This window comes from Tubulanus polymorphus, chromosome 8 (genome assembly GCF_964204645.1).
Source record: "Tubulanus polymorphus chromosome 8, tnTubPoly1.2, whole genome shotgun sequence".
NCBI classification, from domain to species: domain Eukaryota; kingdom Metazoa; phylum Nemertea; class Palaeonemertea; order Tubulaniformes; family Tubulanidae; genus Tubulanus; species Tubulanus polymorphus.
Window position 1 is genome coordinate 4,090,594 of NC_134032.1, and position 72,089 is coordinate 4,162,682.

Consider the following 72,089-nt stretch of genomic DNA (forward strand, 5'->3'; position numbering starts at 1 on the left):
CTAACAGATGTGACGGAGTAATGAATTGTCAAGACGGCTCCGATGAAATTGACTGCACCACTCAACTATGTGGGGGGTTCATGTGTAACAGTGGAGAATGTATCAGTTCCCAGTTGTATCAGGATGGAGTCGTGGATTGCAGTGGGAGTCTCGAAGAAGATGAATTAATATCAACTAATAATGTAACAGTAAATCCCACGATTCATTGCAATATTGAGAATCACTGTGTGACCAACTTCACAAATCTTTGCGAGGAATCTGATGAACAAAGATGTTCTTTCGATTCTCCGCATTGCTATTCTAGACGTCACAGATGTGTTCTAGAAAGGATGTCATCTGGTTACCCGGTTTGTAGAAATCTCGAGCACGTATTGAGATGTGAAGAATTTGAATGCCCAGCTAGTACTGTAAAATGTCCAACATCGTATTGTATACCGATCAGACAGGTCTGTGATGGTCAATCAGATTGTCCCAATTCAGAAGATGAACACAATTGCGAGACATTTTCATGTCCAGGAATGTTTAAATGTGGCCACGAAAATCGATGCATTTCGCAATCGGAAGTTTGTGATGGTGTTATGAATTGTAAATATACGACCGATGACGAGGCTTTCTGCAACGTCACGTGCCCTAACCGTTGTCAATGTCAAGGTCATTCTGTTCACTGTAGAAATGTCGGCCTCACCGATATCACTGACCTCCTAGCGATTACAACTCGAATTCTAATGCTGTCAAATAACAGAGTAATTTTCAATGTGTCGACATTTTTTTCATTCGTTTATCTTCGTACGCTCAATATCTCCTTCAATGGTTTATCGCACGTTTTGCCAAACTCGTTCTCAAACCTGCGTAATCTAAACTCCTTAGACCTTACTCACAATAACATAACATCCTTATACGCGAAATCATTTTTAGGCTTGGGTAGTCTGAAGGAACTGTTTATAACAGAAAATCCAATTCGATATTTAGAAGAAGGAAGCTTCAGCGGTTTAAGATCGCTTCCAATGTTTGATCTGCACGGACTGCACATTTCGGTACTTGGTGCAAATGTATTCTCAGGTCTGTCCTCAATGACTTCATTAAATATCAGCAGCAATAAAATCAACTTAATATCTAAACATGCTTTCTCTGGTTTAAACGAACTTTTGCATCTTGATTTAGCAAACAATTCAAATTACATTTCTACAGACAATGATACTTTCGGTAACCTGACATCACTAGTCTCCCTAAAATCTGATGCGTACAAATTTTGCTGCATGGCTCCGAATGTCGACCAGTGCCTTCCCGAAGCTGATCAATTTTCCTCCTGTTCCGACCTGATGGGTAATTCAGTTCTCCGAGCGATCATCTGGGTCATCGCTGCATTCAGCTTTTTCGCCAACAGCGTTGTCATTTTACTTCGCATTCGACTATCATCATCCAAAACAAACAACAGTTCCTCTGATATCCTCATCATGAATCTCGCAGCTTGCGATTTCCTGATGTCGATTTATTTATTCTTGATCGCGGGTGCCGATTACGTCTACAAAGGCGTTTATTTCTTAAATTCTGAAATGTGGACAGGCAGTTCGTTGTGTCGTGTTGCCGGGATTCTAGTAACCGTTTCGTGTGAAGGCTCTTTGACTTTCCTGCTCGTATTAACACGTCATCGATACTCGAATATCACAGATCTATTTTCCGACAGTTTTTTCGTAACCCCAAAACACGTCACCGGTATTTGTTGTATATGCTGGCTTATACTTGTTTTAATCTCTTTGTCACCGCTTTCACAATTGCCGTACTTCGGTCATAATTTCTATGGCACAACCGGAGTTTGTTTACCTATGAATTTGCTCACCATTGACGTACACGCCTGGCAATATTCTCTGGCGATTTTTGCCGTGTCTAACTCGGCAATACTCGCTACGATAATGACGACTTATGCGCAGATGTACAGACTCGTATCTGGAAGCAGGTTCGGCTCCGGTAGAATCGACCCTACCGAGCTGGTTTTAGCGCGTAGGAGTTTGGTGATAAATCTTTCCAATTTATTTTGCTGGCTGCCGATAATAACCGTTCAGTTTTGCGCGGTGTTCCGGGTGGACATACCGAATCAGGTGGCGGCTTGGCTGGCGGTTCTTTTCTTGCCGATCAACTCGTCCCTGAATCCCCTTCTTTACACGATACTGACTATCGATTTGAAATCAATACAGGCAAAATATAAACGTCGTCGACAATGAAATACTAAAATGAAAGCTCCTTGTACAAAGTTCACATGTAACCGATTCAAATTGTGGATTCAAAAAGCCCCTTTTGAAATACGAATTTCTCTGCGTTCGTTAGAAAGAAGATAGCTCATTTTCCTTAGGCCAAATTTTTTCCAATGCTGCTCCTAGATGCAAAGATTGTTCTTAAATCTTAACTGTCTTACGGATGTCAATGTGACTAGAACAAATATGGTTTTATGCAGCTGTCAATCTGCTCTCTCTGTAGCGACACAACCCTCAGACCATCATCTTTCGAATGGCAAAAACTAGACGAGCACATTTTTCACAAAATGGCAAATGTCTGTCTAAAACTGATTGTTCAGACATGGCGCCCTAATTTATTTACAAAGAATGATATCTGGAGCACTGCCACAGGAGGTGGCGACACCTGGACGAATGCGTTTTGAGAAAATTATGAATGTTTGTCGAACCGTCTGGGTGGATTTGTACGGACAACAGGTTGATAGCTGGATGAGACTGGCATTAGATATAAGCCATGCCTAAGCTAAATCTAAATCGAATAGGACTGATGAAGTCCGGGGAATCTAATTTTTGCTGCATTGGATGACGAATAAATTATCTCTTTCCATTGGGGTAAAAAAAGAGTAATCTTTGATTCCGACAACCTTCGATGAAGTCTTTTGACATTCAGTCATTCTGTCCGTAGTCTGAATTGGGAACAACATATACTAAAAGTGGATTAATTTGTGTGCATACATGGAAATTCAAGCCAAGCTGCTACGGTCTATATTATCCGGATTGTCGTTGTTTACTTGTCGTTTCAAAAGCCTTTTTCCTGAATAAAGATCTACAGTAGAATAATGAAGTGGAGGACTGCTGTTATAGTTTTTGGCCAACATATTTTAGAACCATCGCAATTATAATATAATATCGATTAGATTAGACGTACTCACGTGAACTCAAACACAAATCAGCGTTCACAAATCAATCATGTTAAGAGCAGCGTTAGGAATCAAACTTTGCTGTAACGATGTTCCAGTCGCCAAAGCCCGCCCTTATTATCCTAAACAACAATCCGTTCGAACATCTACCCAAACGATTCTTGACAGAAGTTTCATTGATAAGTTATAATCAGTTATTTTCCCTGTGATATGTGACATTTTAAACTATCCTGGTCAGGTTAGTTCAGTCAACAGCAATCATTAGCACTGATCAGTTACCGAGAGGAAGCTCCGGAGTCCATTTTATATTTACTGGTATAGTCAGTCCGGTTGATTAAAAGCTCCAAACGACTCGAATTTAGTACCAGGGAGTATTCTACTTGCGATTTTGTTCAGAAGAAGTGTATGGTATTGATTTCACTAAAAATTGATTTACGTATCGGAAAAGTTTGCTCGAATTGAATTATGGAAGGAAATTGCAAAGCGAAAACCCAGTACCACTAACGCCGGTATCACATTCGTCGAAACTTGCGGGCCGCGTCGCGCGGGTAGTTTAAATACGTGAATGAAGGATTACAAAATGATTTTGTATAATTTTCAGAATGGATTCGAATCCCACAAACAGCACAGTCCCTTAGCAACGAGCCGAATTTTTGGTTGAACTTTGTTATGGCTGTTGGTTGGCAGTGTGCCAAGAGTATGTTAAATCGCGGCACAAAATTTAGTGGTTATACTAGCAAGTAGAATTGATGCGCGGAGGTCAGGCCAGTAAGTGAATCTAATATTTTTCGAGAAAAATGCGAAAATCAACAAAAATTCTTCGCTTTCTACAAGTTACTTGTCTGTAATCTGTAAATACAGTTCAACGTTAATTAAATATTATATTATGTTATTATTGTTTGTATTGTGGCTGAAAAATGGGTATCTACACTTCTCGAAGATAAACCTTTTTCCCTTTTTAAAAAAATCCAAGCCCAAATCCAAATCCAAGCCCATCGCCAAACCACAGGGGTTTGGCGATGGGCTTGGATTTTATTCCGGGAGGTTGATAATCTCGCGAGAATGGCGCTAAATATGAACTGCGAATAAATTCAAAATATCACGGAAATACCTTGTGTTTATATTGTTTATTTATCCGCTATAAAGTTTCGATAAACAATTGGTTGTTAAGAATCATTATCAGACGGTCGTCACGCTTTACTATATAAAATCACAAGGGATGAAACGCCAGGCCTCCGCTGTACTTAAATTTTCAGCCAGAAAGTTGGGACAGTCACGTGACATTCTGATGACGTCATCGCATTTAAAACTTCAACATGAAAAGTTAACATATTCACAGACCGATATCAATTGTCAGATTATGATTCATATGAAATAAATAACTTATAAAGAATAAATTATGATGAAATATATAATTCATAGTCAAAAAATGCATTTGAATGTAAGTTATTCTCAAACATTTTTCGTATCATAGTTTCCGTCTTATATGCTTCAGGTTCGCGTTCAGTCAAATGAGAAGCGTTAAGTTACGTGACTGTCCCAACTTTCTGGCTGGCACGACTTGAACTGCGTTTCATCCCTTGTGATTTTATATAGTAAAGCGTGACGACCGTCTGATAATGATTCTTAACAACCAATTGTTTATCGAAACTTTATAGCGGATAAATAAACAATATAAACACAAGGTATTTCCGTGATATTTTGAATTTATTCGCAGTTCATATTTAGCGCCATTCTCGCGAGATTATCAACAACCCGGAATAAAATCCAAGCCCATTGCCAAACCCCTGTGCGCCAAACCCCTGTGTGTGTAACCAAAGACAGTAGAAACGAAAATGGAACAGGCGGGGCTCCACGCACTCCGACGTGAACTATGTAGCGTTGCGTACATAGTTCACTTAGGGATTTAGGTCAATTTCTTGGATGTTACTATGAATTAGGCGTTATGCGTTTTCCGATTCGGTGTTTTTCATTAGGCGTTTTTCGAATACCGGTTTATACCCGAAGATATGCAGTTGGATAGATCTTTTTGTTTCGAAAAGTTGTCCGATTCGTGTGAAATATGGGGCTCGCATGCGACAGTAAAAACGGTACTTGTGTAAGTAAGTGAACTTCATGATTGATATTTTCACTAATCTACTTGAATTCCAAAAAAGAACTGACAATGAAAAAGGGTTACAGCTGTGACTGATATCACTCCAAATTTCAATTCCTATGAACACTTTTCATATAAAGAAAACTATCAACGACGGTCATCCTTATTACCGAGATGATGTATTTTACCGAGATGACAGTTTTTAGAAGCCGACTAATGATGAATCCGCGGTCCAACAGATTTTCATTTCGCGACCCGGTGTATCGGTACAGTATGGTCAAATACACACCAGCAATTGTTTTTGACATATTGAAGTCGCCCATTAAAGCAATAGTCAATGTAGGAATTTTCAATGGCGAATCCTTTCTAGTTTCACACCAAACACCATCTTCACCCTCGGCAGGCGGCGTTCAGACCCTGGCAGGTGAGGATGCCGTGGAGCGGATTCGGTCAATTTCAAATTGCCGGAGCAAACCTTATTTCGTCATGGCGGCTGAAATGAATCATGCTAGAAAACTGAGAAACATTTCCTAATAACTCTGGCTCTAATAAGGTAAATAGAAAGCGGAGGAGACCAGCTGTAAGCTGAACAGATTAAGATATAAGTTTCTCGTTTGGGAAGATGTGCTTTTTGTTGTAGGCCTATAATGGTGTATTAATTCACGAATTCCTGGTTGAATGGGACAGTCAGGAACACTTTCCAAAAACGGCTTAATTCTGCCAATTTCGGCGTTTTCCGCCAATTACGGCAGAATCAGCCGTTTATGGATCACTCAGTTTTGAAACTTTCACAGTCGTTTATGGCTTAATCAGCCAGTTTCAGCTCACTAAGTTTCGAGTTTTGCTCACAGGGGCTTGTAAACTGGCTTGGATTTTACTTCCAGGTTGTTGATAATCTCGCGAGAATGGCGCTAAATTTAAACTGCAAATAAATTCAAAATATCACAGAAATACCTCTTGTTGATGTTGTTTATTTATCCACTATAGAGTTTCGATAAACAATTGGCTGTTAAGGATCAGTATCAGCGGGTGCGACGCCTTACTATATTAAAATAACAAGGGATGAAATGGCTTCGCTTTTGCCTGTGACCGTATTGATGCGGCGGAAACCACTGCGCATGCGCGGCAACTTCCGAGCGCTAGTGAGCTGTCAATCAAACTACACATTATAGTTTTTCTACATCAATTCAAAAATTGATAATTTCCTTAGAAGTGCGATTGCCTTGGCTTGACATAGGTTTTTGAGAAGAATCAATTGAACTTGAACTGATCTTAACCTTTCGGAAAGTTGCCGCGCATGCGCAGTGGTTTCCGCCGCATCAATACGGTCACAGGCTAAAGCGAAGCCGTTTCATCCCTTGTTATTTTAATATAGTAAGGCGTCGCACCCGCTGATACTGATCCTTAACAGCTAATTGTTTATCGAAACTCTATAAATAAACAACATCAACAAGAGGTTATTCTGTGATATTTTGAATTTATTTGCAGTTTGAATTTAGCGCCATTCTCGCGAGATTATCAACAACCTGGAAGTAGCCTAAAATCCAAGCCAGTTAACAAGCCCCTGTGGTTTTGCTTTAGTCTTTTGCGCACTTCCGGTTCATTTAGCGCATGTTGCCGATGACGTCATAATCTCGAGCAGACGATAAGCTTTCATATGACGCTAGGATGGAAATTTTTGAGCTAGGTAAAGTGGTAAAATTTACGTTTTTCTAAATGATTACGTCATATGAAGCCAAAAAACTCCTGGAAAACTCTCAAAACTACTACAGCATGAAACAAGTTTATTAATCATGATTTTTGGTAAAAATAAATTTGGGAACTAGTTTTAAAAACTATTATAAAGTTTTCAAGTAAACGTTGCCATGGGTACACATAAAAACATTCGCCATTTCTGGCGTATTCCGCCGTTTTTGGCGTAGTTAGTTTTATAATCATAAACTATTAAGCCATTATTGGCAGTCCACTTGTTATATATGAGGATTCCCCCACCCACTTAGACGTTTTCCCTAGTGTCTACACGGTACCTTTGTTCGGAATAAAATAATTAATTTGCTGAGGTGAACGGATGTGTAAATATTATATGTTAAAAATAGAAAAAAAAATTATTATTATAATTATCATTCTCATAAGACAAATCAATCATGGATGTATAAACTAGTGTATCAAAAATCTAGTTTTAAGTTTTGCCCATGGTCTTATCTTGCCTAATAAAGCATAGAATGGTTGAGGGATATATTGGACTGCATATGATGTTGGTTAATTGAAGGTAATTAACATCTTCGATGCCTCCAAGCTAATTGGACTTGTGATGGATAGTGATTGAATGAATTGGTGGCCGATGACGTTACAACTCAAAATCAATACAGCTGTATCTAGACTCATTTCAAAATACAACAAACATTTTCGAAACAATTTGGGATACATGTATGTATATATTTATTACATAGAATACAGGTATACAGAAGAACAGAATTCAAATACATTTGCCATCGGAAACCCGTACATTTATATTTAAATCTTTCTTGAAGCCTGGAATGGATCAATGAGATTAATTTTTCGGCGCAAATATACAAATGTATGCCAGCAGAAAAGCGATGATGTCATAATAGGGACTCCCATCGAACTAAGCACTATAAATAGCACCTGTAAAACTATCTAAGCTAAAAACGCCGTTTCTGACGATGTAGTTTAAAAAACTGTAACAGCTGAAAATGGCGGAAATGGCGTTTTTTAAGAACAAGCCAAAAATGGCAGAAAACGCCGATTTCGGTTAAATTGGCAGAAGCAGTTTAAAACTGAGTAATCCATAAATGTCTGATTCTGCTGTTATTGGCGGAAAACGCCGAAATTGGCAGAATAAGCCGTTTTTGGAAAGTGTTCCTGACTGTGGGATGTGGATGAAAACCTATTCAATTCAACAATAGCCATAATAGGCCTATTGTCAGGATATCATATTTAAACGATCGCAGTGGATATTTTACCATATACGGCAGAGTATTTATTTCTGCTATTTACTGTACATCGTTGCTGATTGGCTGATTTACGCCGCGCATGCGCACAGAGGTGCGTGTCTTCAAGGAAAGTGTCGAGAACAGAGTTAGAGAAAATCGGATGGAGCGGACTCGATCCCGGGCCAGTAAATAACTAGCGCAGCGTCATACCACTAGACCGCTTAGTCAGTATCCTGACTGTGGTTTAGTTTCACGATCGGATATTTTCACAAACCACAGTCAGGAATGGGAAGGTCATTTTTGTATGCAATCTTCCTCAGCCAATTTGACTGACGAGTAATTTGGCTGGCATTTCATTGTCTCTTAAGATATCCGTCAAATTTTTGTTGTAATCAACGCACAACAGATTCGTAGTTTGTCTGATACCTATAACACCTCACCTGACGATCTTAATCCATGTGCAAATCGGCCATAAAGTGAGAGTAAATTCAACGGTGGCCATTTTGAAAACGTGTGCATGGTAGGCCTACTGGCACCTGTGGACTGAGGCCAGGTCCACAACACAACTAATGAAACAAAACGACGAAATTGAAAACATAAAGAAATCAACTCTTTTCACATTTTTCTTTAACCAGAATTTATTTTTACATTTTTTATCGGCCTAATGGAAAACACGAAGATTTGAAATATAAGTTGGAAAACCATCAAAAATAGAAATTGTCGTTTCGTCCTGGAAGTTTTATATAAATCCTTGTAGGTCACCTAGTCTATCATGCCACATGTATGCAATACACAGAAATGGCGGCTAATGGCGAAATTTGTGAAGAAATTTATTAATTTCTCAAAATAATGATGATTAATCGCTCGAAACATACATAAAAATTGGATTAGGCCTATTTCAAAAGGTACCTGTGTTAGTTTGTGAATTAAGCCATCAATTGTGGACTGAAGTGAATGGAAAGTATGTTTTTGAAGTGTTACTTTTTTCAACCGTGTTTTGGCCCTTGTCATCCCTAACGTTGGTATAAGCTCATCCGATTATTAAAAGCTTACCACCAATGATTAGGTAGGCCTAACTAACTATAGACCACTAAGCTCGCTGAAAAACATAGAATGTTTTAACTATCTATATATAGTACCTCACCTTACCCTAATCCTACCTATCCCTAGGGTTAAAACGGAACCCTCTGGACCCTCTTCTCACCTTCTCGTCTCGACACTTATCCTATCGAAACCCTAACCCTAAAACCAATATAATGATTTTATTGTTACTTTTTATTAGTTGATACTATAAATATATATGTTTTGTACGGTAAAATAGCGGAAATAAATACTTTGCCGTATACGGTTAAATATCCACTTCGTTAAAGGATTGCGCATGACGATGTATAGTGAGTAAAATATCGCTCATTGAAAACTTGAAGCGAGAGATTTCATTGCAAATGAACTAGAACATAGCAGATATAGGTTCCAATTTCCGGTTCTGACAAAGGCCATCAAACGAGTAATTCAAGAACTTGAATTTGTCGACATCCCGTATTGGGCAGGTGATATTTTGCCAATGGCGCGTTCTGATTGGCTAATTGATGCCGACTTCAGGGCTTCTAGTGGTCCTATTTTCCAATTTTTTACTGCTTGTCCTATTTTTATATGAAAAAGTCCTATTTGTCCAATTTTCTCTCATTTTCCAGCTCGTCGATCACTTTTTATTGACAAAAATGTTCTTTATATCTTTTCATATGATGTGCAACACCATTTTGAGTGTTTGGTAGAACCTGCAGCATTCATGTTCGGTAAGTCCTGGCTATATAACTTCTTTTCTAATCTTTATATCCTAACATGCCCAATCATTTTGTTCCAAATGTCACATGTTGCAGTGCAACTGGGCTTTGGCTATAGGCCTATGGGGGTTACAATCATGTATAACCAGAGGTAGTCGAGAAGTCAATCTCTTTTCATCCAAACATTTCGTTATATCAGGGTTCTTTATAACGAGGCTCCACTGTAGATAAGATTTTGAATAGTAATACCGTGATACCTGTATTTACCGGGTACCTCACTGCAATGTATTATGAGTTGCTGCTGTCAATCAGTTAATTGTGAAATGTTTCTTTCGAAAAAAAAGAAATGAAAAAATGTAATGAATTAATTTTGTTTTCTAGTTTCAGATTACTGAAGTTCATTCAAGACATCTATGAATATGATGCTGCAGGTTGTATCCTCTCTTGATATATTAAAGTCCTATTTTCTGATGGATATCCTATTTATTCTGTGAAATTTTCCTATTTCTGGACACTCTTCCTATTTATGTTTATGGACCAGATCACTGGAACCCCTGCGACTTAGAAAATTCAAGGAAAGTTTGGTGGAAAATAGCAGCATAGAGTGGGATTCCAACCCGGACCAGCAGAAAGCTAGCCTAACGTCTTTCCACTAGACCACCGATCTCACTCAAAACCACCCGTAAGTTTTTCACTGTCAAGTTCTCACCTTACCCTAACCCTATCCCTAGGGGTAAAAACGGACCCTTAACCTCACCCTTACGCTAACCCTATGGAAAACCCTAGTGAGTGAAGTGCATCTGTTTTCCTGAATAGGCCTATGATAGAATTAGGCCTATCTAACGTATTGTAGGAACCCTGTTAAGTAGACCTATGGCCATACTGGGTCCAATGTTGTTGGAATTCTGACTCACAATTGTGGAACTGGACCAAGGCCTACTGATTATCAAGTTTAAATTTCAACTTAGGCCTAATTTTTTTCGCCTTGGACTTGGAGACAATCTGCTCTTGGCAATGTAGTCAATGTTTGGTGGTATTTAATGCATCAATTCTGGTTTTTGTTGGCTTGATTCATTTTTGATTATCAATTACACATGTATCTACCCTAGACACATCTTCAGCCCAAAAACTGGCCCTGTCAGAATCAAGATGGCCGACTGGCAACCATTGTTGTTCGCCAAAATCAGCACTTTTTACACATTTTTGAACTTTTTGAGGGAAATTTTGAAGACGCTTCGATCAATTACCTTGATCTTTCGATTATATTTGAATCTACCAAGGGCCCATCAGCATAAGAAAAATTGGGTTGATCGGATTCAAGATGGTCGTCCTATGACCTTTTTAGTGCCCAAAAATGTCAATTTTGGCCGGAATTCTGGGTCCTGTAGCTTCCTACTGGTTTGCCATTTCTCATTGCAATTTGTGATGGGTATTCTTTAGAAAGGGATGTTTTATACCTGAGACAGGTATTTTTGATCAGCCAATTATGACGCAATTGGAAAGTTGTAGCCCAAAACGTGTTCTATAGCCTAGCGCACATCGAAACTGCGATTGGAGACAACTAGTTGCAAGGCAGTTTTCGGCGCATGAGAGGAACTGGCTGGATACGATCAGTTGCTTGAATGTGTCGATGTGAGCGAGCTTACGATTGGTAAGCGTCGATCTATCTCCAGTTCCAGCCAGTTGCCCATGTTCTACTTTTGAGCAACTGGTTGTACTCAATCGCAGTCATATCCGTCGATGTGCGCGCTCTGGATCTCGACGATCGACACACGCCATGCAGTTGCTGCAACTGACCGGTTGTAACTAGATTTCGATGTGCGCGGGGTAATCGTTCGGTAGCAACTAGTTGTCTCCAATCGCAGTGTCGATGTGCGCTAGGCTCATGATTTCAAAGAATTTCAAGGTCATTGGTTTTTTGTATATGGCCACCGGGGGGTGTTGAATAATACAATATCTTAGCATTTCTTTATTAAGTAGCCTAACTAGTGTTTCTATATTATATTCGTACCTATGCATATTTTGTAACCACAATCAATTGGAAAGTTGTAGCTCATGACATCATCTATGATTGTTGTGAGTTTTAAGGACATTAGTTATTCTATATGGTCACCAGGGGGCGTTGAATAGTAGAATAACTTAGTATTTCCTTATTATATTGGTACCTAGGCATATTTTGTTACCATGATCAATTGCAAGGATGTAGTTCGACATGTTCGATGATTGTTGTGAGTCCAGGTCGTTGGGTTTTTATTATGGTCACCAGGGCGCTTGAATAGTAGGATAACTTACTATTTCCATATTATATTGGTGACGAGGCATATTTTGTTACCACAATGAATTACAAAATTGTAGCTGCTGACATGTTCTATGATTTTGGTGAGTTTCAAAGTCATGGGTTTTTGTATATGGTCACCAGGGGGCCTTGAAATTGAAATTGTTAGATTGTTGAGCATTTCGAACCTCTTCCCAAGTGGGCATGGTGTCCCTGGACCCCTAGTTTTTCTGCTGTTATTTTGAGGCATTCTATTTTTAAATCCCTTAATATTCATTTACTTTCATAGGATTTTATATTTCTACAGATTCCGTTGTTGTTTTCAGGATGTACTTGTTTTTCTATTTTCGTAGTAATTTAGTAAGTAGCCTAACTTAGTGTTTCTATATTATATTCGTACCTATGCATATTTTGTTACCACAATCAATTGCAAAGTTGTAGCTCATGACATCGTCTATGATTGTGGTGAGTTTAGAGGACATTAGTTATTCTATATGGTCACCAGAGGGTGTTAAATATTAAATTTTTTAGATTGTTGAGCATTTGACCACTTCCCAAGTGGGCATGCTGTCCCTGGACCCCTAGTTGTTTGAGTCATCATCTGATTCACACGGATTTTCTGGTTGTGTTGATATTGACCTTTTCGTTTTGATTCCCGCCGGTATCACATCAGAACATACAGTAGGAAGAGAATAAGTTTCTATCAACCCAACATCAATCAGATTTACCTGAGGATAATATTTAGAATTTATCATTTTTGATGGACATTTCCGTTTGACATACTTTTTAGCTCTGCTGTGACCAAATGAGCTTCCGTCTTTGTCCTCATGAACTAAAATTCTGTCAGGGTTGTTGGAGCATTTGAAACCACCTTCCGAGTAGGCATGGTGTCCCTGGACCCCTAGTTAAGAGTACCTGCTTGTTGCAGTCCCTCAGAAATGCTGCCTTTTTCAACCTGAATAGACATGATGTTAACTGTGCAGTTGGATCTGTCACACCCTTGGCATGTTGCAGGAAGTTTGAGTCCTATCCCCTATCTAGATACATTCGATCTCCACATGACCTTGAAGGTCAGGTATGTTGATGTCACCAGAACTTTGGGCCAAAGGGCTTTCTCACTGTCAGGTTCACTTGCGGTCGTGTCCGGGCTGGAAACTCACGTTACCATATCCAATCTCGACCTGGTGACCTTTTACGCGGTGCTTGTCTCGGATATGACCCCTACTCCTGAAAAACACATTCAATCAAAATAAATTCCCATCCCACATGGGTCCATCAAACGTATTAGTACATACCATTTGTATACTCAACACTTTCCTTTGAAGGACATCTGTCAGCCAATGCACAGGTCGCTCGGCATTCATTGATCGTTGAAATCTGGCATAATTGTCAACCATAATCCTTGTATTGCCGATATTAACCGGCATGTGTTTTAATGTTCACAATTCCCTGCAGTTGTTGCAGGTTGATGTCTGTTTTCAGACAATTATAGTGATACCAGTTGCCACAATAATCGCACTCCACCATACGATCCCCATCGTTTAGTTCCTGACAGTAGCAATATTTGATATTTTTTTATTCTGTATAAATATTTTATTACTGAATATTTACTGAATTTATATTTTATATTCTGTTGCGAAACTCCAATGCACAATAACTGCGGGCGACCAATATCACCTGATGCATCAGCACCCATAAATGATGTTACAATGAGCAGTTTGGGCAGATGAAATATTTTTCCTACATATCCGACTAATCCTGTTTCACGCCGACTCTTGTGTTGCACACTAGGGACATGGCGTTAGCAGCGCCTGCGTTTTTTTTCGCAGTTACCATAGCTGTCATCATGTCATCAACATCATAAAGTTCGTGATGAAGCAACGTTTTTCCTGGCAATCATACGTGATAAGAAGTTTTGTCAATATTTGGCGCAAAAACATCACAGTCAAACATGATACCCCAGGAAAGAGTTCATTAACAATTTAAATCAAAATGTCCATAAATTCCCATCCCACATGAAAAGTATCGGTACATACTATTTGTATACTCAACAATTGATCTTTAATCGAGAGGGTTTTCCTTTGAACGACATCTGTCACCCAATGCACAGGTCGCTCGGCATCCATGGATTGTTGAAATCTGGCATAACTTGTTGACAAAAATCCTTATATTGTCGATATTAACCGGCATGTGTTTTTTATGTCCACAATTCCCTGTTTTTTGCTGGTTGATGTCTGTTTTCAGACATCTATAGTGATACCAGTTGCTACAATAATCGCACTCCACCATACGATCCCCATCAGTAAGTTCCTGACAGTAGCAATATTCAATATTTCCACTGTGTTAAGTGATGAAAGACCATTGGACGATTAAAGCTGCTATAATTATCTCAGTCTTGTTATGGATCCAAAAATCAAATCTTTGCTTACAAATGAGGTTGTAACTTTGACACAACGTCATGCAATGCTATGTTTATGTGCAAAATGTAACTCGTGCGGCAAATATCTGTTGGAAATGAAATTTTGAATGTCGCATTCATTTAAAAGAAATTAACGAATTTGTGGCTATCTTTTGAAAAATACCATGGAGCATTTTGTTTCATAAAATGTCTAGAAGGCTGTTATACATGGTTATTTGATGTAAAATGAATGCTCCCTGCAGTTGGCTGATCTCCCGCAGCCAATCAATCTGCCGCAGCCAATCAATGTAAGGGCATATTCGATTATATGAAACGGGCAAACCGGTCTATTAATCTGCTCAAATATTCGTGTGCCATTTTGTAGGATTTACTTTCTCATTTCCCAGTCATTGGAGAGTCTTACTGTATATTTATTTAAATTTGATAGTTGTCCAAAACTATTGTATTATGCCAAAACCAGAGATTCAATCGATACGCTGCATCGTCAAACGCACGCACAATCGAATGGACGGCTGATGCCATCTACTTTAGACGCAGGAACTTCCTGTATACATGATAACTCGAAAACTGTTTGAGATATACAGTCATACCTCGATTTTACGCCACATTTGGGTATTACTGATTTTTTGAGGCAAACGGAGTGGCAGCAAATCGGGGTTGATGTCAAGTAGCTCAAATCCCTGCTAAATACCTACTATCTGCTCAGAACGATGTATTTTGAAAGAATCTAAAACATCCTTTCAAAATTAAAAACCTTTTTACATAACAAACGTCGGGGTGCATCAGAACATCGTAGGCTACAAGTAGGAATCCTATCACATTTAACATTTACGGTACGTACGATATTAATCGGGATCGATTCAAACATAGACATAGACGCTACTGTACGCTGCCTTAAATCATGGTCTTATTCCATTGTACGGAAAAAAATGGTCAGCTATTTTCTGTTGCGATGGATCTTGGTTCCTACAGTTTTTTGTTTTACACTTGGCGCTGGTGGTGCCATCTAATGAAATAGTTTTCATTATCGTACTCGACATGCAACACAGTGAGGTCATCGGATCGATGAACGAGGTCATCGGTATCGTATAATATAATCGAGGGCACGTTACTCGACTTTTATGATGGCGGTAAATCAGGAAATATTGTAATGCATTTGCATATGATTGTAGTAGGAGATTACGTTGGCGGTGGTGGTACGCGAGGGGCAATTAATCGGGGTTTTCCTGTACATTTTAGATGTTCAGTTTCCCATTGAATTTAGGCGGTAGGCGAGGTTGTCGGTGAATCGGGGGGGGGGGGGGGCGTTAAATCGAGGTATGACTGTAATCATGTAATTTTTATGCTACGTTTGTGTATGATAATATGAAAAGGAAGTGTATTGTAGTGGGAACTTCTCCGATTCAAGATGGATTAATTATGGCCTACTTTCTGGTCACAATAGCATGTTTTGAACTTTTTATTTTTACGCTGTCTTCTGTACTTATTGCAGGTGTGCTTCCTCCGTTTCTTCACTCACCTGGGATTTATTAATGCTGTATGAGCATGCATTTTGACATAACTATGTTTGTTTTCTACAAATTATATTTTTTAAACTCTGCTGGTCACATGCTTATATTTGATTCAACAATTGCACTTTTATAACTCTTCAACACGGTTTCAGTCTCTGAAAGAAAGGTGAATTGAATCTAAGAACCATATAAATGGGTCTCTAAACAGATTTCTAAACCTAAGACCCCAGAATATCTCAGGGTTCTGATTAATGAAGCAATGATGGATCATTTTAACTGATACCTGTATAGTATAACCATTTTAAATCGTCCGAACTACACAAATCACGATTGAGACAGAGGTCAGTCAATCATCTTACCTTCATTTTCCAGAACTCAGTTCAGCGCCGCCAAAGTGTGGTTTCCGCCAATTATCTCAAATTATCTTGCTCCATTTTCCTGTAGAAACATAATTGTGTAGAATGCGCGATTCTCCAGAAACTGTTTTTCTAGATAAAAAAACATGCTCGCCGTTCAATTCCCTCACCCAACGGCACCACTGCTAATTAACCCTTTAGCACTTTTCTATTTTCATATTTTTTACTTTTGGGTACTTTACTTATTTCTAACGGAGTTATTTTTGCCAACAGTGTCCCATATAGTAAATGCAACATGTGCATTCAGGTCCACAAAGGTTATTTTTTTCTGTTAGAGAACATAAATGTCTACCGTAAGGAATGAGATTTCAAAGTTCATGACAAATATTCCCATCATGTGGTTACCATGGAAACCAACAAGTTTTGGGAAGAAATTGACTTATGAAATGTGTCTTTGTAAATTTATTATTTTTTCACCAAATAACATACATAATTCACCACATTTGGAGAACCATAATATATCAACAAACATACAAATATAGTAATGACTTAGTGATTATTTGCTTTTACACACAATTGTTTCTCATTTCAGTGAAATATTACCCGAAATAAACTAATGAGAAAAAACAATACATTTTCTTTTTCATGTAAAGACACTGTTTTTGTTCAACGTGTCATGTTGATAACTATATGACAATAATAATGAGTTTATAAACTAATAAAGCCAAATTATCAAACCAAAAGCAATTTTTTATTTTCTTTATAGCACACTTGGGACTTTAGTCCCAGCGGGCTATTGTGTTCACTTTTCGTCCGTCGTTCATCCGTCCGTCCGTAGACAGAATCCAGTTATTTTGGGAAGTTTTTTAGACACTTCAAGGTAATGTCTTGATATTTGGGTTACACATGTATCTACCCTAGACCCATCTTCAGCCCAAAAACTGGCCCTGTCAGAATCAAGATGGCCGACTGGCAGCCATTGTTGTTTGCCAAAATCAGCATTTTTATAACGTTTTGAACTTATTGAGGGAAATTTTGAAGACGCTTTGATCAATAACCTTGATCTTTGGTATATATTTGAATCCCCCCAGGACCCATACACGTAACAAAAATTGGGTTGATCGGACATAAGATGGTCGTCCTATGACCTTTTTAGTGCCCAAAAATGTCAATTTTGGCCCGAATTCTGAGTCCTGTAGCTTCCTACAGGTTTGCCATTTCTCATTGCAATTGCTGATGGCTATTCTTTGGAAAGGGATGTTTTATACGTGAGATCAGCCAATTATGACGCGATTGACATCTTGGTGTTATCGGTACTCATTCGAAGGTGGGAAAAGTTTTTCGACATTATATTAGCTAAGCATATTTTGTTACCGCAATGAATTAGAAAGTTGTAGCTTATAAGGTGTTCTATGATTGTGGTGAGTTTCAAGGTCATTAGTTTTTGTATATGGCCACCAGGGGGCGTTGAATAATATAAAATCTTAGTATTTCTATATTATATTTGTACCAATGCATATTTTGTTACCACGATCAATTGCAAAGTTGTAGCTCATGACATAATCTATGATTGTGGCAAGTTTTAAGGCCATTAGTAATTCTATATGGTCACCAGGGGGCATTGAATAGTTGAATAATTTAGTATTTCCTTATTAAATTGGCATATTTTGTTAACATGATCAATTGCAAAGTTGTAGTTCATGACATTTTCTATGATTGTGGCGAGTTTCAAGGTCATTGGGTTTTGAACATGGTCACCAGGGGGCGTTGAATTGTAGAATGACATAGGGTTTCCATATTATATTGGTAACAACGCATATTTTGTTATCACAATCAATTACAAAATCGTAGCAAATGACATGTTCTATGATTGTGGTGAGTTTCAAGGTCATTGGTTTTTGTATATGGTCAGCAGGGGGCGTTGAATATTGAAATTGTTAGATTGTCGAGCATTTGAAACCACTTCCCAAGTGGGCATGGTGTCCCTGGACCCCTAGTTTATACATAAAAGGTCAAATATACAAATTTATAATCAACATCTACATATACTTGTGAGAAGAAATATTCCAAATACCTCTAAGTTAATGTCACAAAATCTTTGAAATATATGTGTGTTATCAGGCAAAAACCTCTTATGCAAAACTACTGTCAAGTGACAACTTCTGTTTTGATATAATCAGCTGTTTCATGCAAATCGATTGGATGGTTCCCAAAAACGAAGAAATATTACAATACCTGTTTTTCAGTGGCATCCAGCAGCATATGCAGTTACAGTTAGCATGTCCAATATTAAAACTTCAATATGAAAAGTGAACACATGTAAGTCCATTGAAAGTCAAAGTCTTCCGATTCTCCCCCATTACACTCCGGATGAATAGTGGTGTCACATTAGAAGAGAAAGTCCAAGAAAATAAGTTAATGAGCTTACTTTTTAATGCAGACTCAAACAATGTATCCAAATTGACTAACTTTTTATCTTTGCAAAAACAGAAAACCTTCTTATGAGGAATTAAAAAAATTAAATTAATACTCACTCATGTATCACCCCCTTAAACACAAATTCATTCTAATTCACAAATGTAAAGATTTATATCCTATCAGATATTCATGCTGTTTTGACTTACTCTGGCTTCTGTTCGTGTGCTTAAGTATGCAGACAAATTACGAGTTGTTTTTGCCTTTTAATTTTGAATAAAGAATAAAAAATGAATGAAATATCATTTAATGCAATTCTCCAGAGGACAAAATGTCTCATGTCCCTTAGATAGATATGACCTTAGAGAAGTCAAAGATCGACTTCTTCATATCAATATGGCAAACCAATAGAATTTAGTAATTGCCAAACATTCTATTGAATAAATGAATATACCTTTCTCTGGCTTAGTTGAGTCTCAACTATATCATCAGGATCTGAAGAGTTCTACAAAACATGATTTATTTTCAACTGATTTCACATAACTCCATATATACGTTCGGAATTATTCATCATATTAAATTCATCAAACTGTAAAAATCTAATCTTGCCTCACTTCAGTATGACTTAAATCCCCATTATCCACACGTTCCTGTTTCTTTGAATTACGACTGCCTTCATTTCCTGATCCTCAAACATCAGATGTGGTTATGCCCTACAAAATGTTAGCATAAATAAGCATAATTAACAATAATCTAAAACTGAAGAAACACAAGTGAGTACAAAATCCAGAGAGTAATCGAAATTCATGAATATTGATACTTACTCGTACATGTTCGTCATTCTTATGTACGTGTACATGTGGCCTAAATACTGCATAGATCGCCCCATTTAAACTGTGATCCTTCAGAAAATTATGAGCTGTCATTTTGACCAGAATTTTTTAAATCCGAGAACTCGAATCAAGTAAACAAAACAATTTGTTTTTGAGTTTCAGGACAAGCCAATGGTCGCTATTACCAGTCTTTATCAAATTTTGATCCTGAGAATCTATGAAGGCCGCAGATAGTATGCCTTCTAATTCTAGCAAACTTGCACACCTTCTTATGGCTAAAAACTGTATTACAATAGCTGTAACCAAATGTTTGAAGACATTCTATCAATACATCTATGTTATAAAATCCTTCACGATCTTGTAAAGCTGATATATTAATTAACGGTCCAACTATAGAATTTTCAAACTGACGTATCCACATTGTGTCAGCAATTTTGTCTAGCATATCAACTGAAGCTTGAAATGTACCATCTGAGGAGCCAAGGATGTTGTTATTCACAGCACACAGCCCACAATAATTAGTGGTACCTTGGTATTGAAAATAGTTTGAAGAAGTAATTTGAATTCAGATTTTCATCACTCAATTCGGCAACTACGATGTCTGACACAAGATAGCCCTATGGATGTCGCTTTGCATTTCCCGTAATTGCTGCAATATGAGTTCTGCTCGATTGATGATTTGCTGCCTTCTGTGATCAGGATTTAATGTACTGGTACTTATCTGAGGTTTATCTTGAGAAGATATGTGTTGATCATCAGTCCTTGTGAGGAGATATGATCCATCAGATAGATAGATAGAATAACTACATGAATAATGATAATCATAGTACAAATTATAGTAACAGTATTCATGACAATAATAACAGTAATAATGAATTATAATACAAGAGAAAATTAATTCAATAAATTCATGGTTAGAGGCAACGGTTAATGATAAATTCTTTACAATGATTTTATAAACGAACTTAATTTCAATAACTATGAGCAGATAATTTATTAAACCTTGAGACAAGAGAACAGATACTAGGCACTTTACGAAGATGATCAGGAGTATTTTGCCATATAATAGGTACTTGAGCCAAGAAAGAATTATGAAAAGTTTAGTGGTATGCTGTTTAACCCTCGCATAATTTCTACTTCTAGTATTGTATTTATGAAAGTCTGAGTTTATATGGAATAGATCAAAAATTGGGGTTGGTAATTTCCTATAAAAATGGTTGTATCCCAATTTGAGGACTTCAAACTTAATCAGGTCATCAAATTTTATGATTTTATATTTCTTGCAGATAGGTCCAGTTGCCGCATTAAAAGCTGTATTGTCAATATGTCGGATAGCTTTTTTTGGATTTTGTAGACAGCATTTGATTATTTTGCAGATAGAAGTAGTCCCCAGACACTGAGGAAATAATTGATATGGTTTTGAATATAAGTAGTACATAATTAATTTGCTAGAGACTGGAAGTTTTTTGGTTTCCCTTTGTCAGCGATATGAAGTTGGCATTGAGCCAATTCATGTAAAATCGTGGTACGTTTTTTTATGTGAGCATTTGTCTATTTGGTTCTCGGCTTAAACGACGTATAATCGATGCGATTAAAGATATGGCGAACCTCCGTCGATGACATGGTCAACATTGTTTAAATTCTACAAAAAACTGTTTTTGGCGGGAAAATTCTTAGCTCTCGCGTATATAATTGCAATGACCTCGTTTGAGGGGCGTTGTCTCTACGAGCGAATGTGATTGGCTGTTTTTGGGATATACGGGGAATTCCGGCGCTACTAAAATAATCATGGGAAAGCCATAGAATGGCGAACGTTTCATTGGACTAGGTGCCGTACGTGCAAATTTCAAATGCTCATTGCTGATGAGAATGTAATTATTGTCCGCCATAGGTATTGTTTCATTTTAATACTCGGGGATTAATTTGATCCACACTGAAGTGCAAGCAAACATTCACTTACACAAGGCCTCCACACGTGCGCGCGGAGTGCTATAGACTGTTGCATACACAAACACACGCTCTTGTCAATTTTTAACATTTTTTTGGTCGTTTTCCACGTGTAAATAGTCCGAATGTTTATTGTAGCCTTTCCTCGGGTAGATGTTTGTGTAAAAATCCTCTAAGTTGATTGTCCCGCGTGCTGACTAGATAAAACGGAAGCACATTTTGAAAAGCAAATTATCCAGATGAGAGTTTGGTCCTGGTATCCGAAGTGTAGTTGTATGACATCGACGGTGCACGCTCCGATGAGGATAGGTTTCTCCGTCAAGGGGTGCAGTTGGTACTTCACATCTGGTGCTGAGTTTGCCTAAAAGTAAAAGTTGTACACGGGGAGCAGTTTTGTGTTTCTAATATACAGTGCATAGTTAGGTCCGTGGATGCGTCGCGATCTAACAGACAGTGCTATGCGCATTGATAGACCGTCAGTAAGAAAGCGACACAGGCACGCGAGTTTGATTAATACAATGATACATATGTACAGTCTTGATCGGGTTTTATTTACAGGCATGATCAAAAAATTGCATGCCACTCTGGCGGCTATCTGACAGTGCTAGCGTAATGGAAGACCGTCAGTGATCACCAAGGCGGCACGCCCAGTTAATCATTTGTCACAATTAGGTTTTTTTTTGGTAGGTCTTAATGAGACCGGTGTCAGGAGGCAACCTTCCAATCACCACTGCACAAAAATAGACTGAGCTTGCTATCCTGAAGCCAAAACGGAGGCAGCTTTCCAGTTATCGCGGCAGTGAGACTGAGTTTACAGTCCAAAACCAGAAACAATAAGGTATCTATGCGTATGTGATGATATAGGACAAAAGTGGTCAGACAGTTCTATGCGCATTGATAGACCGTCATCCCTGTTCATTCTAAATCAGAACATACCTCAAGTGTCAAAGTCAGGATATGTAGGTGTACTAAACTAATAAAAGGCGTTAGGTTAAGTAATTAATAGACTACATCGATAGTGTCAATTGTGATTCTGTTTACTGTATTTAGTCCGTTTACGTCTAGGTTTATAAATATATTGTTAAGACTCCAAATATGAAGATTTCGTTGCAGTATTATTTCTTGGTTTATGCGATCTATAAGTGCGTTTTTGAAATAAATTATAGTGTTGATGCGACCAGAGCCCTGTTCTAGATTGTAATGATTCTTGTACAAAATGAATTGTGCGAGAAATAAAAGATAGTTCGCAAGTGTGCGTTTGAAAAAGTCTCTTTCTATTGTTTTGGTAATTCCTGTGTAGACGATGTCTCGAGTGATTCGTATAGGTGTGCCTATTATGCGTTCAAAGATTGGTTGTATGCGTGAATATAATTGTTGTGCTTCTGTGCATGAGTATACTACATGGTCATTTGTTGCCGCGCGTCCGTAAATTTTACAATTTGGATCAGTTTTTATTTTCCAAAGTACTAATTTTGAAGCAGTCGCAAGATTATTATGTAGTAATTTCCAATGAATATCACTAAACCGTTTATCAATATGTTTATTTTAAACTTCATTCCAAATTTCCGGCCAATTCAGATCCATATTTAGCATTTCAGTAATTTTTGTTTGTCCAATTGGCATGATTTGATGGAGATTTTTTAATAATAAAATTCTATAAATTTGAGATGATGAAATTTTTCCTACAGCACAACTTATGTTATCAAACTGGACGTAGATTTTCGGTAACTCGCCAGGATCTAAATTTTGGTCAGATATAATTAGTTTCCAATGTTGCGGTATCGCATTGTGTATACGTGTGTGTTTTAATCTATTTGTTAACGGAGTTTCATTAAGTGGTTTATAATTGCCACGATTATCAAATTAATGTTGCAAATTGGTTATACCGTGTTGTATGTACTGTGTGAAATCAGTTTTCCTGTTGAGCTTAATTTTTGGATTGCCAAAAATAGGTTTCTGCAAAATTTCAGTAATGGTTTCAGTCGAAGTCAGATGTTGTTGAAAAACTGTCCATGCTTTTAATAAATGTCTGTAGTAGTCGTTTGAAATTGTTTTTTTAGGTAGCTCATTGTGAATGATGTTTGACATATTCCAGCCAGGGCCAATGTATTTTTGCAGATTGTAGTTAATTAGTGGTTTCCAGTGTGTAGGTTTTAGAGCGTGGTTAATGATCGTTGTAATTGCCTGTGTTTGTTGTCTGTATTTTATGTTGTGTATGTCGAGGCCTCCGTGTTCGATTTTTTTGTGTAGTATGTTTTTGCCGACAAGTCGTTTTCCATTGTCCCATAGGAAATTGACGATTTTTGGTTCAAAGATTTTGATATACTTGTCCGGGACTGGAAATATTTCGGAAGTGTACCATAAAAGCGGTAATATAAATGAGTTTATGACGACATTTTTGCCGTGTAAAGATAGTTTAGTTTGGCGCCAGAGGTTTATTATATTTTGAATTTTATTAACTTTTGGATTCCAGTTTAAATCATCAGTATTTTCATTGCCAAAATGAATACCATAAATTTTCATTGATTTCTTCCAATTTAAGTCTAAAGGTTTATCGTTTCTATTTTTCCAGGATCCAATCCACATACATTCAGTTTTATCTTTATTAACTTTTGCACCTGACGCTCGTTCGAAAAGGGTTAACGTTGTAAAAACTTGGTCTAAAGACTCTAAGTCAGTGAGACATAATGTAGTGTCATCTGCGTATTGCTTGATTTTAATTTATGTGTCGTCCGGTAGTTTTACTCCTTTAATGTTGTTGTTTTCACGTATTTTAATTGCTAGTGGTTCTGCTGCTATTATGTAGAGTATTGCGCTCATGGGACATCCCTGTCTTACGCCTCTTTCTAAAGTGAACGGTTTAGTTAAGAAGCCATTACTTTTAATTCTGGATTTTGGATTTGAATAACAAGTTTTGATATATTTAATTAGATTTTCTCCAAAACCGAAAGATTCTAAAGTTTTAAACATATACTGCCAGTCGACGCGGTCGAAAGCTTTCATTTGATCAATGGTTACTAAAAATGCTTCTAAATTATCATTATTAACGTAATCAATTAAGTCTCTAATTATATGACCGTTGTCTTGGATTCGACGTCCCTTCACGCTACATGTCTGGTCAGGGTGAATTATGTCTGTTAGACAGTTGATTAGTCTGTTAGCGAGAACTTTTGTGAATATTTTGTAATCTGTACATAGTAATGAGATTGGTCTCCAATTTTTTAAGTCTGTTTTGTCATTTTTCTTATGAATTAATGATATAATGCCGGTTTGCATTGATTTAGAAAGTCTATTTTCTTGTATACACGCGTGTACTAACTGCAGAAAGTCACCTCGGAGAGTATACCAAAATGTTCTATAAAATTCAATAGGTAGACCGTCTATACCGGGAGATTTATTATTTTGAAAAGATTTGACCGAATTTGTTAATTCGTTGATATCTATTTCGGAGTCATGCTGAAGTTTCTTTTGATTAGAGATTTGAGGTAGATTAGCCAGGAATATATTTTGGGTTTCCAAATCGATTTCTTCTTTTCTATATAGGTGTTTATAGAAATTAAGTTGAACTTTTTCAATGTCTTTTTGACCAGTTTTAATTTCACCTAAATTGTTTTTGAGAGTTCTGATGTGATTCGCTTTAGCGCGTTGCTTTTCATAATTTGCAAAGAAAGTACTTGTCTTCTCTCCGAATTCTCTCCACTCGATCTTTGATCTAATCATTGCACTTTTTGCTTTTTCAATTTCGAAGTCGCGAATACGTTTGGTAAGGTATTCAATTTGATTTTGGTTAGTGTTTACCCCTAAATCAGAGAGTTTTTCGAGAATGAATAATTCAGGTTCTAAAGATTTCTTAAGATTGTTTTTGATTTTTCTGAGTTCTGAAGCAAATTTTATTGATCTGGTTTTTATTTGAATTTTGCCCTCTTCCCACCATTCAATAATTGAGTCGTAGAATAGTTTGTGATTTTGCCATTGTGTCCAAAAGTCTGTTATCATAGTGATGTAATTAGGGTTCTGCAGTAGTTCTTTGTTGAGATGCCAGTATCCCTTGCCACGTTTACCTTGAGAGGAGTTAATTACTAATTCGACGATCTTGTGATCGGAATGAATAGAGTTGACATGTTTCACATGCTCTATGTCTGGCTGTAGAGTGTCTGATACATAAAATCGATCTATTCTTGTTTTAATTACATTGTTATTTCGTTTTGCTACTCTAGAGAATGCTGGTGTGTCTGGATTTTTAAGTCTGTAGGCGTCTGCTAATCTGTATTGTTGACATAAGTTTGCTAATTGTTCTGAACCACTTCTTATACTCGACGAATTGGCAGATGTTGATTCTCGATCTAAAGGACTCTCTATACAATTAAAATCTCCAGCTATTATTGTATGTTCATTTTGATTGAGGTTGAGATAATTACTGATATTGTTTATAAAATTTTTCCTATAGCGCTCTTTATTCGGGGCGTAAATATTGACAATGTTATAAATTTGACCAGATATAGAGATTTTCAAAGCCATTAACCTGCCTTGTGTGTCCGTTGAGTTACTTAAAATTGAATAGTTTAAAGATCTCCTAATGCCAATAGTTACTCCACATTTTCTCTCATTCGTAAAGTTAGATAATATCTCAAAATTCCTCGATAAGGGTTTAAATTTCTTTGAATTTCGTAGTCACTAGATAAATGGGTTTCTTGTAGTAAGAAGATATCGTGCAGCTTAAGTTTTTCAAAAATGCTTATAGTTCGAGAGTTAGAGTAGGCTAAGCCATTGCAATTGAGTGATAATAATCTTATACGTCCTAATGTATTCGCCATGTTTTCAGTACCTACATAATAAGTGGAAAATATACATCACCTTAGGTCGTTCTCTTGTTTTTTGGCTTTGCTGTCCCGGTTTTGGGTTGAGTTTTCTTCTGTGTCCGATTCACTTGTGGTGGACTCGTTTTCGCGGGTTCGGTCGTAGCCACGCTTCCATCATCCATCGCGGGTTCATCGTCTTTGTTTGGCGTCTGTGTTTTTTTTGTCGTGGCTACCGGAGCCTCATTGTCAGTGGTAGATGTAGGGATCCTCTGAGACTTCTTCGGTGTCTGTGGCAGCTCAGTAGGAGAGGACGGTCTCTTCCTGGTTTCCTCGGGTTTCGAGTTGGTCTTGGCCGCGACAGTTTCCACAACCCTGGTATCTGGAACTTTACTGGTAGTGCTTGCTGCTTCTGCTGGTGTTGGATTGGTCTTCCTTATACTTTGCGAAGCCATATTCTGTCGATGATGAATTTGTCTGCAGCGATCCGGGGTGTGTGTCGGATGCGAACACGTAACCTGGCATTCAACCCACGTGTGGTTGAATTCTCCGCAAATCGCGCAGTGATCTGGCTGACCGTTGTAGTATACTCGGATGAGTAAAAGTCCATAAAGTTTTGATTCTAAAGCAATGTTCCTCGGGATCGGCTAGGAAATAACTACTTCCAGGACTCGCTTCTCACCGTTACGGAAGTTTGTTTTGCCAAGTGTTGGGTGATAAGACCCTGTCAGAATGTTTCCATATCGTTTTATGATGCTGTCAACTACATCATGTGGGCAGTCGGTCGGGACACCTTCTATTCTTAAAATTGTTGGAGTTTCAAGCGCTGATCTAAATCTTACTGTTGCTCCTCTGTGACTGATTGTATGTTTCTTCAAAATATCGTATTTGTCGGATGAACCACAGAATACACCGACATTGTACGGGTTAAAATCAATAACTTTTTCGATGCATTCACTCGATGTTCGGTTGTTGTGTAGAATTTCACAAATCTGGTTTATGTCCAATTTGCTGTATTGTACTCGAATCTTTGGTACGAGCAAGAAGTTTTTAAAGTCTTTTGCCATCATGTTGTTGTATCGGAAGGTTCTAGCTTGTTGAAGATCCATTGTTTACTGTGCTGACCAGTCTAAGACCAACTTAGTTCTATAGCTAATCTAACAACTTAAGACCAATCTAAGCTCATTTTGGTTCTATAACCAATCTAACTACATAAAACCAGTCTAAGACCAACTTACTTCTATAGCCAATCTAACAACTTAAGACCAGTCTTAAGATTTAAGACCACTTTTGGACTCAAATAATGACTATGCAACTGGCCGGGGGGGGGGGGGGCGGAGGCTGTAGCAGCTTGTTAAGATGGATAAAGATAACCGGTGGATAAATAGCATACATAGTAACAATAAACTTTTAATTGTCACTATCAATAGTCAACTATCCACTGGTTAACTATAACAACCAACTTAGAGGCAACTGACTCCTGCACAGTCATAAAGAAACATTAGAAACATATTACAAACATACCAATATTAGACAGGTAAATACTTATTTACAATTCATTATTATCTAAAGAATATGATGTCTTGATTTTTATGAAATTCTACTTGGATTATTATTATTAGGCCTATTATCATCATTATTTTTTGTCATTATTATTATCACTTTATTTCCTGCAAAAATTATGACATAGTATAATCCTATACATCAGTTTTCTAAGACAGAATATGATTATATGATCATCATAAAAATCTTACAATATATCAGTGGGACAACATACAGGGGGACAGCTGACCGAAAAATAAAAAATAGTTACAGATAATAGATAGAAAAAACAAATAACACAAAAAGAAATGAGAAAAGAAAATTAAAAATAATAGGAATTGATTGTCGCGATTGGCAGATTATAATTCACTGGTTTCAGTGTTTGTTTAGTTCTGTTAAAGGTTTCGCAGGTCGACTGAAGTCTAACTCACCGTACAATCCGACATCTTCCTCGGCGCCTAGGACCATTCGTGGAGCAGTACGCCCCCTAGAGGTGCTCGGTTGAAGCCTCGCGGGTTCCGGTCGGGACACGTTGTCTAGTCGTGCATAGATCGTCCCATCTTCACCAATATCCTGAAGAAGAAAAGATGTTTAATTATCTCGCAATTTATGCGGGTATCAACAACCTAATAGTCGGGACCCCCTACCGCCCTCAGTGTGGACCCCTCACCCTTCAGTCTAAAACCTGCACCCCTCAGCCAGAAACTTGCATTACCTTCAGCCTTGACCCTGCATTCCCTTCAGATTGTTGAAGGGTTGGTTCCATGCTATAGATTGAGGGGTAGTGGGTGGTTCCACGCTATAGATTGAGGGAGTGTGGGTGGCTCCAAGCTATAGATTGAGGGGGTGTGGGTGGTTCCACGCTATACATTGAGGGGATGTGGGTGGCTCTAAGCTATAGATTGAGGGGGTGTGGGTGGTTTCACGCTAAATATTGAGGGGGTGTGGGTGGTCCTATGCTATAGATTGAGGGGTGTGTGGGTGGTTCCATGCTATAGATTGAGGGGGTGTGGGTGGTTCCATGCTATAGATTGAGGGGTGTGGGTGGTTCCATGCTATAGATTGAGGGGGTGTGGGTGGTTCTAGATCGGGATGGTTCGATACAAACCTCAATATAAACACTTCCAGCCGTGAAATCATCGTCTTCAACATTCTCAACTAGAAATAAAAAACACATTTCAGAAATAGAATCAGTTTAAGAAATTCGAAACGGATTCCGGCTGGACGCGTGGACATGCGTGCGCACCTTCTTCAATGAACCCGACACCAGCAGCAGGTGGAGCAGCTGGAGTAGATGGAGCGGGTGGAGCAACAGTTCGTCTGCCGATCCGAGCTACAAAACACAGAGAAATATCGCGTTATCACGGACAATTCCGACAGAGTCAGTTACGTCATTTCAAACATGTTAAAACACGAGTTACCACTAGCGCCAACAGAACATTCATTCTAAGAGTTTCACCGTATTTCTCATCAACAGTAAACTCTTTTAGGTCAAGGACTCGATGAGTTTTAGGAATAGTTTGTTTCGGAATAAAGGAAGGACTAGTACCGGTACTAGTACTGAACTGTTCACTGCACTAGCCAAATCTACGGATTAGAACCTACAGTTTATAGTTAATTTACGGTTCATATGGTTGCCAGTTATTAAGAGTAAGACAAGACAATAAGATAAAAACCCACTATTTACAGATTAAAAGAATTTTAGAACAAAAATTTATTTATTCAATCTAAAATATATAGAATACACGACGTTTCAATCTCACCCTAGATATCATCGTCGGGTGTCTGAGATCGAAACGTCGTGTATTCTATATATTTTAGATTGAATAAATAAATTCTTGTTCTAAAATTCTTTTAATCTGTAAATAGTGGGATTTTATCATATTATCCGTTCACCACGTTTGAGTGTGGTTATCGTTCTATTACAAGAAGTTTTGAGGACCAAATGATAGAATGATATCGGGTATTGTAATCAGGTCATCAGACCTGACTGGTCACCACTCGACTGTGATGATTGCTTAGGGCTAATTCCACACGTCTATGTTTTGCCTAGAACATAAATATTTGGTAATAGTCTTCGAGTCTGACAAATTCATATTTCCAATTCAATATACTAAGTATAAGTCATCATTTGTATGAATCATCAGCATCATTATCGGGTTCCTGACTAGTATAGAAAATCTCTAGATATAAGAATAATCTATGCATGGAATATTCAATTGGTTCTGATGCTGCTAAAACTGGATTTACAGCAATATTACGACATTGAGTGACGAGTTCTCAAACCCCCTGTAAAATATAAACAACGAACCAGTAGTATTTCTGTTATACATGTTTCTGCGGTGTACATACAACACGACCGTTACTACGATAACGATTGCAATCACAATTGAGAAACCGATTGCACTGCCAACTGTTGCCCAGAAACCAGCCACCGTGTACGCAGGACCAGCATTTTTAGAATCTGCAATTATATAAAACTCAACTGTATGTCAACAGTTTCAAATTCATTATTTTCGTGGCATTTTTGTTTCAAAAAAGTTTAAAGAGTAAAATGCTTTAATCAGGGTATTTATTTCGCATGAAATGAATGTACACTTTCTAAAACTTTGGTGATCAATAGAAATAACTCACTTGACGTTGAGGTGGTTTCTGTGACTTGTGTCACTGTTGATGGTCCTACAAATATAAATATATATGTTTGTTCAATTTTCAAATGGTACCTAACCCAACCTGCAAGGGGCTCGTGTAACCAATTGATTGTACACTTTTTAAACCTTCTGTAAAAATAACTCACTTGACGTTGAGGTGGTTTCTGTAACTTGTGTCACTGCTGATGGTCCTACAAATATATATTATCGATTTTGAATATGGTTCGACTCGCGGTGCCGCCGTGTTTTAACTGAAGTTCAAGCTACAGGACTTAGATTCAACTCCACACAATCAAACAAACTAACAACTTACGCAACCATTTTCGGGCTTAAGAAGTCACAACTGTGCAGGTTTACAGGTTGTGCTACTCACCAAAATCTACAGTGTTTAACTTGAGGTACTCATTGTGGTACTCACCAAATTCTACAGTTTTTAACTCAATAACAGCCACTTGATTCGATCCAATGTATGTGCTGGTGGTTGAGTCTGACATCGTTTTTGTTGTGTTAGCGACAAATTGTTGATTCGGGAAAATCTTACTGGAGAACATTGTGAACTACAACGAGAAAATCAGAGATAGATTGTAAAAACCTGAGAGAGGTGTGAGGGGTGAGGAGGTGAGAGAGTTAGTGAGGAGGTGAGGGAGTGAGAAATGAGAGGGTGTGAGGAGGGTAGAGTAGAAGGGGAGATTGTGAGGGGTGAGGCGGACAATGAGAGGGAGAGGGGGAAGGAGGGCAAGGGGAACCTGTATTGATTATTTCAATCAATTCACCTGTAAAATGTAAATCACTGATGATCCTCGATTCCAGATAGCGACGCGAGTAGGATGACCTACATCATGAGTAGGATGACCTACATAATGAGCAGGTTGACCTACATTACGAGCAGTTTAGGACTTATTGACAACTTACTTGTTTTAGCAACCACCATTTTTCTCTATTTCCGGATTCGCGTTTTATTTTTACAGTTTTAGGTTTTCCAATATTTCTCGTGAAGATGATCACATCTTTTCGTTCTCTGTGTTCCCCGAATTGTGAACCTAGATATGTAAACTGTGATTCATTTCGGTCACCGATAATCTGAATATCAACTCTTCCACTGGTATAGTATAACCTGGAACTATTCCACTTGATTCCACTAAAAACAGTGATCTGCCATTTAACTAGAAATAACAAGAAAAAATATGACTTTTCACACTTGACCGCAATCTGTGAGGAGGGACCCTTTTACGACCTTTGAGGATAATTCAAACACGGATTGGAGCGGATAATCATCATTATCATCAGCTTTCAGCGTGGAGCCTTAGTAGACTTTACACCTAGCCCGCTTGAGGCGTTAAGTTGCTCATAACTCAGGTTTTAAAAGAAAAGGTTTGTTAGCCTAGGCTTACCGCCACAGTCTAATTATAAGTTCAGTTCATAAGGTATTCTGAGTTCAATAATACGTTTTAACGAACCTGGTTTATGAATTTCTGAATGATAATTACAAGTCTGTGTGTTTGTGTGGCTCTTACTGCAGTTATACATGTACACAACATTGTCACCATCTATCACACCTACTAGCGCCACCTATTGAATTTAAATATATGAATATATGAGTTAATATCAAATTCACACCGGCCTCTCTCTCCACTCCCTCTCCATATTTCTATAACCTGGATGACGCGCCAGTTTGTATTCCGTGCAGATTTCAACATGAGTTTTCTCGGTGGATGTGGATTTGTGATGTTCACTGGTAACAACAGTTCGTGAGTCTTGTTTGATCCGGCCTCGAACTCGATTCCCAGGTGGAAGTACGTGATGTCACTACCTGTCTCACCGAAACCTATCCTGACTGTTTGTATTATAATACCTGTACGCCCTGTAAACACTATCACCTGCCAAACTGAACCTGAAAGAAATAACAACTGATTTATGTGGTATCCATGGATCTCATCAATTTCAGAATTTCGTTCAAATATTTCATTTTTCTACCATTTTTATTGATAAACTATCTTAACCTTTACCTCGTACAAACCGCCAGTACAGTTTGAACCCGACATAGTTTCTATTACTGTCTGATGTAAACTGTATTGTTATATTTCCAGTGTATAATCGTTTACCAGGAGCTGTCCAGCCACAATATTGATTACTCCCTGATGAAGAAATAAATCTGATAAAACTTTATGAATCATAAAAAATCATTCACGGTGTGAAGTGTGTTTAGATCTTTACCGATTTCACTTCCTATCGTCAACTTGTCCCAGCAAACACCTTTATAATTGACATCTGTACTTTCCTTTATATGAAAATTCTTGTCAAATGATATTTCAACCAGCTGCAAAAATATATATATACAAACTTAGAATTGAATTATCATTCATTATCTATTTCAGGAACCGTTTATTTTGATCAGTTTTAACTTAAACCCGGAATTATCGGTTAAACTAAATCCAGGGATAAAGTTAGACCTAATCTTAGCCCCATTGAGTTTCTACTAGTGCAAATATTACTCACTCCTGAGACCTGCTCGTGCAGAAATTGCGACAATATCATTTTTTTTCTCTAGGATCAACATTTCACAAATACACAATGTAGATATTTACCATGTTTTCAGGGGTTTTAATCACAATGTATATATTTACCTTGTTTTTTGGAGTCTCAATCCTCCATTTACAATCAAGGTGTTCACTATATTTGTCCGGATATTTAGGACTGGTGATGTAACCTGATGTATCATCCTGTACTCTAGGTTTCTTACTACAAGTCGAATCAACTACAAATAAATATTGAATTGAATTGTTTTATATGTGATCTACTGATTCCATGATAAACTTCTCATTATGAGCTACCTTTTAATATCCTCCAAATCAGTTTAAACCCTTTATACGTGTAGTTTACACTGTTGTCTGATATAAACACATCACCGGTATAGTATTGTGTAGAGGGCGCTGTACTGCCACAATATCCAATTCCACCTACTGTAATATAACAATCATAATGATTCTAATATATCTTTATTCATCTCCACTTTTACTAAATAATTATTATATAAATACTGATAAAAGATGAAAGTTAAAAGTACACAAATATAATTCAGAGTTCAGTTTCACTGATAAGATTTAAAACCATTCTAATGAGTGAAGACTATTTTTGGACTCATGCGAAATTAAATCATGTTTTGTTTCGTTAAAAGAAAATAATGAAGAACGTGATTCGATTCTTACTCGCTATATAGTCAACGCAATTCCCTCCGATATTTGGGGGCTGCAGGCTGAATGTTTCAAACAATATTTCAACTTTCTGAAATAGAAATAATTTAGATGTATCGTTATTGAAATGTGTTCACATCATTCTAACTGGTTGTAATCATTAAGGGTTATTGATAATGAGTGATGTAATGTAATAGTTAAACAGTTCAGCACCCGATTGTCGGGTTCAAAGAGAAATAAAAGTTCTGTTCGACACTCGTACAAAATGTGCTGACAAAAATATTCTTCCTAAAGCCCGGCGCCCGATCGATCGTATGATCGCTTCATCGCATGGTTTTATCGCGTCGTCGTAAAGGTATGCCGTGGCATCCGGAGCCGATTACATCGCATCATCGCAACAAATCAAACATGTTCGATATTTTCGCATGCCATTTTTCCGTGCGATAAAAATCGTAAAGGTCTGCGGGCTACGCTGCCGATTTTCCGAACGAAAATGTTTAGTAGCCAATCAGAATTAAGGATGAAGCAGTCACGTGATGCTCAAAATGGCGGCTCAGTCACGTATTTGAGGCCTTCATAAAAATCGCTAAGGTATGCGGGGATGATGCGATTTTCATTGTGTCATCGCATACGATGATATGATGATCGTAAAGGTGTGCGCACCCGGTTTAACAGTGAATATTTCTCACTCCTGAGATTCACAATTTCCTGTGTTTTATATTTACCGTGTTTACAGGTGGAACAATCTTCCATCTACACCACAGGTACGCACTATAATTGTCCGGATAACTAGGAGTCGTTATGGTACCTGATCTACCGGTCTGTAATCTGTATGACCGACTGCAAGTTGAATCTGTGTTCTTGTCTGCTAATATAGAAAACATATCAATGAATGTACAGAAACCGGTCTGTAATCTATATGACCGCCCGTTACTACAAATTGAGTCAGTTTTAACATCTGCCAATATAGAAAAAATGTCAATGAACTTATACAGAAACTGCTGCCGCCTGATATCATGGCGCGGAGTAAAAGATTCCAACTTTATTTGACTGCCACGGTCGTCTAGTAGTAAGTAACTGTGCCAATGCTCGCAGGCCTTAGTTTCAATACTGTTCTCTTTTCTCTCCGCTGTATTTTCTCTACACATTTTTAAAGTCGCGCACATCAGTACGCATGCGCGGTGTAAATTAGCCAATCAGAGCGAGTTATCGGCAAAATAGTGTTTACAGGAATAATTATGCTACGTCGGTGAATTATCGCTCGCCCCCAAAAACTGACGCGTTCTGAATAAAGATGGCCGACTAGTGGCCACTTTTCTTCGCCGAAATCAGCACTTTTTATACATTCTAAAAATGTTCAAGGGAAATTTTAAAGTTGCTTTGATCAATTCATCTTTCTTACATGTGTATCTCCCAAGGGCTGATCAGCTCAGAAATGGGTTGGTCGGCTGTGTGTGATTGTTTTGTTCCCAAAAAGGTCGACTGATTTTGGTTTCACCTTTTGCTCTACGATCCTTTATCGGACACTAGGTTCGCGGTGTAATTTATGCCTGAATTCAGAGACCTTCATCTATTCCTCGCTTGCAAGGGTTTGATTCCCTACCGCTAACACAAACTCTTCAATGAACTACTATATTGCCTATGCTTTATTGAAATAAAAGAACTGCCCATGAAAACTGCTGGCTACAGGTCCGGAACAACGCGTCATATTGGCCATTTACTGAAGTAAAAAGTCATAGTTTTAACTGATGTCAATGTGTAATGTATAAATGCTTCACGTCAAAATCTAATCTATTAATAGATTTACAATCAACTTCCTATTTGATGTGATATATACGAATATGTGCTTGAAATCATAGACAAAAATCACTTCAAACTGTTTGGAATCTTGTGTTAAAATTAGCAGGACTGCAACCTCTAAAAACTGTTATCAGTAACAAGTTGAATTTTCTATTGAAATATGAAAGAAAATTAATCAGTAATCGACAGTAAGACCCTCAGTAACACCTTTCATATCTCTGTTCAAATTAATCAGTAATCAACAGTAAGACCCTCAGTAACATCTTTTATATTTCTGTTCAAATTAATCAGTTATCAACAGTAAGACCCTCAGTAACATCTTTCATATGTCTGCACAAATTAATCAATAATCAACAGTAAGACCCTCAGTAACATCTTTCACATTTTTGTAAGCATCAAACAAATCAAATCAGTATTTCTCTGGATAAAGAAGTAACAAATACTGAAAATGTAGAACAGTTCACAGTTCTGTATTAGTTCATCATCAATGATTTAACCCTAGAATCATAAACTCAAGTGGAACTATGGAACTGGATCCTGATAATTATTAATCTAAATCTTTGAATAGAAGCCTGCACCAGTGGGGGGAGGGTTTATGAAGAGAGGATGCTACAGTATCCTATCACAACCATGGAGGAGGGCGTGTTACAGGGGATCCACACATCAGATATACTTGCAGTCTTCTATATCGTCTTAGGGGACTCTGGCAATTTGAAAATTGATCATCAAACCCGACCCCAAATTTAATCATTAAGTGTATAAAATAAATCCTGGACCTTCATAATCTGAATTGAAATACTCTATGACAAAGGAAAGATGACTGGATATCTACCAGAATCTATTTATCATCTTGCCTTCCTCGTAAATGGTCACTATTTTCGAAATAACTTAAAGCCCGGCGCACGCAAGTATTGGAGTAAACGAATCAACCTTTTTTGATCTCGTGACAAGTCGGGCAGCAGAGTTTTGGATAAGCTGCAACTTTTTTTATATTGTACTGACTTGTACCAAGGAAGAGACTATTGCAGTAATCAAGTCTAGAAGTTATAAAACAATGAACTAATCTTTCCGTGATTGGATTATTTAAAAAATGTCTGGTGGTCATATTGATGTCAAAATAATCACCCAGATTCCGTACCACTTTGCTAGGATGTATTGCACAATCTCCGATTTGTATAAACTCTAAAAACTCTGATCTACTTTTACTTTGAAATATTGAGGTAAAAACCATTAATCATTAGATCATTAGACAGTAGATCATTAGACAGTAGATCATTCGAACATTGAAAAGTTCATCATTAGATTATTAGACAGTTGATCATGAGTGGAAAAGGATAAAAAAAGGATATTATTAGGATAAAAAAATAAATAAAAAAATTAAATAAAATAAATAAAATAATAAATAAAAATAATAAATAAAATAATAGAACAAGAAAATTAACTTTAATGAATCATTTGACGCCTGCGAAAAAATGTAGATTTTCTGGGAGAAGCCAATGTGGAATTGCAAATTTGAAATCGAAGTTCTAAGAAATTTGGGGAATTATGAGATTTGGCGATTGGGTAGATGATACAGTCTTCAATTGGTCTAATTTAAAAAAAATTGTCAACTTGTGACCGACTTCGATTCACTTTTGCCTCTAAGCTGGTCTGCAACTTCATTGCCTCCATGGTTGAAGAAAGAGTTCTTTGGATGTTTGATTCATCATGACGTTGAGCATATCGTGTAGCCAGCCGGCCCGGTCCTGGGGCCCGGTTTGGCTGTCACTCGATATCCTAGACTTGAGTCTGGGTTGAAGTAGACATTGTCATTTAAAGAACTTATTCATGTTATTCTGTATGAATTAACCGTGTGTCTTGTATTTTGTATTTCATTATTTTAAGATTTGTAAGTTTTTTAAATTTTATCCCGGAATTTCAATGTAATAAGGATCAATAAAGTATTGAATTGAATTGTCACCTTATACACATGCCATCAATGGACGCGGAGCCGTATATGACAGCTATGCTATTATAAATTGCTAATCTCATGAAACTTGCATACCCCTTATATCGAACATATTTTCTAAAACATTTGAATATTGAAATTATATGTTTACACGTTTTTATATAGACCGCTTGTAGCCACCGATGAAATTCACGCCGGCCCTACTCAGATCGTAGATAGCTTCGTCATTCCACTAGCATCCCCATGTCAGGGTCTGACTTTTATATCAGACTTCCAAATCGTGTATACATCCGCCATTTAACCGAATAGTCCGATTTACTTATCATTTCTATTTATGCCTGCCGCTTTTGATATAATCATACATCCTTTACTATTACAATACGTCTTCTCATGATATTCAATGCAATATAACATTTCGACGTTCAAATAGACGTCATTATATAATCACAGGGAGCCATTCTACATCTTTATCAATAATATTTTGCCAAATAGCTTGTATGTGTACACATAAACCTGTGACGTTTTGCACATCGATTTACGGTTGTCGTTTGTAAAATGACGCTGAATGGTTAACATTGTTTAGGTTTCATAATGGTAACGTTTTATAAGGCGTCAAAAAAAAGATCATTAGACAGTAAATCATTAGACAGTTCGTCATTGAGACCATTGGGCAGTTCATCATTAGATTATTAGATTATTAGTTGATCATGAGATCTTGGACAGTAGTTGGAAGCTAGAACTTTACTTCGGGTTTGAAAAACAGTATCGTTACTATCATAAGATTATTAGACATTTAAATAGCTGGAACAGGAAACAACAAACAACAGATTATTAGAACATTAGACATCAGATTAGACAGTTGATAATTGCATTTTTAAAATATGGATCAAAAATTATGAATCTCTTCTAGAGTAACAGATTATTAGAACATTAGACATCAGATTAGACAGTTGATAATTGCATTTTTAAAATATGGATCAAAAATTATGAATCTCTTCTAGAGTAACAGATTATTAGAACATTAGACATCAGATTAGACAGTTGATAATTGCATTTTTAAAATATGGATCAAAAATTATGAATCTCTTCTAGAGTAACAGATTATTAGAACATTAGACATCAGATTAGACAGTTGATAATTGCATTTTTAAAATATGGATCAAAAATTATGAATCTCTTCTAGAGTAACAGATTATTAGATCATTAGACATCAGATAAGACAGTTGATAATTGCATTTTTAAAATATGGATCAAAACCTCTCCTTATCGTCTATAGTTCTAAAGTATATGTGACTTGCATTTGAATACATCAATTAATTACTCTCAGAAAAATGATGTAGATAATAAGGAAAGTGCCTCCTAGGTCGTCGGAGCGTTGAATCCAACGTGAGAATGAATCCATTGACATCGATCGCCCAGAGATATTGATATAAATATGCGCTTACCTAGAGAATTCCCGATGTATAAAAATACAGCGACTACAAACAAACTCTTCATCGACGCCATATTGAGACTTATCGATACTAAACAACTAACTGTGAACCACTAACAAAAACTGTGTTTATATAATATTCACACGGACACCGATATCATCAACTTTATAAATCAGAAAACTGCGCCGCACTGTGCGTTAACTATTAGGAAACCAACGTTTTTATATGAAAATTTCACTTCCATCTACAAAAAACATGTCCATATAAGGAAGAATCATCGTTTTACAACTATCAGGGCGGATATTAATAAATTAGACGAGAAGATTCACAATATCCGTGTATGATGATGAGAGAAATCCCACAAGGGATCATTCATTTATAACGTACGCATAAAATTTGAAATGTTCAACCCCCCTCCCCCCAGTACGCAAAATCAGCAATTGTTCATATACATTAAGCATTACAGTACGCAATTGCACTGACCCCCTCCCCCTCCCCTAATGCGTACTTAATAAATGAATGACCCCCAATAATGAAGCTAAGATTGAAAAATTGGTTAAACTTCACATTTGAATTGGAAGTTGATGGAAAAATCCCATTTTAAGATGTGTGCATTCATAATTATTTGTCGTGTTTCTCAGTTTATAGGAAACCCACTCATTCTGGATCCTACTTGCATTATTTTCCCATTACCACTTATAGCATAAAACTCGGTGTTGCTCAGGGATTATTTCTTCGTGCTTTTAGGATTTGCGACCCCCTTTTTCTCGATGATGAACTCATGGAACGAATAGACGTTAATTGTATTTTCGTCCGATTCCATGATCAGCAGAAAGGTTGTCATTTCGTGCCGGTCGACCAGTTGATACCGTGCGTATATTGTAGAGAGACTATTAGAGAGTTGTGCTCTACTATCGGAAGCGATCATTTGTCGAACGTCTCTTAAAATCCGAACCCAGACGAGGAGAATACTAACTAGTATATTTTCGATGATCTGACGAGAATATTATATATCTGATGTATGTCAAAGCTCGCGACTCGCAGGTCGGCCCTGTTCTGATCTGATCTATCCTGAACTCAACTGAACCGAACTGGGCTTTCTGAACTATCTCAAAAATGTTAATTAGGTATTTTTAAGTGATGACTAGAGTTGACACTAAGCGTAAAACTGACATGTGAGAGAGTGCCAAACTTACAATAATATACTATTCAGAACTATGATGATATTAATTATCTTTCTCCAAAGTTGGTAATTACTAAATCAATAGAGTATCTACTACAATTGTTATTTTACTGATGATCATAAGATATACATCTGACATTGAAACTATAGTGTAAAATCCTCAATTCATAACACTCACTCAGATCAGGAATTCCCCTTAATAAGTAAGCTAATCCTAACGACTTTTTGAATAAAGCTCTTTTTCGAGCCCGTCGCACTCATTTTTGTAATTCTCGAGTTTCGCGCCCTCAGAAACAGCCAATCGTCGTACCTTTTGTTCCTTTTTTGGAAAAATCAAAAACTCATTAACAAACAGCTCATTTACACTTACAATAATAAACTTAGTCATAACTTAACTCACAATTCCTGCAAAACGGAACCTTTAAACATTGGTGTATACAAGATACCTTGTAAAGTATGTAATCAAATATATATTGGTGAAACTGGGCGTGATTTGAATAAGCGCCTCAGAGAACATAAAAATGACGTCAAAAATTTCAAACCCGAAAGTGGACTAGCTAATCACGTTTATGAACGTCTAGTCACAATTTTGATTTTGATTATGCCGCTATAATCTTTCCCTGTCCCGATAAAACCAAACGTCACATTACGGAATCTGCCCTAATTATTGAAAATATGGATAAATGTGTTAATTTGAATAACAGTTTTTCTCCTCACAATATTTTGATCTCTAAATTTCTCACTTCACTTGTACCCTCATTATTCTAATCCTGTTAGCTTGTTTTCCTCCGTTTGACACTCCCTCCCTCACTCCCTCCCTCACTCACTCCCTCCCTCCCTCACTCACTCACTCCCTCACTCCCTCCCTCCCTCACTCACTCACTCACTCACTCACTCACTCACTCACTCCCTCACTCACTCACTCACTCACTCACTCACTTATTTAATCACTTAAATCTTAATCCTTTAATCTTAATCATTTGTCGTATCACCGTCTTGAGAAAAATATTTTCAATTATTCTGAATACACGCATTATACAATGGTTAGAGGCACACCAAGTATTAAATAATGCACAGGCCAAATAATGGTACTATAAATCAATCCTTTGTATTATCTTCAATCATCGACCACTGTATAACGAAGAAAATGAAAAATGCGTGTATGGCATTCGTAGATTTTTCTAAGGCCTTCGATTATTTGAACCACGACATTCTCTGGAAAAAGATCCTGGAAGCTGGTATCACTGGCAAAGTTTATAACATAATTAAATCTATGTATGCTAACAGTGAATCATGTGTCAAAAACAATGGGTTCATATCTAGCTTTTTTGACTGCACCGTCGGCGTAAGGCAAGGCGACTGTATCTCGCCTGTACTTTTCAATATCTATATAAATGACATGGAAGAATTTTTTATAAACAATGGCAGTTCATCTACTGAACATTGAAATCAAATATCTTCCAACAGATCTAAGTTTTCCGATTGAATTAGTAGTTAGAAGTTGAATAAATTTTGCCATGCTAGGATGCGTTCTAAAATAACGAGGTAAGAGATTACTTCGAAGCGAGTTGTATGAGGGGCAGGACATGAGAACGTGATATTCGTCCTCAATTTCGTCAGTGGAGCAAGTTGTACAAACTTAATCTTGGCTTCATTATTGCGGGATTTCTCCCATTAATAAATACTTAAACGTGTATAATCTTCTCTGATTGAAATATCTAGAGGGGTAGGTCTGAGGGGTAGGACCAGGAGAAGTCATATATACCCTAGGGGAGGTTGGGGTAAACCTTCAGACGATTTGCGATCATTTCAGAGATTGAGATCTTTTTATTTAAATGAAAAAACTGCGTTGTATCATAGCATAGTAGACCATCATTTTTTGACAGATAATTTCACTTCCTTGAACGAGACGTTATTTTGTGAATGATCGGGATCATTATCTCTCTCTCTCCTCTATTGACGCACTCTGATAAACTATTGAAAACTAGAATACATAAAATTGAGAGAGGGTTAGATTTAACTTTGTCATATTCATCGGGATCTAAGATCTAAGAAAATAATTTTTCAACCTTTATCCAATTTTGAAATTTCAACCGATTTAGATTTTTGGAGTTTTCGTTAAGCGAGGCAATGGGGTAAAAATAACGGATGTATGGTCAAGGAAAAAATGGCCACGAAAAAAAGGCCAAGGAAAATGTATGTGAACTACTGCCAATGTTAATAAAAACATTAAACTTTCAATTTAAAGACATCATATATTTTTCATGGGGCTTAAAACAATTAATATCGGTAGTAATGAGTTCAGAAATGTGATGAACTTACATTTCATTTCATGACATATAATGAATATATCAAGAACTATCCTGCAAGTGGTCAATGGATAAACTTACTAGCGATGAACTTAAACTTAATAAGATAACTAAATTGATAATTGAAAACATCTAAGTAAGCTATTAGGGCACAGACTGTCATAAATCATCAAAGGTAAATGCATCGAAATTGTGTGATATAGCAAACTGGTGCAGTGTCTGATAACATCAAAGTGAGATATGATCAATGTAAATTTACCTAAACTAATTCAGGAATCGGTCTAATAATCTCGAAAAGTGACATGCCAAAACATCGGAAAACATCAATGCAATTGATTTCGTGTTAGTTAATAAAATGACAGTCAGTTTTCCATTTAATCTTCCTTGGCCGTCTTTTCCGTGGCCATTTTTTCCGTGGCCATTTTTCCCATTCACCAAAATAAACTCGTTTTGAGTTTGAAACAAATCAGCTGAATGTTCATAAATATGACATTATATGTTTTTGAATGAGAAAACTGCGTTGTATTATAGCATATGAAACCATCATGACAGATAATTTCACTTCCTTGTACGAGACTATTTCGAACACTTCGAGAAACTTGAGAAAAAAATAGATTTTGATTAGTTTCGTTTTTAGTAAATTCGTCGAAATTAAGAACACTCGAAAAAATCGAAAGAAAAAAAATCATCCAATTAACAATCAACTAACGAGGCTAAAATTTGTAATTTTCTGAGAAAGCTTGTAAAACCGTAGGAAATATTTTGAACACATTTATCCAAGTTCTTGCCTGGTAAATTGTATGGTTTATGTAAAGTCCACGAAGACAATTTTCTATTCAGATCGGCTGAATAAAGCTAAAAATATCTGCACGAAATTATCAAACCACATAATACAACAGTTATTTCATGCTAGACAGTAACTGAAAATTTCTGGAAAGACTCAAAAGTTTTCCAGAAAATTTCACCCTTTCGATATAGGCCTACTGTATCAGTTATGATCTCCGTTCACAAACCTGCGTCGCTTAAAAAAAAAAAAACTACGTTCACCCAAATTCAGATTATATTTATAACTCAACATTACAAACCCTCATATGATACAAGAGCGCATTTAAAGAACTTCTTAAAAACGCTACGTCCGGGATGTTTAATGCGGCGACAATCGCCTATATTTAAAACGAGATGATGGTGTAACCACGCGTAGCCAGTTAGACCCTACTCTAGTAGCCGAACTCAATCCGGCAAATTCTGAGAGTTTGTTTTATTTCCAAACTCAAACCGGCATCGTACCTTAGAAAAGTCGATGATATTTGTGTCTATTTTTTTGAACTAATTCTAATTACTAATTTGCACGAAGATATTTTATTATTACTAAACTAGAAATATTTGCTAATAGAAATTTTTAAAACTAGGATAATATAATTTCTGATACATGTATCGCGCGTGTTGCTTGCCGAGTCACAGAATGACGTCATTTTTGATGCGAGTAGCTAACTAAAAGTCACCGATTATCCAAGGCGAATATTCGGAAAAACGCCGCGGAGAATTTGACGTTTGAAACTAATCAAGTTTTCCGACGTAAGAATATCGCAGGTTCAAACACGCGTTCAATGCAGAGTTTTCCCGCGAAACCCGAGTTTTAGAAACATCGCATTTTTGCTGGTGTAGACAGTAAACCGGGATAGGTACCGGGTCTTGAGCGTTAAACACCTACGGAGTGAATGATATAAAATCACCGGTGTTAGATATATTGCTAACTCATACTATTCCTGTTTTCAGGTGGTAGAATAAGCAAGTTTTCGCGGTAAATTGGACAGAAACGGATCGGGCCATTAACCGGTGTTTGGGATAACCGGAGAAATTTAGATGGATGGACTCATCTTACAGCAGTTATCAGCGGGAAACACGAATAACCAGTTTTCAGAGTAGAATTCCGAGGTGTAGATTCATTCTATGATATTGAGTCCCAGAATCCAAATTTAGAATTCTGGAGAAACTTTCCATCTGCGATATTTCATCAGATCCTAACCGCTCTTTCAGGGTTAACGATGATACATTTGATGGATTTACATATATCCGCTATTTCTGATATTTGTTTCCGATATTTTTGTACTAAAACTTGTGTGAAATAAGCTTCAGAACAACATAGCATACAACTATTAGTGTTCCGTTTATAAGGATTGGTCTATGTTTCTAAGGATTATCTGGTCGAGGTTGTTCCAGGATTGACAGTAGTTCCAATTTCATGTAGTCATAAGGTGGCTCATTTCATATTCTGTAGTTCAGTTTTCTCACTTTGTTTCTAGTCTCTTTCTAGTGTCTGTAAATCTTACTGTGAAGTTGTGACTTGCAGTGTATTTTTATGAGTGTTCTCAAACGGTGGATCATTTAGTGAGTTGAATTGACTGTAGACGGCAGCACTAGCTGGTTAATGCATAAATATCTCAAAACATCCTACAACCCAGTCAAATAAATTCATCAAAATAGGATTAGATGTTTATAGATCCCTCTAATAGTTGATATATTGTAAATAGTGGATGTTTGTATCATTAACAACTTTGTTATATTTTATCGAGAAAAGTTCCTAATTCCTAATACATTATTTTACCTATTCGATTCACTCATCATTCGATTCAAACATCATAATTTTATTGGCGTTAACTGATAAAATTTGGATTTCTTGCGATTTGTTTACAAATATTTTCACGAATTAAGAGAAAAATAAAAACATTTCAATGAAAAACATAACAAGGTTATTTACAATATATACAAATACATGTACTATTTACTAAAACACACGACAGACAGGGGGATAGAGATTAGACTGGTTGCCGGTCTCTTATTACCGATTAGATTTATACAATTAAACCAGTCTTACCTGTGTTTGAGGAGATTGAGATCCACTTACGTCCAGCACTATTCACAGAAGGCGAAATCAATTGACAGATTAAACGTCTGAATGAGTTGTCAATCATAAATCAAACTCCGCCTAAAATAGAAAATCATACATAACACAATGAGAAATGCTAACACACGAGAGAGGGCCGTAATCTGGCGTGGACGTATAATTTTGATATCTTTTTTTCAACCCGCTAAGCGCCACGCAGGGCATTAAAAGCGGGTTCGACGTTTCTTTCTCCCGATGGGGTAGAGACCGGAGAAGAACCTTCGACCGATAAACTCTGTCGCCACCGGGGTTTGAACCCATAAACCCTGGATTGACGAGACCAGTGACCGGCGGCTTAAACCAACTCGGCCACTGCGTCGCTTGTATCATTCCTCGTGTTTGTGGTCATTCGTAGAATTACCATCAAACTTCTCCTTATACGGGTAAGTCTCAGTTGTAGATCAGGCAATAATTGATAGCTAAAAAGTTAATCTAAAATATTAGAAATATTTCGGGTTTCTTCGGTTTGAAAATGCATATTTCTAAACCATAGAAGGATCTTAGCAAACACCTGCAATATTTCTAATATTCTAAATAAACTCTTTAGGTATCAATTCATTTATTGTGGAATTTTACAGGTAAGTCTTGTTTAATTGTATAATTCTACTCATTTCCACAATTCACACGCAATTCTACGAGATTTCGAATGAAAAATTCATTTCGTCGATGAATAAAAAGTCCGTACCGACTACAGTTGTGCAGATCCTCGCCAGAGTATTCTCAGAAGTTCCGATTATCGGCTTATTATAAAACTGTGCAAACGTGTCTTCGCAGTACGACCATCTGAAAGTGTTCGCGTCGAGCTGCTTCAACAGCTGAAGCAACCGCTGCCTGAGTTGAATGACTCCCACATCTAGAAGTATCAGTTCCTGTATCCGACAAAACATCTTTCATTCACGATGTATATATTGTGTCTCCCGATACCCCGGCATCAGGCTCGATACGACCTATAAATAATTGATCGCAAAAACCGGCTCGATTATTAGCAGACGATAGTCGAATAGAACTCAAAATTAGCAGACGATAGTCTAATAGAACTCAAAATTAGCAGACGACAGTCAAATAGAACTCAAAATCAACTGATTCAAATTGTCCGAGAGTCACAGATCCTGTAAGTTACCTCTCACACGCCACACGTCAGCAGGCTCCGCATCTCGAGATCAATTTCTTCCTGCAAGGTTAAACGTAAACTCGATTATTACACATTCTCATCAACTCGCGATACCAGACCCGAGTAGTATATATTAGACAACTCGAGAAGAACGCCCTACTTTCCCGGTTCCTTGAAACAAATCCGTGTTTAATGAATCAGTTTAGTTCAACTGTTTAGATTTATTTTACTATCAATCAATCAATACGCTCTGTTAGGAGCTGAGTTAGAGAGCTACTGTAGTTAACCTTAGTCTGATTTGTGAACAAATTATGTTTTATCGAAGCCAGTGAAAAGAATAACATTCGAATAGATCGTTTAGAACCAATCAAACTGACGTCTCCGGCTCTCCTGGAACCAGGGCAGGTTCAAATCCCAGAAAAAAGGCCATTTTTCATAGGCACACAGGAGCCTCGAAGCCCCTAAGAAGGTCTGGGAATTTTTCGAATTTTAAAAGCCTCATTTGCTAGAAGCCGTTTCCTGCATTCTGAACCTTGGAATATGAACAAGTTACTCACCACTTACACCGCTATTGTCTGTGTCTCCGTCAGAAAACTTTTAAACTGAAGCACCCCGAGGAGGATGATCATTCTGTATTGCTTGCCGATTGTGAACAGTATTGAGATCATTTGTCTGTTGTATCAGAAGTGTAATAGGATCAGCTACATCATTTGGCTGTGGTCGATTGTCAGATGATTGTGGAATTGGATTATCGAAACATCAGACGATTGTGGAATTGGTTCATTAACATGATTTGGCTGTGGTCGGTTGTCAGATGATTCTTAACTGAAATTATAAATAAACTAGAATTGTAAAAAATCTTTGAAGTTAGGCTAAAAAGGAAAATTGATACCTTGTTTCTCTGCTCTGCTGAGCAGATAAGTTGACCCGGCTGGCCGCCTATCTACCCTGTACATTACTTTTTTTTTGAAATTGTGATTTTACCATCCGGCCGCTATAGAAATGAACTGTTTACATATTTTACAAAAATGACCCGGCCGCTGCAGAGAAACAAGGTATCATTTTTGTTTAGCCTTATCTAAAAAAACCGATTCATGTAATTTCATTCGAAAGTAAGGGGAATCTTGTTTTAATAAGAAAGGCAATTGACCGGGATGAATTACTACCTAAAGACCCTGTATTAATGGACGACACATATCGGCAAAAAGAAGGTTTAGGATCTTAAAATCTAAATACTGAAGACAGCATGATTTTATTTTGTAATTTTCCGCAATGCGAATGTCAGTAAAACGGCTGCTGCAGAAAGAGGCGTCTAATGGGATGAATTAAGGCTAAACTAGAGGCGCGTGATGGGACAGCGAGCCTCACGAGGGGAACTTTCCAAAAGTAGCAACTTTGAAGGGAATGTAAATCATTGTTGAAACTAAGCTTAAAACAAATCAAATGCATTATCATTTAGTTATTATTATTAGTATTATTATTATTTCCAGGTTTATGTTTCTAAACTGATTAATGTCATGAAGATGCTATTTTGAATTTAAGAGGCCAAGTTTGATTTTCAGCTATTCTCTTTATGAAATTGATAACAGATAAAATGGTATTTATCATCGTAATTTAAATCAATTTGCGATCTAGCCTCAACTTTGCCCGCGAGTGCTACGAGTGTAATGATCTTTACATTTTTAGTCTATATCCACGAGTTCAGGAGATATTGAAGTTTGTTTCTATGAAATATTGCCTTCTTAAGATCATTGTATTGAAACGTGAAGTCGACACTATTCGCTGAAATTTTCAAACTTCAGATCGCGATAGGCCTATCTCGAAAACTACCGAAGATATTTCAAAAATGTGAAAAGCATATCGTTATTCGAGCCCACCCTGTTTTGTTAGTTTTTATTTTGGTAAGATTTTTTTACAGAGGCTAGAACAGCAGAGACCAGCAATTAGTCTATAAAATCAAAATCTATCATTTAATTTATCATCACTAAACGATGAAAAGATTACTAGCGACACCTAGCGGATTCAACAGGAGTCAGCGGCTCTGACAGTTCTATGAATAGTCTATATGTACACGTGGCGATTTGAACACAGACTACACTGGACATTAAAATAGTGGATAAAAAGCGTCTTTTTGCAAAATTGACGGGGAAAATGCTGATGTTTTTACATTTTGCTGCTGCTTTTACTTGTTCCTTGTCTTACGCCGAATCGAGCGGTCTTTAGTCGGCAGTTTTTATGTTAAAATCCTGATTTTATGCGCAGCGAAACAGAAATCAAAACAAATCCGCGCCATCCATTTCAAAGACTGGTTGCCTGTTCTGGAATTTTCTCAATACTAAAATCATTTGATCTTCATGGTGTTTGGTCTAATCATGGCTCCAACCACCCCAATAAAATTATCAAACTGCTCCAGTCTAAAATGTATCTTTTATATCCTTCTTCGTGGCTATTTTAAATCAACGAAAGTAATTCCAACCCCAAATTAAGAACTTACAAACTTTTTAAAAAACGCTTTGAACTAGAAAAATATATAATTTCGAACTCTTTCCTTAAAAGACGCGAATTTTCCAAACTGCGTCTCGGTTCCCATCGGCTTAGAATCGAGACGGCGCGTCACTGTCGTCCATTTTTACCAGCCAATGAGAGATTTTGCCTCTACTGTACTGTAAATAAAGTCGTTGAGGACGAATCCCACTTTTTACTCATTGTCCCTCGTTTCATCCTGCCAGAGTTTCCATTTTATCCTCACTTGTATGTTTCACTGAGTTTGAGTCTTTTTGTGTTTTCGATAAATTCTTATTTTTGATGTCTTATAACAACGGAGACTATGAAATTGCCAGCCGTATGTGTAACCTAGTTAACTCTTTACTTCAACACTTTGATTCTTTTTATATTATATTCACTTGGTTGTATCGCCACCTAGTTTCCTTGCTGTAGTATTATATTTTGTTTTACATTTTACATATTTTATTTGCAAATATTCTCTATTCCTATTGTAGCGGAAATTCCTGTTAAATAGTTTAAAATGTTGTCGTTATAATGTATAGTTTCTGTTTTTCCGCTGCGGAGCCCTCCTCATTTTTTTTAATTGTAATGTTTTTGGGCGATAATTAGCTCGCGCCTTTCATTTCACGTTCTGTGCACCTCATTTTCTCTGCATATAGTAATTTAATTAATTTCAGCTTTTAATAATCAAAACTGTAGGTTGATCACTTTTCGCTCTCACCTTATTTTACTACGTAAGATCCCGATTTACTATTTGTATAGTCGTCTAAACTTTTAAACTCGGAGCTTTTGCGCAGCGGCCATTTTTTGTGCTGTGTGACATCATCTTCCATGCACGATGACGTCACACTGCGCGGATCTATAAAAATGGGTCAGCGCGCGCAAACGTCACTCTCGTCTCGACCTACATTGATTAGAGGTAAACAACAATGCGCGCTCTCCTGGCCTGGGGCAACCCAGGTCAGGCCGGGCTCTGACGTCAGTCAACTCGACGATATGTATCTATTTTTAATCCATCGGGAATAGTCAACCTGGCGGCTTTTTCCTTTCGGATGAGACGTGTCGTGAGATCTGTCTCTGAAACCTTTTTAATTTTATGCCATGGGCATTATTTTGGGTCTTCGTGGGCCTAAATTTAGCGACCATTGAGTCATTAATCGCGGATTTTTGCAAGGACAGATCCTTGCACTAGCCTCTTTTATAGATAATAGATTATAAATAATAAATAATTCATAACTAAGATAGATTATGATTTTTTTTTTAGACCATTTATTTAACCTTTTTATTTGAATGAGGTGTACAATTCAATTATTGTGATAAAAACTTCACGTGCAATATGTAAATATGTATACAAATTATACAGTAGTTATTCGTTTCTGAAATAATAATTTTCTATATTATTCAATACAAGACTTATCACTATCGTGGGGGGGGGGGGGTTGCGTTTGGACGAAGTAGGATCCACTTTCTTGAGGCCAGGTCCAAAAAAATCTAATTCTTTATGAAGTGGCGAGTGTCGGGGTGTCTTTAGACACATAGATGGGGGCAAGATACTACGCCAGGACGAGATCGTGCAGGGAGGCACTCGATATGATGTTACACCGTGAGGACCTGAGGAAAAGATGCGCCGGAGCTCGGGTGACTGTGAGGTTCCGACATCGAGTCAAGGGCCCTGACTCGATAGACCTCATGGCGGACACCTGTCCGGTCTGGTCCGGGTAATTGGGTCAATAGTTAAGACTCTGACACTTGCTTCCTTCTCCCCTATTCCTTTTTTACGAACTATAAACTTTTTGTCTCTGAAGCTGTCCATCCCTTCGGCGGAAACTTTCTGAGGATTTCCCCTTTGTAGTTCCACTCCCCGGGACTACAGGACCAAGGCGGACCCCCTGTAGCCACGCTTATTGATAAGATAGATAAGATAATTTATTACTCTCCAACCATTTCCATGGTACGTGGAGGAAAAAAAAGATTTTGTTTACAAATATTCACATATCGAGAGAATAATAAAAAATATTTTAAAAACATAAGAGTATTTACAATATTGAGGAGATCTGATGATCACGACACCTATCGGTCGCTACCAGAGGATGACACTAAATCGCGGACGCGTACCGGCTACACTATGTTATCCATTTGCCCTCTCTTTATTTGACCTCCGTTCAACACTTTGATTATTTTTATATTATATTCACTTGATTGTATCGCCACCTAGTTTCCTTGCTGTAGTATTATATTTTGTTTTACATTTTACATATTTTATTTGCAAATATTCTCTATTCCTATGTTATCCATTATAAAAGCGATTATAAATGTATGTCAACTCTCGTACTGTTTTTCCTGTGTTTTGATGTTAATATTTTATTGCATGTTATTTCCTATGTGACACCTGCGAAAATGTAGGTATCTTCTGTAGGGGTCGTGACACCTGCGACAACCTCTGTACGGTACCTGATGATATCTACATCATCGTAGTCATCATCATCATCATTTTCGATGTCTTCATACACGTCGTCCTGAGTTTGATAGATAGGGTCAGCACGACCGGCAGTTGTAGGCTGATAATAATTCAGAGAAACACAAATATTCCACACGTGGTATAAATAAAGGGACATGATTGAAAATAACGGAAATGTATTGATATGAACAAACCTGAAGGTAAATATCCCCGGGATCGGGATCAGTCGTGTTGTTACCTGTATATACAACAATAGAAAATACTACATGAATTCAAAGAGTTTCTGATTATATTCTCATAGACCCAGTAACACTGTTATCAAATTTTACACCTCCCCCGCTTAAAATCCCCCTCTATTTAAAACACCCTATCCCCCTCTCAACACCTCCCCCCTCGGAGTAAGATGATAAATAACAAACCAGTATTTCTGCGGCGTCTGAGCAACACGACTGTGGCAACGATTGTTATCAGAGTTACCAAACCGATTCCACCACCGACTGCTAACCAGAAACTGAGTCCGTTAATACCAGCCGCAGTATCTGCAAAACCAATTTTTTCATATGTACCCGTTATGTTTCTAAATGAAATTTACCTATACAGTTTCAAATTCATTTTCGTGGCAATATATGTCTCAAAAAATGTTCTGCGATAAAGTAATCATTTTGCAAAATAGAATGAACACTTTCTATAAAAATAACTCATTTGATGTTGAGGTGGTTTCTGTGACTTGTGTAACTGTTGATGGTCCTACAAATATATATTATCAATTTTGAATATGGTTCGACTCGCGGTGCCGCCGTGTTTTAACTGAAGTTCAAGCTACAGGACTTAGATTCAACTCCACACTATCAAACAAACTAACAACTTACGCAACCATTTTCGGGCTTAAGAAGTCACAACTGTGCAGGTTTACAGGTGCTACTCACCAAATTCTACAGTGTTTAACTTGAGGTACTCATTGTGGTACTCACCAAACTGTACAGTGTTTAACTCGGAATACTCATTGTGGTACTCACCAAATTCTACAGTGTTTAACTCAATAACAGCCACTTGATTCGATTCAATGTATGTGCTGGTGGTTGAGCCTGACATCGTTTTTGTTGTGTTAGCGACAAATTGTTTATTCGGGAAAATCTTACTGGAGATCATTGTGAACTACAATGAGAAAATCATCACAGATAAGTAAATTTAAAAACCTGAGAGAGGTGTGAGGGTTGAGAGAGTTAGTGAGGAGGTGAGGGAGTGAGAGGGTATGAGGAGGGGAGAGTAGGAGGGGAGATTGTGAGGGGTGAGGAGGACGATGAGAGGGAGAGGGGGGAGGAGGGCAAGGGGAACCTGTATTGATTATTTCAATCAATTCACCTGAAAAATGTAAATCGCTGATGATCCTCGATTCCAGATAGCGACGCGAGTAAGATGACCTACGTAATGAGCAGGTTGACCTACATTACGGGTAGGTTGACCTAGATCACGAGTTTTGGTGGTTAGTGTCTGTATCTGGTAACCTGTAGTGATGCGACCGAGTCGACTGTAACCAGATTGAACTCCATTTGATCCAAACAGATTCACATAAAGCTCCTCAGTTTTTTTATCAGTTTCAATCTTGATTCTCCATTCAACTGAAACAATTAAAACTGTCATTAACAATCATTGTGTTTATAACTGATAGAAATATTCAATATTTGTGTCGACAAATTCATTAAATTCAGATCTAATTTTGCACCTTCTCTGGTTGTATTCGGGAACAGAGAAACTTTGTTGTTATCCTTTCTATCCAAGAGAACATTAAAACCGAAATCCGTTTCAGTGACGTCATCAGATTTGAGTTCAACCTGAAATTATATGCATAAACAAGTGTACAAACGACTGTGAATTAATTTTACCAGTCCGGACTACAGTTTAGGACTTATTGACAGCTTACTCATTTTAGGAACCACCAATTTTCTCCATATCCTGGTTTGCGTTTTATTTTTACAGTTTTAGGTTTTCCAATATTTTTCGTAAAAATGATCACATCTTTTCGTTCTCTGTGTTCCCCGAATAGTGAACCTAGATATGTAAACTGTGATTCACCTCGGTCACCGATAATCTGAATATCAACTCTTCCACTGGTATAGTATAACCTGGAACTATTCCGCTTGATTCCACTAAAAACAGCGATCTGCCATTTAACTAGAAATAACAGGAAAAAAATATGACTTTTCACACTTGACCGCAATCTGTGAGGAGGGACCATTTTACGACCTTTGAGGATAATTCAAACACGGATTGGACCGGATAATCATCATTATCATCAGCTTTCAGCGTGGAGCCTTAGTAGACTTTACACCTTGCCCGCTTGAGGCGTTAACTTGCTCATAACTCAGGTTTTAAAATAAAAGGTTTGTTAGCCTAGGCTTACCGCCACAGTCTAATTATAAGTTCAGTTCATAAGTAATTCTGAGTTCAATAATACGTTTTAACGAACCTGGTTTATGAATTTCTGAATGATAATTACAAGTCTTTGTCTTTGTGTTTGTGTGGCTCTTACTGCAGTTATACATGTACACAACATTGTCACCATCTATCACACCTACTAGCGCCACCTATTGAATTCAAATATATGAATATATGAGTTAATATCAAATTCACACCGGCCTCTCTCTCCCCTCCCTCTCCATATTTCTATAACCTGAATGACGCTCCAGTTTGTAATCCGTACAGATTTCAACATGAGTTTTCTCGGTGGATGTGGATTTGTCAAAATCAAAGGTAGAATGTTTACGTAGACAACGATCAGAGAGAAATATGTTATTTGCTCAAATAATTCCCAGTAACATCCTAAAAAGTGGTCGATGTAATGCATCGACAAAACAGGCGTGAGATATAGAACCAGTAAATTCACTGCAGTAATTATCAATATAGTAAATCTAGCGAATCTCGGTGTGCATATCAAACGAGATGTGAACGGGAAGAGCACAATTGCCGCACGTTCTTGAGATATCGCTACTATCAACCACGAACTATTGCTGCATGCAAGAATCATTAAAAATTCATATATTTGACAACTGATCAGTGAATTCATCATGAATATAGGACCGTCTTTAACTTGATAGAGAACAAACTGTAAAACGGGCATCAGAGTGAAATTGGTACAGTACATAAAATCACTAGCAGACAGAATGATCAGATAGTTAGCGTACGATAAACTGCGGAATCTGCGACTAATCATTATCAGGAAAGTAGCCGAATTTCCGAATGCTCCTAACAGGAACCAGACGGGCAAAATGACCAGTGACACAGTACGGTAGACTCCAGACCTGTTCACTACAGACATGAGAACGATGTAACCAAGATAAGGTCGACCAATTTGCATCTGAGAAGAATTCATGATTCATGCGGATCAAATGATAGTGTATTACTATCTGAGAGTGTACTGACAGTCTGAGAGCTGTACTGGTTGTCTTGAGAGTGTGCTGACTGAGAGTGTGCTGCCTGTCCTATAGTGTACTGTCTGTCTGAGAGTGTACCGACTGTCTGAGAGCTGTACTGGCCGTGCCTTCTCGCGCATTGCAAATTGAATTAGACTCTAATATAAAGGTATCATTGTAGTGTTTATTGGAGCCTCGGTTTGTTTGTCAGATTTATTGTTCGCGTCAAATGAAGAATCAATTCTCAGAAATCTGAGAACGAGAACGATTTTCAATGCAAATACAAAATACACTATATATATTAAATTAAATTCAAAATACGTTGAATTCATCGAAAATCCTGAATTATATTACAGTAAAACACCCGCCGTAAAAGGTAGTGAAGAGACACCACTGTCCCCCACACTCGCGGTAAACGGTAGTGAAGAGACACCAGTGTCCCCGACACGCGGTACACGGTTATGGAGAGACACCGGTGTGCCCGACACCGGTGGTACACGGTAATGAAACACAATGTTTTCGATCCGACACCCGCGGTAAACGGTAGTGAAAAAACACTGGTGGCCCGGACACCAGTGGTAAACAGTAGTGAACCTCTTGAGTAGTAGAATATGTTTAACACTTAGTGAACTTGGAACAGAAAAATGATAAATACCTGGTGTCAAAAAACTTTATACATTGTAAAGGAGATTATGGTTTTTTGCTGAATTAATTTAAGTATTGGTTACGTGTTACATAATTTATGTTTTGTTTGAGGAATAACGTCAATACTTGCCAACAACAAAAAGATAATAGGCTCGTAATTTCTGCATTGTGTAAATTATTTGTTGTGTTTTAACACCAATATACATTACGTCACCGCCGTCATTATGACCCAATACTTTATAGAAACGTGATATTTCGATTTACGAGTTTAGTAGTAAACATTTTCTCTAAATGTGCTCGATGTAAGAATTAAGGCAGATTTCTTGTAAAAAGATGAATAAACGTTTGTAAAGTTAACGTTACTAAAGCGATCAATCTCTCATTATGTATATCATATGACGTTCACGATTCCGGAATTTCTCGGCTGAAAATAGTTAGAAATACAGCTATCATTCTGAATCTATTTGTAATGTTACATCTGACCTTTCGGGTTTTTTTTAAATTTTCTGGTTAAATGTCTAATGCCTGGTGTTTGCGATGCATTTTCAATTGGAAATGTCTTGGATGAACACATGTGGACGATAAATAATCGGTTTGTCGAGTCGACGACTTGTTCAGTTCTCGATTTGAAGGAAACCAATAACTAAATTGCTTCACTAAAGATAGGTAGAGTTGATAATTAAATGCCCATTCCAATTGTCCATGCCATTGAGGTCCAACCCTTTAAAGGATCCTAGATCCGAGCGTGATGGACGAGTGCTAGACGAGTAAGCGAAATGATGATAAGGTACGGTACTCGGAAAGCTTCCGTATCGAAATGATGATTACGTACAATACCCCGGAAACTCCCGTACGGCAAAGATAATTGCATAGGGTACCCAGTGAGCTTCTATATCGCAAAGATAATTGCATAGGGTACCCAGTGAGCTTCTATATCGCCAAGATAATTACGTACGGTATCCAGGAAGCTCCGTATAGCGAAGATAATTACGTACGGTAACGTGAAGCTTCCGTACCACAAATATAATAACGTACGGTGCCCAGCAAACTTCTGTATCGAAAAAATAATTACGTACGGGACCCAGGAAGCCCCGTATAGCAAAGATAATTACGTACGGTAACCGTGAAGCTTCCGTACCACGAAGATAATAACGTACGGTACCCAGAAAACTTCTGTATCGAAAAGATAATTACGTACGGTACCCAGTAAGCTCCAATATCGCAAAGATAATTACGTACGGTACCCAGGAAAACTCCGTATCGCAAAGTTAATTACGGAAGCTTCGGTACCGCAAAGATAATTGCACACGGTACCCATTAAGCTTCCATATCGCGAAGATGATTATGTACGGTAACCGCGAAGCTTCTGTATTGCAAAGATGATGAAGAACGGTACCCAGGAAACTTCCGTACAGCAAATATAATTACGTACGGTACCCAGGAAACTTCCGTATCGATAAATCAATTCGATAATAAATTGAATTAATATTACACAATTGATTAATGATTGTTAAGACTTTTGTAATCTAATTCAGCTATCACTATGAGCACTTATACATACTGATCACACAGTAATTTTGTTGTTTATTAAGTTAACTTATGTCACCTACATATTATAAACGTATCTAATACTGAGAATTTACTGCTCTTGAACAGAAATAAGTACATCCAACTCTGTTGTCGAATGGTGATAATCTAAGAACAATTTTTGATATCCTTACACTTTGCTACAAAGCCTCTGCAGGTTTGGGAGTCAACAAAGATAAAACATTTTGTCATATGGGTTGGCAACAAAATGCTCAGTTCTGATGTATTATGCCCAGAACTAAATTTAGATTGGTCAAAGTTCAGATTTAAAATATTAGGTATTGATTTCAATTTCGCGGAAAATGATATAACTCGGTGTAATTATGCATCAACACTTTGCAAAGTCAAAAGTATTTTAAATAATTGGCAGTTTAGAAAATTATCACTTATGGCTAAGCTAACAGTAGTTAAAAGCTTAGCCTTATCAAATCTTAAGCACCTTTTATGTCTCTTCCATCACCGAATAAAAATGGATTTAGGATCTAGAAAGTATTTTTTTTAGATTCCTCTGGGATCGGGGTAAAGATAAGATTAAACGCTCTACCATATATGGTTCATATAGGGAAGGAGGACTTAAGATGCCACACATTCCATCTTTTATTAAAAGTCTGAAATGCACCTGGATTAAGCGATTAATCCATCCACTTATAACTTCCGATTGGAAAACTTTGTTTATCGACTCGCAGGAAAAGGCGTATGGAAAGGAAATTTGGCATCTAGGCTCAGACCAGCTAGTTAACCTTGCCAAAGTAAAACATTTTAACAATTTTTGGCAAGACGTTATCAAATCATGGGCTGAAATTGAGAAGAAAGATCCACGTAAATCAATCAAATATACATTAGGTCAAGGTCTATGGTTTGATCAAAATATTTGTATAAACAGGAAACCAATTTATTATACAGACTGGTTAGCAGCAGGTATTGCACATGTAAATGATTTAATTGATAGAAATGGGCAATTTATTAGTTTCCAAACATTCTTACAAAAACTGGTTCCGTAACTGCAAATTTTCTACAATTTTACGGCGCACTTTCAGCAGTACCGAAGACCTGGAAAGTTACTATCAAGGATTTCGGTGATAATCTAGTATCTGTTGATGATTCCAGTAATTTATCAATACTTAAAAGGACTGTTAAGCCGAATGGATACTTTTATACTAAAATGGTAAAGAAACATTTGCAATGCCCAACTTCAATTTCAACATGGCAAGGAAAAGGTCTTAATTTGGTTGAAAACTGGAAGAACTACTCTTCTTTATTTTTCAGTCGGACTAATAATAACAAAAATAACAAAATACGTATGACCCAGTTCAAGTTTTTACATCGTATCCTACCTACTAAAACCTTTTTATAAATAGCTCTAAATCTGACTTTTCGAAATGCTTGTCACGCAACTCCCCAATTAAGGCATTTTACATCTTATAATAATGATAATAATTTATTTCCACTATAAATTACAACATACAATAAGGATATACAAAAAATAAATAAGTATGGGACATTTTAACATAACGTGGGGGAGATTAGATGAAGCCAACAAAGGCTTATAATAGTTTCTAACACACACACACACGCACGCACGCACACACCACACACACCACACACACCACACACACCACACACACCACACACACCACACACACACACACACACACACACACACACACATACGGGTTTAACTGTACTTTCGAGGACTAGACCAGGGTCATGCATAAAGGTGACTTCCGAGGACTTGTAGAAACCGCCTGCGTTTACCTTGCTACACTTATGAGCCAGGGTGTGTATGAAAAAGTGAGGACTTGCACAACCAAACGAGGACTGTCCTCACTGCTATCGTGAGACTAGATAAAATGAGTGTAAGGCCTTACACAAACAACTGAGGACCGCTCACTAGTATAGTAGGACAAGAGCAAATAGTGTGTACGGACTTACACTAAAACTGAGGACCTCTCACTAGTATAGTAGGACAAGAGCAAATAGTGTGTACGGACTAACACTAAAACTGAGGACCTCTCACTAGTATAGTTGGACAAGAGCATATAGAGTAAAAAGATACACAAACAACTCTTGTTCTACTTTACTAGTGAGAGGATCTCAGTTATTTGTCTAAAGTCCTGGTACTCTATTTGCTCTTGTCTTTCTACAGTAAACCTTGTAAAAATCGGATCTTTTGGAACCAAAAAGCCCTCCGACTTTTGGTGAACGATTTTAACTGATTCTTAGTTAACTACGAGGTTGGCAAGTTGCAGATTCATAACATCCGACCTTCAATATAAATTTCATTGATAAAAAGTAGGAAAAACAGGAACCATTAATATTCATCCGATGTAGTTAATGATTATCCAACTTTCGTCCGTTCGACTTATGCAAGATTTAGTGTAGGCTTATAGTAAGAATACTGATATCGATACTATTACTAGTCTAATAGCAATACAGTCAACCCCGCATAAGTCGTCATCGAATTAGTCGTATCATCACATCTCTCGTATAATTATTTTGGTCCCGATTTTCTTCTTCTTTAAAACTTATGAAATTATGCTTATAACTCATACTTCATGAGTCGTATCAATTTTAGAAGCCAAACTAATTCCATTCAAAATACATCGCGTAAGTCGTAGCCCGAAATGCCGGGAGGATAAAAAATACGCTACAATATTGGCAGTTTAAGTGTTCAGACAGTAACAATGTAATTTTCTTGTGACGCTGTCTGTGTGGTGCACGTGGCAGCTTTAATGGATTGATTGAGCGATATAGGATCTGCTCATGATACGACCGGGAACATGACGAACCATGCTGGAATCTGAGCGTCGTATATATCGTATTTTCACGGGTTATTCGCGGAACCACGACTTATAGATAACTCGTACATCACGTAAGTCGTAGTAAAATCATCAGTACCGAGGACTACGACTTATGCGGGGTTGATTGTAATAAAGGCCAACTGGCAGTGGCGGTGCGAGTCCCTATGGGTGGCGTGGGAAGAAGTTTTTTACCCCTCGGAAGCGCGTTCTCGGGCAGTATGGAAGCCTTGTGTTTGACAGAGTAACACGTCAGTTTTGTACAAAATGTATATCTTTAAATAATGCGTGCTGCTCTTATGAAATAAGGCTTTTACAGTTTAGTTTCAATAGTCTAATTTGTATTTCATGGTTATCTGTAAAATAACATATTCAAGCAATATGAGCTGGTTTGTAATAGACTCAATATTGATTTAATAATTACCAACTATGGAGAATGGTAATTGATATCGAAAAAAATATTTTTCATTCTCTCGATGGCAAAATCATCAACTGGTTGATGGTGGCCATTAATTGGTAGAGTTAGAAGTACCATCATAGTTTCGAATAGTTAATTGTAAATTTGGCAGTCTGTCACATGTCAGTTTAATGCTTATGTCAACTCTAGTGATTCATTATAAATATCTAGTATAAACATTTTAAGAAGGAGACACAGAGAGTTCGAGTCAGACACGCCAAATAAGTCTAGAAACCGAGAAAGGTCGACCTGCGAGTCGTGAGCTAGGATTTACAGAAAATATATAATAATATTCACGTCTTACATCATCGAAAATATAGTATAAAGTATTTTCCTCCATTTAAAGATTTAAAGAGACGTTCGACAAAAGATCGCTTCCAAAAGAAAGCAGGCAGGACTTCTTACTAGCCACTCTACAATATACACATGGTATCAACTGGTTTACTATGGCATAGATATACTGTCAAAATGAAACATCCAATTTACTCGTCAAACTTTCATTTTTTACCCGTCAAAACTTAACATCAGATTTACTCGTCAACTCAACATAAAATGCTCGTCAAAGCATCGTTTTTGACGCGTTAAATATGATCTCGGATATACTGACAAAACCAAATCGCTATCGTAGACATACCGTCAAAACTCATTATCATTTGACGCGTCAAAATCGCTATCGTAGATATTATGTCAAAATGAATATTGTCAAAATAATATGTGGCTTTTCAGTCCACGTTTCACCTTCGTTCGAACATTTTGTTTTTGATACAAATAGTCACTAAGGAGAAGAGCAAATAGAAAGCTGCACTGTTGCTCTTGTCCTAGTATAGTGAGAGGTCCTCAGTTGTTTGTGTAAGTCCTTGCACTCTATTTGCTCTTGTCCTACTATACTAGTAAGAGGTCCTCAGTTGTTCGTGTAAGTCCTTGCACTCCATTTTCTCTTGTCCAACTATACTAGTGAGAGGTCCTCAGTAATATGCGCAAGTCAATGCACTCTATTTGCTCTTGTCCTACTATACTAGTGAGAGGTCCTCAGTTGTTTGTGTAATTCCTTGCACTATGACAGCATAGCTATGCCCTTTTCAAAGGTTTTGCTAAACACAAAACAGCACAGCATATAGGCCTATTCGCCTAAAATTTCCAAGTTCTACAGGGTGTCTCAGAATACTTTTGTCATTTTTTAATCACTAATTAAGGTATCAATTAGAAATATATTTAAGGATAATAGGGGTTAATTAGATTAAATAGGATGTCAACATCATAATGACAAGGTTTCAGATGACTGCCTTCATGCTCGAGTGAACAACGCCCGTCCAACCAAAGAGTGTCACTTATGAGCTTTGAACAACCTTGAACAGCTTTGATGATTTGACCACTGGGTAGATTTCTCTCTGGAAATCTTTCATGGAAACGTCTACGGATTTCAGCATTATTGTGTCCTTCCTGCAATAGCAGGACCATGAACACCCTCTGTTCTGTGGTGTAATCAATTCACCATGGCTGACCATAGGACACCTAGGATACTAATGGTATAGCACAAGCATTTCGTAGCTATCAAAATGTGCATGATCCAAGAAATGACATGTTGTTAAACTGCTGAACAGGTCACTCCTTACTTTGACAATGCAAACGCATTCATGTGCGACCACTTTGATGCAATTCAACTATGCATGGAAAGAAAACATCCTAGGCTATCATTATCAACCAAAATTTTCACTATTATAATTTTAAATGATACCTTAATTAGTGATTAAAAAATTGACAAAAGTATTCTGAGACACCCTGTATTTCTAGGCTTCAAAATGAAGTTTGAAGTTTCAAGAGGAAAAACGTTTCAGACTTGAAAGGAGAGGGATGAAAAACACACAAAAAACTCATTAATGGCTTGCAGCACTTTGCTTCAGACTACAAAGTACGCTCCCGTTCCTTCGGATACGCTTTTGAGAGGCATCCTAAGAATTCTCTGGTAGAATTCTCGAAGCAATCTTTTCAGTGGCTTTTTTTCTAACATTCCTGAAAGCCGGGAGGGCACATTTGATTTTTCAAGGGGGTGGACTGGTCCACCCCCCTAGATCTGCCCTTGTAGTGAGAGGTCCTCCGTTGTTTGTGTAAGTCCTTGCACTCCATTTTCTCGTGTCCAACTGTACTAGTGAGAGGTCCTCAGTGTAAGTAATTGCACGTTATTTTCACTTGTCCTAGTATACAAGTGAGAGGTCTTCAGTTGTTTGTGCAAGTCCCGGCACTATATTTGCTTTTGTCGTAATACACTAAACCGTGTACAAATCGGATCCTTTGGGATCATTTTGAGCGATATTTTGAATGAGTTAACCTTTCATTCAAAGAATTTCCGTACGACATACATGGCTGCTTCTATGTGTATTTCTTTTATTAACATCTCACTAATAGCGCGGGAAATGTTTTAAGCATATCAGGGGCAGATCTATAAATTTTTAAAATTTCAATGGGTTCTTGGGGCATCTGAGTCCCATTTTGCGAAAATATTTTCTGGCCCCGACGCAGTTCACGGGACCGTGACTTCGAGAAAAATCGAATCCTAACCTAACCCCCCTCCAAATTTTTTAATGCAAATTTGAACGAATCAGAAGAACCACCTTGGTAATTATTGGTCCGTCATATGTCGGACCAACCGCACCGGTAGCTGCGCAGCCGTCTATATTCACCCCACAGACAGTCAGTCTATCATCCTTTAAAAAAATGATCGTCGAAATCCTCACATGAAAAAGCGAATAAGCGGTAAGAGTGAATAGGTTTCTGAACAGGAATTGTTTATCTTCTTGTACATCAAGTAAAACTCCCAATCAATCAGCTTACTTCAAAAGATAAAACAAAGATGTAGACAATAAGATAAATACCGACTATATACAGATAAAACGTTTTAAAATCGAAAATGTATTCAAATCAAACATTTACCATAGAAGCTTAACCTGTTCTCCCCTATAAATATCTAGTAAACATTTTGAAAAGTAGAGTTGCAGTAAGAACCAGATAGGCCGTCTAAGTCTTGAGACTCGATCTGTTACAACCGATCAGAGCCGAACTGCGAGTCTTTAGCTCCGGATATAATCGCATAAAGGCTGACCAGCGAGTCCTTGGACATAGTAAAATAAATATTCACGGCACATCATCGAACATGTACTAGTAAGTATCTCCTCGTCTGGATTCTGATTTAAAAAGACGTTCGTCAAAGGACAGCTTTCCTTATAATCACTTCATAAAGCTTTCGTTTCAGGTCCTCAGTTGTAAAAGTAACTCTTTCCACTATATTTGCTCTTCTCCCACATACTTATGAGAGGTCCTCAGGTGGCTGTGTAGTACGTCCTTACACTAAATTTGCTCTTGTCCTACCACAGTGGAACCTCGTTACAGCGAACCTCACGGGACCAGAAAATCAAAATTCTATATTTGTTATATCCGATGAATCATTGTCTGACAGAGTTTTCGTTATAACGACCGAGGTCCCACTGTATACTAGTGAGGGTACTCAGTCCTTGCGCTCTAGTTTTGGTCTCCACCTTGCAATTAGTGGCGAGAAGTCCTCAGTTGTTTGTGTAACTCATTGTACCGTATAGTAGAACTCACTATATTCGGATGAGAAGGGACTGCCCAGATTTCACCGAATTAAGTATTTTCTGAATTATGAATGCTGGTTTACAAGATTCCCGGATGGACCAAATATTTCAATGTTTCTGAAAATTCAAAGATCCGAATTGAGAGAGTTCTACTGGACTATACTAGTGAGAGGTCGTCGGTTGTTTGTGTATGTTCATGCACTACTTAATCTATTCCCACCTGCCGAGAGGTCATCAGTCGCTTGTGAAAATCCTTGCACAGCGCAAGTCCTTCCACAAACCACCAAGAACCTCTTACTAGAATGAATAATACGAAATACAAACATCACAAATAACGTAATTACTATTTATTAGTCGACTAAAATACAACAGTTTCGATTTCTTGTTTCTTATTAATACCGTTATAATTTTTTGAACATGTTCTTAACTTTAAATTTGATATGTGACCAGGTTCGCCTTTGAAGAACTGGTTCAGCTGACTTCGCCTTTAGGCAATCACCTTTATTCGGGCATCTGCGAAGACGGATAAGCTTTCCCAATTGCCTTTCAACAGCTTCCGTTTCTGCATCGGTCCAGGGAATTCTTTCAGAACCTAAGTGTTATGAATATTAGATTGCAATTAGAGCAAGGTACAAACACATATTTACTTCACATTTTCTGGCATTTTCTATAACTTTTTATGGAAAACGTTTTTTACCTTTCTTCTTTTTCACAGGGGGTTCATAATCACCATCATCATTGTCATCAAAGTCTTCGATGCCATATTGCACTGAAAATAATGAATAACTAGGATAATGCCCACTGTGCGAATATAGACACTCTCAATATTCAACATCTCAATGAACCAATACAGTATGTACAGCCGATGACCTTAAAACTGAGCACACAAAGAATTTGTAATGAGATACAGTTTTTTATGGTGGCAGATTTGGGCCATACTAAAAGATTTTTCTCTACAGATATATCGATATACATGTGTATATACATAAATATAAAGTTTATTTTTGGACCAAACGATTCTATCAAGCCCACGAGCTCATTTTTGCAGGATATGGCTTAAGTTTCAAATCCTGAATATGTAACAATCTAGCTCAAATAAATCCACATGCGTAATGAAGCTTACCTCCACTGGACGAAGATGCTGGAGTCAGTTTGTTTCCTTCTTCGTCATCGTGATCCTCTTCGTCAATTTCACTTTCACTGGATACTTCTGTTAATGGAGTTCAAATGCAAACTTTATGTAAAATGAGTATACTATATAATATTGTAAGTAATAATACAGGACTCCAAAAACTTTCAAATGAATCAATTATAAGGTGTTGTCTTGATACATCTGTGTTGGAAAAATATAAGACCGAATATTTTGCAATGATACAAATCTTAAATATTAGTATTCCTTATCCAAAATTGCAGAGACAAAATAGTATGGAATAAGAAGACAATGAAATGCATTTCAAGTATTTACATTCTTTTCAGGTACGTAACAGAATCTTAACATCAGAATCGTTAGTATCTATGTACATGTATATATTGAGGACAAATGCATTTCATTGACTGCAGGATAGAATGCAGAAATCTTACCATCTTTATCATCAAGCTCTATCTCATCCAATGACTGTCCCTTGTACTTATGAATTGTACCTTTTTCAATTGTTAACAGTATTTTTGACACTTTGGCCATCTGGAGGGTATCTTGAGGGAGTCGGTAGAAATTTCGATGAACGTTGATGTCATGTCCCATGAAACCAGCCAGTAAGTCCAATTCATTCTTTTTCAAGTTTAACAATTGACAAAGAGTTGCAACATGTTTTCTTAAGGATGTTGACGTGATATTTTGTGGAAACTAAGCTCCACTTTCTTTGGCAATGTTTCGAAGAGTATCACTGCTTCTATACGGAGTACTAGTTTCTTTCAAAGTGGCTCGAGCGAATACAAAAGGATTTTCTGAAGATACAATTTCATTCCTGTATTCCAATAGAAGATCAATATAGCTTTTCATCTTTTCGGTCAATAATACTGGTACAATTCTATCTTTTTTGCCAATTATTTCAATCCTCAGCAGACTTTTGCACAACTTCTGTTCAAACACTGAAAGGCTTTTGAGTACTGTATCACTGAAGTCCCGTTTATTTTGATTAAGTTTTGCATCATTATATGTTTCAATCAAAAGACGTGAAGCCTCTCCCCCTCTTCTACGATTGAATAGTACAACGGCAGTAAGGGTTAATTGGCACAATTTGCCCCAGTCATCCCTGGTGAAATTGTTTTCCTTCAGCATTTTTGCTATCTTCTCCATATTTTCATTCAGATAATCTTGAAGTTGTTTCACATCTGACGCTAATGGAACGAGTTTGGGTTTGTTTAGCTTATCATGTTTTAAAGTCCTAAGGGCATGAGATGATATCTCATCAGACCATTCGTATTCCAGCAATCTTTTTAATTCTCCAACTAACTTGATCGTTTGGTCATCTGAACACTGTATAGACTCGCTTTCGACTATACTACAACATTTTTTAAGTGAATGCCCAATTTTCAGAGCCAATGAAGGTACTTTGAATTTATGACTAACATTATCGAATCCACATACCATTCGGACGGCTTCTAAGATATATGAGTATTTTGTTGGAGAAAGGCAATCACGCAAGGAAACGATAGTACTATATTCTTTCCGAGCCTCAATCAAGAACCGTGACAATTCCCTCATCTTCTGCGATATGTAAACATGAAGATGAGACTTATGGCCCAGTTTTTGATAAAGCTTACTTCCAAACTTACAAATTAAATCGTCACTCAGTATTACTTTTGTTGCTCTATCTTGTACCATCTTTGTCATGACATTAGATTTGAGGCCTTCACTGACTGAATCAGGAATTGGTAATAACATTGCACTACTAGCTTGAACATGACAATCTTTCTCAACGCAGTACGCACAATTTTTCTGATGCTTCCATAGTAACGATTTCATGAACCATCCGTAACAAAACTTGCAGGGAAGATATTCCTCATGTGATTCTGGATTGGATGGCCGGTGCACAGGAATAATAACACCCTTTCCTTTCTTCATTACATCACAATTATGATAGTGATTTCCTTTGTTGACTAACAACTGCATTTGAGCTCCCTTTTCTTTAGACTTTTTAGGAAATGACAAGAATTCAAGTACTTCTTTTTCAGAGCCATGAACTTGTTCTAGATGACGTGTGATTTTGGAGTAAGGCTTGTGACAATAAACACAGAAATTCTGCTTATCCCAAACCCTTTTTTCTCGCGTGTTAGACGAAGTAGCGACAACGATTTCTGCAATTCTTTCGGGGTCTTCTTGTGAATGAATTGATTTAGATGTTTTTTGGATAGCCTTTTTACTCGAGTTCTTTTCACCATTCATGGAGTTCTCAGACTCTGCTCCAGAAATTGGGTCATAATCTGGATCGTTATCCTTAAAAAAGAAGACTTGAATGTAAATAATACACATCTGTACATTAGATAATAAGGGTTCTTTCTATGCATAAGCTATATGTATCATAAAACACTCCTCATCAAGAGAATTTTCAAGAGCCCCAATATTAACATTTCAAATAGTTTGATTATAACAAAAATACAAATATTGATAAGGTCAACCCGAGTAAAAAAAAACTATATTGGTTCATTTTAATGTTTTTTTTTGTGGTATTCAAAATTCAATTTCAAGAATATCATTCATCATTTAGAATTAAATTTGCATCTATAATGACTTGATTAATTCATCCCATCTTAAGCCATGTAAGTGCTGATTCGGTATAAATAAATTAGCTCCATTTTAAGTAATAGCCGCAATCCTACAGAGATTTGGCCCGGGCCAAATTGGCGGTACAGAAGAGGCCCTAATTAGAGAGCGCACTCACACGTAAACCACTCATAATTCCTTGATATTTCCCTGTTCCTGATCTCAAATTCCCGGATTTGAAATCCTGATTTCTCCAAAAAATGTATTGGTCAAGTATCGGAGTTTCCTGAGATATACATCTGTGTTTCAGATGATTCATCATCACGAGGCCTATGCATGAAATTGAAAGGTTCAAGACCAAGAATATTCAGAATTCCCTGATAATTCCAGGATTTCCATGAGAAAATGGCCAGGACCCGGTTCCACAGTTCCGAATTAAGATTAAACTCTGAGTTAAAGCATTGAAAATTAACTAATTTTAACTCTAATTCACAACTGTGGAACCAGGTCCAGATTTGCTGATTTCCCTGCAGGGAATTTGAAATCCTAAATTCCCTGATATTCCCTAATCTGCAGGAACCTTGCAGTTGATACTAAAGACCGCAACTAAACAATGCTCAAAGCGAAGTGAGTCACTTCCGGAACCTATAACAATTCACAGGCAATGATACGCATGGCCCGTGTGCTAAAATTTGACTCGAGCCTGGGAAATCATAGCTAATGTTATTCCCTTTAAATTTCTGTGTCGCATATGTACTCCGCGATCCCCATTTTCAATGAATAATTTTCTAATTAATCTTCTCTCAGGCAAGCGATTTCAAGGGCAGTGGTTTTAGAAGTCAATAGATAAAGAAAATTTTAGAAATTTTGTCCAAGTATGCAGTATTACAATCTGTTCTGGGGAAAGCACAGTATATCTGCTTACATCAATGTTCTAATGTCTCCATGTGCAGTTCTCTCATTATCAAGCTCCTCCATTCAACAATGGTTCCTGGTTTTGTATTGCCTTCAAGTGTTTAATTGTAGCCACATTATTTTGAGTAGGCAATTTAAACATTCAGAAAGCAGCTATTATATAGTCTTTGTGCTTGCACCAGTTGAAAACCAGTAAACTTAGTTGATATGGATTATAATTAATTTGTAGAACTATGGATTATCTGTTATCCATACACAGTGTCCGCACATCACTACATCCGTACTAAAAAGCTCAGTCCCGAGTTATAGGGAGTAACTAAGGTTGACTGTACTTAGTACATTTGCATGCCAAATAATAAAGCAAAACTTACACTTCCGGAAGAGATTGTTTCTGATAATTCATCAAGCAAGATAGTCTGTCGTTCCTTTGTTAACAAAATAAAAAATTTAAAAAAGAATTAGAATTGGGGCTAAAGATTTTGATTGAGATTTTAGTACTCTGAATTTTATGTTGTGGTCATCTGAAATTGAGTTTTATTAGTTTGGAATGATCTCACTATGGTATAGACATTGGCTATTCCAGTCATCTTAAGTTTACACTGTGGTCCTCTGAAATTGTGTAAGTTAGTTTCTAGATTGAGATATAATAGACATTTGCTATTTCAGTCTTCATAAGTTTACACTGTAGTCCTCTGAAAGTGTGTAAGTTAGTTTAGATTGACTGTAAGAGACACTTGCTATTTCAGTCCTCAATACGTTTACACTGTGGTCCTCTGAAATTGTGTAAGTCAGTTTCTAGATTGAGATATAATAGACATTGGCTATTCCAGTCCTCTTAAGTTTACACTGTGGTCCTCTGAAATTGTGTAAGTTAGTTTCTAGATTGAGATATAATAGACATTTGCTATTTCAGTCTTCATAAGTTTACACTGTGGTCCTCTGAAAGTGTGTAAGTTAGTTTAGATTGACTGTAAGAGACACTTGCTATTTCAGTCCTCAATACGTTTACACTGTGGTCCTCTGAAATTGTGTAAGTTAGTTTCTAGATTGAGATATAATAGACATTTGCTATTTCATGTTATGTATTTTTCATTTCCGGGCTCTATCTCATGGATTGAAGATAATTTGGTGCCATTTTTGGATGGTTTATCTTAAAGACTAAGAGTAACTGATTACATTTCGGGTCCTGTAGGTCGAAGGTCAAGGTCCCAGAACCTGTTTTGTATCATTCACGCTTGTCAGTGTAAACGCTATCTTAATTTTGGCATTGATTGCGATTAAATGTTCACGAATTGGTAAAGGTCGTTAATCAAAAAGAATCAAACACGTTAGAGTCAAACACGCTGCCAACACGTTAGAGTTACCGCACGCGCATTGAGGATGTCGTTCGGCCTTGTAGCTCCATTTGTCACATCCGAATCATTCATATTTTTCGAAAGCCTGCAGTGGGCTGGGTTTTGAATAATCTATCTTTCGCGAACTCTGAAAATATCGGATATTGACTTATCGCTATGAAGCAGCCCTGGTTAGAAAGATGGAAGGAGAATGCGCTTTCAATGTATCATTTTCAATTGTTATGTCTCCACCATTCATCTGTGTATGCAAATTAGGCTCGCACTACACCATCGTCCCATCTAAAATTGATCATCTTTTTATCAATTGGTTTACGATTATAGACGTCGTCGTCATGATGGTATAAACACTTCTGCGAGAAGTCTTGAATGTAATTGCCATTTTATAAGATTGGTAACAAGCACATATACTGTTCGCAAACAAGTAATTTACACGACGGACAATCGAAGTTTTTAAAGCCCCCATTACATTTTGTTGTGTTGTACTGCGTGTCTCCAACACCGACGGGCAGACGAATTCAGATGTGTGGACGGCCTCTATCACAGCATGTTACACTATCTCAGAAAATGTATTACCGAAGCCTAAAAATCAATCATTCATTAAATAAAGTTGAAATATTTTTTGTGGGCATCTGTTCCTAATGCAAACTAGCGACACGGTGCATCCTCACTTGCCACAAATGGAATTATAATATCACAAAACATGTGTAACCGGTTGGATCCCGGCTTGCCTCAATCGAAAGCCTCGATTTCTACAATAGAACGTGGTGTCACTTCGGTTCTCAGTGATAGTACGGCCTGGGTCAACCTCGAGCGAGTTGCAGATGGTGAACAGCGCACCACACGCCTTGAAATATAATCGTTGAACTGATACAGATAAACATAAACTGTCCAGGAAAGTCTCTGTCTTATCATCTGGGTCATGGCACCTCACTTCCCGCAGGTGGTTATTTTTCGCAGTTAATGAGGGTATCTGCTTACATAGTAAGTGCTAATGCACAAACATATTTTACTACTGTTTGACTGAGTAGAATCAGGGAAGTAATGAGATTACACCTCCCTGGTAGAATCGAAACACATCAACACAATACTAGTGACAAAATCCAGGAAGAAAGACACTAAATATTTGGATGGATATATGAAAGCTGTGGGTACTGGAGTTTGTAATGGGTAGTGTAGTGTGATCTGTGTGCATTTGTGGCCAGCACACAAATCACATTGTTCAATGGGGTTTGGTCCAGGACTCGCGAGATTTTCAACAACACAAAAGTAACGTGTAATAAATGATGACTAGAATTGCATGACTACCTACCACCCCTCATTATTGTTGGAAAACTAAACGTTCGGCACTGACTAAAAATTAGTAATAACATTTTAGAAATGGCCAGAATTTTAACTTAGGTTCTATCTTATTTTTATTATACAATTGCGATTGGTATAATTTTTTTTAAACGGCCGTTAAGGCTACTACGCACATTTCAGTGTTTTTGGCAGCTGTACACTCAATCGGCACCGTTCGTGACTAGCTTCACTGCAGAATTATCATTAATTAACATCGCCATATCACATCATCAACTTATATTGTGCCTTAAAACCCTAACAGCCGAAATAATTGAAATGCACACACGATTGCTATCATTGAAAATTGAGAGAGTGGCCATGTTTGTGTTTGCTGCTTCGCGTAAATCCCGCACGGTGGCGGAACCGCGCGGAGTGGGGCCGATACGTCAAGATATCTTTCATTTTCATCGTCACAATTAATAAGACATTGAATCGACATATAATAATTAATTGATAACAATTTGATAGTTTTGATTTGATTTATCAAATTCATCTTTTATCAAAGGATTCATTTATCATTAAAATTATATAAACGATTTTATTCTATTTAGAACCGATATCAATCATAGCGAGTATAACTTAATTTTGGTTAAACAATTTTAAGTTTTATGTTTAAAAACCTAACCCGATTCAGTTTATTTATATGATATTCAAGTTTTTTGGCGTCACTTTTCGTGTGATCGCGTCTT

General features: G+C 37.3%; 2 protein-coding genes and 1 long non-coding RNA gene across 3 annotated transcripts; all 3 read right to left on the minus strand.

The window, feature by feature from the left end:
- Positions 1 to 29,209: 29,209 nt before the first annotated feature.
- On the minus strand, positions 29,210 to 29,517 carry LOC141910256 (uncharacterized). Its single transcript, XR_012619886.1, has 3 exons — positions 29,494 to 29,517; positions 29,319 to 29,405; positions 29,210 to 29,230 (listed from the first exon to the last, which is right to left on the minus strand). It is a non-coding gene; the product is annotated as an uncharacterized LOC141910256 (long non-coding RNA).
- Positions 29,518 to 30,318: 801 nt separating this feature from the next.
- LOC141910058 (uncharacterized) lies at positions 30,319 to 39,168 on the minus strand. Its single transcript, XM_074800764.1, has 12 exons — positions 39,108 to 39,168; positions 33,555 to 33,683; positions 33,348 to 33,478; positions 32,938 to 33,040; positions 32,730 to 32,858; positions 32,379 to 32,614; positions 32,181 to 32,292; positions 31,636 to 31,886; positions 31,142 to 31,280; positions 30,707 to 30,751; positions 30,425 to 30,536; positions 30,319 to 30,361 (listed from the first exon to the last, which is right to left on the minus strand). The coding sequence occupies exons 1-12, from the start codon at positions 39,166 to 39,168 to the stop codon at positions 30,319 to 30,321; spliced, it is 1,491 nt and encodes a 496-aa protein (XP_074656865.1).
- Positions 39,169 to 51,186: 12,018 nt separating this feature from the next.
- On the minus strand, positions 51,187 to 52,307 carry LOC141910061 (uncharacterized). Its single transcript, XM_074800772.1, has 4 exons — positions 52,304 to 52,307; positions 52,031 to 52,144; positions 51,800 to 51,843; positions 51,187 to 51,705 (listed from the first exon to the last, which is right to left on the minus strand). The coding sequence occupies exons 1-4, from the start codon at positions 52,305 to 52,307 to the stop codon at positions 51,526 to 51,528; spliced, it is 342 nt and encodes a 113-aa protein (XP_074656873.1). The 3' UTR covers positions 51,187 to 51,525.
- Positions 52,308 to 72,089: the final 19,782 nt, after the last annotated feature.

Excerpts from the sequence above, each read along its gene's own strand:
- LOC141910058 (XM_074800764.1), bottom strand. The coding sequence starts at position 39,168 with ATGGCGTCGATGAAGAGTTTGTTTGTAGTCGCTGTATTTTTATACATC. Across the intron at positions 32,859-32,937 it reads GACGATAGGAAGTGAAATCG|GGAGTAATCAATATTGTGGC; the intron begins GTAAAGATCTAA and ends TTTCTTCATCAG. Across the intron at positions 30,362-30,424 it reads ATCGTAGTAACGGTCGTGTT|GGGGTTTGAGAACTCGTCAC; the intron begins GTATGTACACCG and ends TATATTTTACAG.
- LOC141910061 (XM_074800772.1), bottom strand. Across the intron at positions 51,844-52,030 it reads GTTGCTCAGACGCCGCAGAA|GTAACAACACGACTGATCCC; the intron begins ATACTGGTTTGT and ends TTGTATATACAG. Across the intron at positions 51,706-51,799 it reads CCGGGGATATTTACCTTCAG|CCTACAACTGCCGGTCGTGC; the intron begins GTTTGTTCATAT and ends AATTATTATCAG.